The sequence below is a fragment of the Anomaloglossus baeobatrachus genome, chromosome 8 (assembly GCF_048569485.1).
Source record: "Anomaloglossus baeobatrachus isolate aAnoBae1 chromosome 8, aAnoBae1.hap1, whole genome shotgun sequence".
Taxonomy (NCBI): domain Eukaryota; kingdom Metazoa; phylum Chordata; class Amphibia; order Anura; family Aromobatidae; genus Anomaloglossus; species Anomaloglossus baeobatrachus.
This window is the reverse complement of record NC_134360.1, coordinates 224,483,628-224,543,787: the sequence shown is the minus strand read 5'-3', so window position 1 is coordinate 224,543,787 and position 60,160 is coordinate 224,483,628. Positions and strand designations below refer to the sequence as shown.

At 47.1% G+C, this 60,160-nt stretch overlaps 1 protein-coding gene across 3 annotated transcripts; it reads left to right on the top strand.

The window, feature by feature from the left end:
* The first annotated feature begins 861 nt into the window (after nucleotides 1-861).
* MIGA1 (mitoguardin 1) lies at nucleotides 862-57,687 on the top strand. Of its 3 annotated transcripts, XM_075320275.1 has the most exons (17): nucleotides 862-920; nucleotides 8,969-9,080; nucleotides 9,717-9,894; nucleotides 12,087-12,217; nucleotides 14,734-14,845; nucleotides 15,959-16,095; nucleotides 16,817-16,940; nucleotides 28,856-28,956; nucleotides 41,455-41,573; nucleotides 41,676-41,748; nucleotides 43,416-43,502; nucleotides 44,196-44,294; nucleotides 45,211-45,345; nucleotides 51,970-52,023; nucleotides 53,426-53,542; nucleotides 53,642-53,877; nucleotides 57,536-57,687. In XM_075320275.1, the coding sequence occupies exons 2-16, from the start codon at nucleotides 8,976-8,978 to the stop codon at nucleotides 53,840-53,842; spliced, it is 1,773 nt and encodes a 590-aa protein (XP_075176390.1). In that variant the 5' UTR covers nucleotides 862-920; nucleotides 8,969-8,975; the 3' UTR covers nucleotides 53,843-53,877; nucleotides 57,536-57,687. The 3 variants fall into 3 exon arrangements, with proteins under 3 accessions (XP_075176390.1, XP_075176388.1, XP_075176389.1); XM_075320273.1 differs by lacking the exon at nucleotides 57,536-57,687 and having other exon boundaries at nucleotides 53,642-56,460; XM_075320274.1 differs by lacking the exons at nucleotides 862-920; nucleotides 57,536-57,687 and adding an exon at nucleotides 3,937-4,000 and having other exon boundaries at nucleotides 53,642-56,460.
* The last annotated feature ends 2,473 nt before the right edge of the window (nucleotides 57,688-60,160 follow it).

Here is a 60,160-nt window from a genome sequence, read left to right as displayed (position 1 = left end):
CCAAAGCCCCTTATCACTGCGCCCACAATAGAGGGTTCCTGCTCCGGGAGAAATTCAGGACAGTGGCCAGCGGTGAGGAGACAGGTTGTATGAAGCCTCGCGAGTGCAGGGGCAGCGGAACAGTCACTGGGGGCTTTACTGTAGAGATGGCTCTGCCCTGCGCGGAGGTGCTTGATGAAAAGGTGACGTTCCTAATTACTGCCCCGAAGATGAGGCCACAGATCCCTCGCTGCCCCCTCTCCCGGGCACCCTGCCCCTCTTTGACCCCTCTCCCGGGCACCCTGCCCCTCTTTGACCCCTCTCCCGGGCACCCTGCCCCTCTTTGACCCCTCTCCCGGGCACTCTGCCCCTCTTTGACCCCTCTCCCGGGCACCCTGCCCCTCTTTGACCCCTCTCCCGGGCACCCTGCCCCTCTTTGACCCCTCTCCCGGGCACCCTGCCCCTCTTTGACCCCTCTCCCGGGCACTCTGCCCCTCTTTGACCCCTCTCCCGGGCACCCTGCCCCTCTTTGACCCCTCTCCCGGGCACCCTGCCCCTCTTTGACCCCTCTCCCGGGCACTCTGCCCCTCTTTGACCCCTCTCCCGGGCACCCTGCCCCTCTTTGACCCCTCTCCCGGGCACTCTGCCCCTCTTTGACCCCTCTCCCGGGCACCCTGCCCCTCTTTGACCCCTCTCCCGGGCACCCTGCCCCTCTTTGACCCCTCTCCCGGGCACTCTGCCTCTCTTTGACCCCTCTCCCGGGCACCCTGCCCCTCTTTGACCCCTCTCCCGGGCACTCTGCCTCTCTTTGCCCCCCGTTGCTTGGAATCTCTGTATCCTCTGATATATTGTATTACGCTCCGCTCTGGCTCCGCCCCCGGAAGCGGCCCCTCCCCCTCCCACTGAGGATCCATCAGTGCTGGGAGCAGCCTCTGTGACAGGTAGGTGAGGAGTATACAGCGGTGTATACAGTGCAGGGGGACTATACAGCTATATATACAGTGCAGGGGGACTATACAGCTATATATACAGTGCAGGGGGAGTATACAGCTGTATTTACGTGCAGGGAGGGGTATACAGCTTTATAGACAGTGCAGGGGGAGTATACAGCTGTATATATGGTGCAGGGAGGTGAGGAATATACGGCTGTATATACAATGCAGGGCTGTGACGAAGTATACGGTTGTGTATAGGGTGTGGGGAGGTGATGATATGCATGGCTGTGAGGAGTATATGGTTGTGTGTAGGTTGCGGGGAGGTGAGGAGTATACAGCTCGCTGTATATACAGTGCAGGGAGGAATATACAGCTGTATATACGGTGCAGGGCTGTGAGGAGTATATGGTTGTTTGTAGGTTGCGGGGAGGTGAGGAGTATACAGCTCGCTGTATATACAGTGCAGGGAGGAATATACAGCTGTATATACGGTGCAGGGCTGTGAGGAGTATACGGTTGTTTGTAGGTTGCGGGGAGATGAGGAGTATACAGCTCGCTGTATATACAGTGCAGGGAGGAATATACAGCTGTATATACGGTGCAGGGCTGTGAGGAGTATACGGTTGTTTGTAGGTTGCGGGGAGATGAGGAGTATACAGCTCGCTGTATATACGGTGCAGGGAGGAATATACAGCTGTATATACGGTGCAGGGCTGTGAGGAGTATATGGTTGTGTGTAGGTTGCGGGGAGATGAGGAGTATACAGCTCGCTGTATATACGGTGCAGGGAGAAATAAACAGCTGTATATACGGTGCAGGGCTGTGAGGAGTATATGGTTGTTTGTAGGTTGCGGGGAGATGAGGAGTATACAGCTCGCTGTATATACGGTGCAGGGAGGAATATACAGCTGTATATACGGTGCAGGGCTGTGAGGAGTATATGGTTGTGTGTAGGTTGCGGGGAGATGAGGAGTATACAGCTCGCTGTATATACGGTGCAGGGAGAAATAAACAGCTGTATATACGGTGCAGGGCTGTGAGGAGTATATGGTTGTTTGTAGGTTGCGGGCAGGTGAGGAGTATACAGCTCGCTGTATATACGGTGCAGGGAGAAATAAACAGCTGTATATACGGTGCAGGGCTGTGAGGAGTATATGGTTGTTTGTAGGTTGTGGGGAGGTGAGGAGTATACAGCTCGCTGTATATACGGTGCAGGGAGAAATAAACAGCTGTATATACGGTGCAGGGCTGTGAGGAGTATATGGTTGTTTGTAGGTTGTGGGGAGGTGAGGAGTATACAGCTCGCTGTATATACGGTGCAGGGAGAAATAAACAGCTGTATATACGGTGCAGGGCTGTGCGGAGTATATGGTTGCGAGGAGGTGAGGAATATACAGCTTGCTGTATATACGGTGCAGGGAGGAATATACAGCTGTATATACGGTGCAGGGCTGTGAGGAGTATATGGTTGTTTGTAGGTTGCGGGCAGGTGAGGAGTATACAGCTCGCTGTATATACGGTGCAGGGAGAAATAAACAGCTGTATATACGGTGCAGGGCTTTAGCTCCCCACACCGGTGCTGCGCTGTCAGCTCTGCAGTGCTGGCTGTTATATACACACAGGGAAGCGTCAGCCGTATACATTGGGCGCTGCAGTCTATTACATTAGTAACATGTAGAGAAGGCATAAAAACTGCCAAACCCTCCAGGAAAAAGCCCCCGAGTGCGGCGCACGGAGACCCCCACATGTAGCGCATCTTATCTTACATATGGGCTTTATTGTAGCATCTGGACTCAAAAACTGCCACAAAAACGCCCATGAAGCTGCCCACAGTCTGTGATCCACGGAATGTTACGATGTGGACAAGCGCACGGAGCTGCACGCGGACCAGTCACAATCTCCACCCACGATTTGTCTAAAAATGCAAAAGTTTAGGCTGACCACAGATGAGTGTATGAAAAATCATCCCTATGGTGCTGCACAGATCTGTGTTATCTTCAGTGCACCGTCCGTCTTCTCGTCAGTGCGCCCGTCCGTCTTCTCGTCAATGCGCCTCGTCCGTGTGTGTATCTTCTCGTCAGTGCGCCCGTCCGTCTTCTCGTCAGTGCACCCGTCCGTCTTCTTGTCAGTGCACCGGTCCGTCTTCTTGTCAGTGCAGCTGTCCGTCTTCTCGCCAGTGCGCCCGTCCATCTTCTCGGCAGTGTGCCCGTCCGTCTTCTCGTCAGTGAGCCCGTTCGTCTTCTCGTCAGTGCGCCCGTCCGTCTTCTCGTCAGTGCGCCCGTCCGTCTTCTCGTCGGTGCGCCCGTCCGTCTTCTCGTCGGTTCGCCTGTCCGTCTTCTCGTCAGTGCGCCGTCCGTCTTCTCGTCAGTGCTCCCGTCCGTCTTCTCGTCGGTGCTCCCGTCCGTCTTCTTGCCAGTGCGCCCCGTTCGTCTTCTCGTTGTTGCACCCGTCCATCTTCTCGTCAGTGTGTCCGTCTTTTCGTCAGTATGTCCTTTTTATACTATACATGGACAATAAAAAAAATTAAAAGGCCAAATATCGCTTTCTATGTAATCTCAGCAATGGATCCGCTAATCCTGATGCTGTCCATGGCGTCCATAACACTTCCAGACTTTATAACTCACTCATTGAGTTTGATGAACAGCTGTCATCCCAAAACACCGTATCTGAATGGTGCTTGTTGCGGTTTTTGTTCTCATGTTTGCGGTTTTTATGTTGCTGCCCTTTTTGGCCTCCGCGGCCTCCCCGTCCGGCCTCACTATGAATATTGTGATTGCAGCCGTCACCCAATAATGCTGAATAATTGCAGAAAACAGTATTTTGTTTAGTAGGGAATTTCAATACATTTTCTTTTGATCCCGTTTTTGGGGGGAGATTTTGGGGTGTATTCTGGCAGAAGGGCTGCTGATCATATTTGTATTTTACAGACATGAGTCCCTTATCTCTAGGATCCATTGGGAAATGTTCACAGATTGGAGTGATTTCTGCGATTATGGGACAAGTTCACATCTACGGTCCATTTTCACATCGTGCACTAATAGGATCCGTTTTCCGGACACGAGTCGTGTGACATCCGTCTGTAGCAGGTCTATTGCAGTGACTACACATCGGAAACTGGATCAGGCCTTCTATTAAATAGATTGTGACTGTATAAAAGTGACGCTCCATATAGATGAGCAATCAATTCTTCATGCTCCTGTTTGAACCCAGTATAACCTATAGGGAACTCACTTACAGGCTTTTGCTGCTGAAATCAGTTGCCTGGTTGTATAGGTCGTAGTGTAGGAAGAAATGTGATCCTATTAATCTGCAGAGAAATCGAGCTTTGCAGCCGTATGCAAATTAGCCTGGAAGCGCATTTGGGGCGTGTCCTGTGTATGCAGTGAATGGACACGCCCACAATGTACTCTCATGCTAATTTGCAAGTGCCTTCAATGCTTGATTTCTCAGCGCTGGCTTATCGGGTCCCTACAAACCTGACACCTTTTAGTTTCCTGCACTATGGCCGATTTAGTCCTACCTCTGGGCTTACAAGTACAGTCGTCCTGGGTGGTTTCTTTACTTCTGTGCTCCAGAGATCACACCCCATGCATCCATGTCAGCACTGTAACCGATCACTGGCCTCAACAGAATCAGGCTGTACATGGCAGCACCACCTCTGAGACCAGTGATTGGCTGCAGTGGTCACAACCTTAATGTGACTTTTTTTTTTTTATGTCTTAAATGGAATCTGTCACCAGTTTATTACTATGCAATCTGAAGACAGCATGTTGTAGGGATTAAACCACAGATTTCAGTGATGCCTTTTTTATCAAGCTCTGTTCTGTAGTTTATTTGCAATGATTGTTTTAGCACCAGCAGATTATCATTGCTCGGACTACTGTGCCTCATGCCTGGTAGTCCAGCACTCCCCTTCCTGTGTTAAGCAGCTCACTGTCTACAGACATTGTACACAGCCTGGTGTGGCCAGGGGCAGCTCTCAGCTCTGCTGAATTGCTAAATCTAAAACTCTTGATTGTGTCAGAACGGCTGCTATCGCTGGATTCAGGGTCTCTGCCTACATCATGCTGCTCTCAGCAAAAACCTGCTGACAGATTCCCTTTAATAACTATGTGAAGTAGAGCTTCTCCCATGCATTGCTATGATAATATACAGTGTCTCAGTAGCGGAGCACACAGTGCTAAATACCGCCATATGGTGCACAGCTCTCACATATGGCTGGAGGGCTCCTTTTTCTTTTTGGGTGTTGCTGTATTGATCCATCTGCCTTACTCGTCTCGTGCGTATGGCCGGTACATGATTGTGCTCTTTTTTTTACCAGCAGGGGGCGCTGTTTTTACAATTTTTGGACTTTCCTATGGAAAAACATGAAGAAACATATTTCCTATGTAAAAACTAGACCGCCATAGTTCACACGAGATGCCATCACCAGCGCTGCGCCACCTCCATCCGTTACTTTTCAGATCTGAACTAAATCAGATTGGGACGTTTACCCATGGTCTACAACGCCTGCTGGGAGTTGTAGTTCCACAGCACATGTTGCAGGGGAGTGCCATATACTGTGGCAGTGATATGCAGGAAGATTTCTGTGCACAGCGCCTCTATTTCTTCTAGAAATGTAACTTATCTTTCGGGAATAACGCTATATCTTCTATCTGTAGGATAGGGGTATTTTAGTGTAAGGAAGTAGATTGTTGATGCCTATGAGATCTCTTAGACCCCCACTATTCTCAGAACAGGGGACCAGGACTCCTGGTTCTTCCCTGAATGTGAGACTTCTGCAATGAGGGGATGAATGGAGCGGGTGATTGTGCATCCATAGGTTGTGGTGAAGAAAAGCAGCTCTATTCAGTAGTAAAATGGAGCTGAATGGAGCGTCGTTGCGCATGTGCGCCCACCCACTGCGTTCATATCCTCACGTCTGCTGAGGTGTGACTGCCTTCCCCGCTCCCCCTACAGCTGTGACCGCCTTCCCCGCTCCCCCTACAGCTGTAACCGCCTTCCCCGCTCCCCCTACAGCTGTAACCGCCTCCCCGCGACCCCTACAGCTGTGGCCGCCTCTCCCGCACCCTCTACATCTGTGACAGCCTCTCGAGCGCCCCCTACAGCTGTGACCGCCTCCCCCGCGCCCCATACAGCTGTGACCGCCTCCCCCCGTTCCCCTACAGCTGTGACCGCTTCCCTCGTGCCTCCTACAGCTGTGACTGCCTCCCCCGCGCCCCCTACATCTGTGACTGCGTCCCCCGCGCCCCCTACAGCTGTGACCGCTTCCCCCGCGCCCCTTACAGCTGTGACCACCTCCCCCACGCCCCTTACAGCTGTGACCGCCTCCCCCACGCCCCTTACAGCTGTGACCGCCTCCCCCGCTCCCCTTACAGCTGTGACCGCCTCCCCCACGCCCCTTACAGCTGTGACCGCCTCCCCCGCACTGCTTACAGCTGTGACCGCCTCCCCCGCGCCCTTTACAGCTGTGACCGCCTCCCCCCGCTCCCCCTTCAGCTGTGACCGCCTCCCCCCGCTCCCCCTTCAGCTGTGACCACCTTCCCCCACTCCCCTTCAGCTGTGACCGCCTCCCCCCGCTCGCCCTTCAGCTGTGACCACCTCCCTCACTGCCCTTACAGCTGTGACTGCCTCCCCCTACAGCTGTGACAGCCTCCGCCGCGCCCCCTACAGTTGCGACCGCTTCCCTTTCGCTCCCTTTACAGCTGTAACAGCCTCCCCCGCTCCCCCTACAGCTGTGACCCGCCTTCCCCGCTCCCCCTACAGCTGTAACCGCCTTCCCCGCTCCCCCTACAGCTGTAACCGCCTCCCCGCGACCCCTACAGCTGTGACCGCCTCTCCCGCACCCCCTACATCTGTGACCGCCTCCCTCGTGCCTCCTACAGCTGTGACTGCCTCCCCCGCGCCCCCTACATCTGTGACTGCGTCCCCCGCGCCCCCTACAGCTGTGACCGCTTCCCCCGTGCCCCTTACAGCTGTGACCACCTCCCCCGCGCACCTTACAGCTGTGACCGCCTCCCCCGCTCCCCTTACAGCTGTGACCGCCTCCCCCGCTCCCCTTACAGCTGTGATCGCCTCCCCCACGCTGCTTACAGCTGTGACCGGCTCCCCCGCGCCCCTTACAGCTGTGACCGCCTCCCCCCGCTCCCCCTTCAGCTGTGACCACCTTCCCCCACTCCCCCTTCAGCTGTGACCGCCTCCCCCCGCTCGCCCTTCAGCTGTGACCGCCTTCCTCGCTGCCCTTACAGCTGTGACTGCCTCCCCCTACAGCTGTGACAGCCTCCGCCGCGCCCCCTACAGTTGCGACCGCTTCCCTTTCGCTCCCTTTACAGCTGTAACAGCCTCCCCCGCTCCCCCTACAGCTGTGACCACCTCCCTCACTCACCTTACAGCTGTGACAGCCTCCCCCGCGCCCCCTACAGCTGTGACCACCTCCCTCACTCCCCTTACAGCTGTGACCACCTCCCCCGGGCCCCCTACAGCTGTGATCACCTCCCCCGGGCCCCCTACAGCTGTGATCACCTCCCCCGGGCCCCCTACAGCTGTGATCACCTCCCCCGCGCCCCCTACAGCTGTGACCACCTCCCTCAATCCCGTTACAGCTGTGACAGCCTCCCCCGAGCCTCCTACAGCTGTGAGACCACCTCCCCCGGACCCCCTACAGCTGTGACCACCTCCCCCGGGCCCCCTACAGCTGTGATCACCTCCCCCGGGCCCCCTACAGCTGTGATCACCTCCCCCGCGCCCCCTACAGCTGTGACCACCTCCCTCACTCCCCTTACAGCTGTGACAGCCTCCCCCGCTACCCCTACAGCTGTGACCACGTCCCTCACTCCCCTTACAGCTGTGACAGCCTCCCCTGCGCCCCCTACAGCTGTGACCACCTCCCTCACTCCCCTTACAGCTGTGATCACCTCCCCCGGGCCCCCTACAGCTGTGATCACCTCCCCCGCGCCCCCTACAGCTGTGACCACCTCCCTCACTCCCCTTACAGCTGTGACAGCCTCCCCCGCTACCCCTACAGCTGTGACCACGTCCCTCACTCCCCTTACAGCTGTGACAGCCTCCCCTGCGCCCCCTACAGCTGTGACCACCTCCCTCACTCCCCTTACAGCTGTGACCACCTCCCCCGGGCCCCCTACAGCTGTGATCACCTCCCCCGGGCCCCCTACAGCTGTGATCACCTCCCCCGCGCCCCTTACAGCTGTGACCACCTCCCTCAATCCCCTTACAGCTGTGACAGCCTCCCCCGGGCCCCCTACAGCTGTGATCACCTCCCCCGCGCCCCCTACAGCTGTGATCACCTCCCCCGCGCCCCCTACAGCTGTGATCACCTCCCCCGGGCCCCCTACAGCTGTGATCACCTCCCCCGGGCCCCCTACAGCTGTGATCACCTCCCCCGGGCGCCCTACAGCTGTGATCACCTCCCCCGGGCCCCCTACAGCTGTGATCACCTCCCCCGCGCCCCCTACAGCTGTGACCACCTCCCCCGGGCCCCCTACAGCTCCTCCCTTCATCTAAGCTCTTCATGTAACCTGCCACTAAGTAAAGACGTGTTTTCTCCTTATATTCTGCAAATGAAATAAATCAGAGGCGCGTCCTACTGGGGTCTGATTTCTGTCCGAAACTCACCGATTCAAGATCAGACGGTGTATATTGCGTTACTGCACTGTGCACACGGATGGTAAAATCAGCCCAAAAATCTGATCCAGCACAAAAGAAATACTGTCTGATGTTTTATTTTTTCCATACGAGAACAATCACTGATGTGTGAATGAGGTCTAAAGGCCCTGTCACACACAGAGATAAATCTGTGGCAGATCTGTGGTTGCAGTGAAATTGTGGACAATCAGTGCCAGGTTTGTGGCTGTGTACAAATGGAACATGATTTCACTGCAACCACAGATCTGCCAAAGATTTATCTCTGTGTGTGACGGGGCCTATAGTCTGCCGCAGCCACCCAGAAAGTGTCTGTGTACTGCGTGGTGAACACCATAGGCCATTGTGGTTACCCTTTGTATATCTACACACTGATGTGATCGTTTTATCCTCAGGACAAGTATGATCCCACCAGAGGACACAATGACGGAGACACAGCAGCCGCTCAGGATGGCCGCCCTGCGCGTCGTGGATTTCCCCTTGTCCCTTTACAACTCGCTCACACAGGTAGGAGGATGAAGGCTTTGGGCTGTAACACTTTTCCCTCCGGGGATCAGGCTCAGGAACTGCGTTACACCGCCATCATCTGCCCATAACAGCAGCAACCAGAGCGAGCGCCAATTGCTGTCGTCAAATCCTTTAATTGCCCCCGTTAACCACTGATGTTGGTGTCTGTGACCTGGGGGGCGTCCATGCTGCCACTTATTACACCCCATTCCATAATGCATTAATGGGGTGCTGATGGGTTACTTGCTGAAGACTCTGATCACCACCATCTTCAATTCCCATGAAGGATACCCGAATTTATGCTTCATTCTTCAGTACATGGGTATTGCAGTATATAGTATGGTTTAAGGCAACATTTTGGGTCTAAAAAGATTAAAAAGGAGAAAAAAAGTCTTAAAAATAGAAAAAAACAATACTTTTAATCCCCCCGCTTTTCCCTTCCAAAATGATACAATAAAAAAAGGTAAAAAATAATCATGTTTGATAAAAATCCGATTTATGAACATATAAAATGACAGTAAATGTAAAAAGAAAAAAAAAAATCAAACCTCCAAAAATGCTGGTTTATAACAAGTGACTTTGTCATTAAGGGGTTAATGTTTCTTGCCTTTTGGTCTTCTTGCACTTACGTTGCAGCTGAAGACGTCTCCTGGGCTGAGGACGATCTTCGCGGTCACCGCCGTCGGCACAGTGTCGATTATTTTTCTGGCTCGTCACTTTAGAAGAAGGAGAGGGAAGATAAAGAGCCCAATTTCTTCCTGGGAGCCCGGCAGCCTCCTGCTGGACAGTACCAAGCATGGCGCCCTCGAGAAAGGTGGGTCCTCGTGAAATCCGCGGGCCGTCGTGTGCAAGGATGACAGCAGCACAGAGGGTTTCAGGAGAAGACTGAAGGAATTATGTGGGGGACCGGGTGATAGTGGGGGTCGTCACAAGGAATAGAGACAGGAGGAGAGCTCACAGTCATAGATGGCAAGGGGGCAGGGTGCACAGCAGCACAGAGGGTTTCGGGAGAGTGGTGATCGCGTTATATGGTGGTGCTGGGTGATAGTGAGGAACATCACAAGGAACAGGAGCAGAGGCCACATTCATGGATAGCAAGAGAAAAGGGCTCACAGCAGCACAGAGGGTTTCAGGAGAGTGGTGATGGGATTATATGGGGGTGCTGGGTGATAGTGGGGGACATCACAAGGAACAGAAGCAGAGGCCACACTCATGGATAGCGAGGGAAGAGGGTCCACAGCAGCACAGAGGGTTTCAGGAGAGTGGTGATGGGATTATATGGGTGGTAGTGGTAGAGGGGGATATCACAAGGAATAGAGACTTGCAGACGTCACAGTCATAGAGCTAGAGAGTGAATGATGCACAGCAGCACAGAGGGTTTCAGGAGAGGACCCGTTGATTAGGGGGCAATCTCTGCACTGCTCCCATTGGAGTTCATGGAATGATCTCCCCCTAGTGGTGACAACTGGCAGGAATACTGAGAGCATTTTCAGCTTTCTTGATATTTGGGATGAGCCGCCATATTTTTGATCTATCATTATTGCTTTATTGAGGGTATGTACTGATCTTTTCCAAGGCAGTTTGACTTGTCCACTTATGTAATTATGTAAGAAATACCAGGACTGCAAGTAATAGGAAAACCTTATTTATAGGTAGCTATGAGCAGCACAGAGTATTTCAGGAGCAGGTGTTGACCGTCTCCATTCATGATTACAATTATGTCTACGTCTTATCTGTGTCTGATAGATGCGGCACTGAACTCTGAGACATGAACCTACGTCTAAAATGGGAATCCTCTATCCTCGTGCCACTCGGCCCATATTAGTCCTCTTTTATTGTAACCTCCCATGTAGTGAATGGAAGAGAAGGGTCGGGGGCTTCTGAGCTGGAGGTAGCTGCTTATCTCATTGATGGGACCCACATATTTTAGGCAACTAAACAATCCCCAGTAGATCCACCTTAGACATTTATAGCGTGAATAACCCATTAAAGGGAATCTGTCACCAGGTTTTTGCTCCCCCATCTGAGAGCGGCGTAATGTAGAGACAGAGACCCTGATTCCAGTGATGTCACTTACTGAGCTGTTTGCTGTCTTTTCTGCTGCAGATCTCACAGTTATACAGAGCTCATGAATATGCTGGGCTACCTGTAGCATGCCAAGTAATCCTGTAATGATAATCTCCTGCTCATTAAACAGGGATTTTATTAAAACTACACTAAGCAGCCCAATAATTGACACATCCCTGGAATAAGGATCTCTGCCCCTACATTATTTTGCTCTCAGATTAGGGGCAAAAACGTGGTGACAGATTCTCTCTAATGGTAGCAGGAAGGTTCCAAGCAGCACAGAGTATTTCAGGAGAGGATTTCCTCACTCGTGATTACGGTGTAGAGTTACTAGAAGGCTTTGCAGTCAGAGTTGGAGAAATAGGAAACAGAGGGATCCTTGTTAGTGCAGAGGGCAAACCACTGCCGTGTCCATCCTCATTCAGGTATAGGCTGTATATAGTGGGCGGCCGGCTTGGAGGTGATGGCCGGCCGGCTTGGTGGTGATGTGCGACCGGCCGGGTGGTGATGTGTGGCTGGCTGGGGGGTGATGTGCCGCCACCTAGGTGATGATGTGCCGCCACCTAGGTGATGATGTGCCGCCACCTAGGTGATGATGTGCCGCCACCAAGGTGATGATGTGCGCCCGGCCGGGTGATGATGTGCCGCCACCTAGGTAATGATGTGCGCCCGGCCGGGTGGTGATGTCTGGATGATGATGTGCCGCCACCTAGGTAATGATGTGCGCCCGGCCGGGTGATGATGTGCGGCTGGCCGGGTGATGATGTGCGGCTGGCCGGGTGATGATGTGCGCCTGACCTGGTGATGATGTGCGGCTGGCCGGGTGATGATGTCTGGATGGCCGGGTGATGATGTCTGGATGGCCGGGTGATGATGTGCGCCCAGCCGGGTGATGATGTGTGTTCGGCCGGGTGGTGATGTCTCTTCCTTGTACCGCAGGGTCCAGCTGTTCCAGCAGTCGGCAGAATCTGACCCTGTCCCTGACGTCAGTGAAGGAGAAGGGATCCCAGCTGCATCTTAACGGAGGGCTGAACAGTAAATATTCGGGGTCCGTGCAGAGTCTGGCGTCTGTAAGTTTAGTATCTCAGCTTATCCCCAATTTGTTGGGATTGTTTTAAGAATAGGACACAATATAAGCGATGTTACCCCTCTCTACATGTACAGTCATATGAAAAAGTTTGGGCACCCCTATTAATGTTAACCTTTTTTCTTTATAACAATTTGGGTTTTTGCAGCAGCTATTTCAGTTTCATATATCTAATAACTGATGGACTGAGTAATATTTCTGGATTGAATTGAGGTTTATTGTACTAACAGAAAATGTGCAATCCGCATTTAAACAAAATTTGACCGGTGCAAAAGTATGGGCACCTCAACATAAAAGTGACATTAATATTTTGTAGATCCTCCTTTTGCAAAAATCACAGCCTCTAGTCGCTTCCTGTAGTTTTAATGAGTTCCTGGATCCTGGATGAAGGTAGATTTGACCATTCCTGTTTACAAAACAATTCCAGTTCAGTTAAGTTTGATGGTCGCTGAGCATGGACAGCCACTTCACATCATCCCACAGATTTTCAATGATATTCAGGTCTGGGGACTGGGATGGCCATTCCAGAACATTGTAATTGTTCCTCTGTATGAATGCATGAGTAGATTTGGAGCAGTGTTTTGGATCATTGTCTTGCTGAAATATCCATCCCCTGCGTAACTTCAACTTCGTCACTGATTCTTGCACATCATTGTTAAGAATCTGCAGATACTGAGTTGAATCCATGCGACCCTCAACTTTAACAAGATTCCCGGTGCCGGCATTGGCCACACAGCCCCAAAGCATGATGGAACCTCCACCAAATTTTACTGTGGGTAGCAAGTGCTTTTCTTGGAATGCCGTGTTTTTTTACCTCCATGCATAACGCCTTTTTGTATGACCAAACAACTCAATCTTTGTTTCATCAGTCCACAGGACCTTCTTCCAAAATGTAACTGGCTTGTCTAAATGTGCTTTTGCATACCTCAGGCGACTCTGTTTGTGGCGTGCTTGCAGAAACGGCTTCTTTCGCATCACTCGCCCATACAGCTTCTCCTTGTGCAACATGCGCTGTATTGTTGACCGATGCACATTGACACCATCTGCAGCAAGATGATGCTGCAGGTCTTTGGAGGTGGTCTGTGGATTGTCCTTGACTGTTCTCACCATTCTTCTTCTCTGCCTTTCTGATATTTTTCTTGGCCTGCCACTTCTGGGCTTAACAAGAACTGTACCTGTGTTCTTCCATTTCCTTACTATGTTCCTCACAGTGGAAACTGACGGTTTAAATCTCTGAGACAACTTTTTGTATCCTTCCCCTGAACAACTATGTTGAATAATTTTTGTTTTCAGATCATTTGAGAGTTGTTTTGAGGAGCCCATGATGCCACTCTTCATAGGAGATTCAAATAGGAGAACAACTTGCAAGTGGCCACCTTAAATACCTTTTCTCATGATTGGATACACCTGCCTATGAAGTTCAAAGCTCAATGAGGTTACAAAACCAATTTAGTGCTTTAGTAAGTCAGTAAAAAGTAGTAAGGAGTGTTCAAATCAAGACATTGATAAGGGTGCCCATACTTTTGCACCGGTCAAATTTTGTTTAAATGCGGATTGCACATTTTCTGTTAGTACAATAAACCTCATTTCAATCCAGAAATATTACTCAGTCCATCAGTTATTAGATATATGAAACTGAAATTGCTGCTGCAAAAACCCAAATTGTTGTAAAGAAAAAAGGTTAACATTAATAGGGGTGCCCAAACTTTTTCATATGACTGTACATGCTGGTGAATACTAGAATTCCCTATTAAATAAATTAAAACCTATTCTGCAGCATCTTTTCTTAGAACTCTGTGCTCCCATAACAATGTGTTGTGTCTTTCCTCTGTTATTCCTCCTGGAAATGTATAACTTAATTAGGAGTTACCGGATGTCAGTCTATTCACTAGGCGAATGCTAACCCCCAGTTATACATTTCCAGGAGGAACCACAGAGGAAAGACACAATGTTATGGGAAAGGATGCTCCAGAATTGTTATTTGATAATATAGAGGGATCCGGAGGGCAGACGGGGCTTAGCCTAATTCATGTCTCCAGCCTTAGTCAAAGGGAGAATTTATTCAGCTAATTTTGCACAAAAAGGGTAACTTTTTGCATTTTTGGACTTCCCCTGACTTTTTTTTAATATTGGGGGGAAACGGGCTTAGCAGTAGGGACTTTGTAAATTATAATATCATCATTATTATATAAATTGTAAATCATAGCACGGGCCTAATTGACATCTACCTTATATATACACCTTCATATATACCTTCTGTGGCTTTAGTGCTTTGTTTTAGGTCCTTTTTTTTCCCCCCATAGAAATCTGAGCTGCCACCACTAGGCGGCAATCTCTGCACTGCTCCCATTGGAGTCAGTGGAAAGATCTCCCCCTAGTGGTGACAACTGGCAGGACTACTGAGAGCATTTTCAGCTTTCTTGATATTTGGGGTGAGCCGCCATATTTTTCTTTTTGCATTTACCTGCTGCTACATAATATCTTTTCTGTATTATTGAGGTTCAAAGTGTCAACTCGTGTCAGAGCTGCAATCCATGGGATAAAGGGGAAGAGGAGGATATTAAGCTGGTAAACATCCCGGTCACCACACCAGAGAACCTATATCTGATGGGTAAGCAAGGACTTGCACAGCAATCTGAGCTGCCTGCTGCCACCACTAGGGGGGCAATCTCTGCACTGTTTCTATTGGAGTCCATGTAAAGATCTCCCCCTAGTGGTGACAACTGGCAGGAATACTGAGAGCATTTTCAACTTTCTTGATATTTGGGATGAGATACCAATATCTGATGGGTAAGCAAGGACTTGCACAGCATCACTGCTCTTACGGTAAAGAATCCCCTTCTTATGATGACACCTGTCGTCCACTTCTGATTCCTCTATGTATCATGTACTGACCCTATCTGTGTATTGTAGTCATTTTACATATTTTGGGATTACGTGATTGTAGTGGCTTTAGCAGCAGCTGCCTGGCATTAATTGCCGAATTTACTACAAATGGATGAAAAGATGTTTTACTAACAGCTCTAGTTTGGGTTTGATGGGATTGCTGTAGTTTATTCATGACACTGAAACTACATATCTCATGATGCTGCAGTTCAGAGCCAGCAAAGCATTGCAGAACGGGAAAAAATAAAAGCTTTATTATCAGTCAATGTCCTATGTAGATAATAGAGGATAGAGGCAAGGAAAATATTAAATCAATTCTGACAGTATGAAGAATCCATTTCCATGTCCTGTTTACTGAGCGTTTTCCTCCTGCTCGGATGGATTAGGCTCGGCATCTGGTTTATCCAACTGGATTTATTGGCATTCCCTCAATGGCACCCAGTCTGCACAATCATTCACATGCACATTTTTCTGCAGGGTGCCAGGGCCCATGAATGGGGTGCTGATGGCATTATGATGGCAGCCGGGGATTTACTGAAGACCTCTGTGTCTGCCATGTTTGTACATCCATGAAGCCCAGCACATGGCAAGATGAGAGCATATTGTACAAGCGGCTGCACTTCATGTCCACTAAAAAGAGCAATAAAGAAAAATTTGAATGTTCCCATCACTGGCCTTTTTTTGCTAAAATGTTAATAAAAAATAAATTAAAAAAATATTTTTTTTTAAATGCAGTACCGCAGAGTTGCCACAAGAGGGCATGGTTCCATTGAAGTGAATGGTAAAGCTGCTGGTTATTGCTGGAAAAACCTAAATATGTCAATCTTTTTTTTGTAAGGAATGGAGCTATTTGAAGAGGCGCTGAGAAGGTGGGAACAAGCCCTCTCTTTCCGAAATAGGCAGGCGGAAGATGAAGCCAACTGCGGGTCCATCAGAATGGGAGCTGGGGACGCCATTGCTGAAGAAAACGTGGAGGTACCACGCGCTTTATAACATCACTGTTTTAGCTAACGGGTACTCCGATCTATGACGTTAAGGGCGTCACCACACAATATCTCCAGAATGGGGCAAATCTGGAATAAATAAATTGCTGCACATCCGCTGCGTTCTCCATTACTTTCTCTGGGCGTTGCTTGGATATTTTCAGGACCGTCTTTAATGGAGAGACCACCTCGCCTCTTCGTTCCTGGTGATCACAGATTGTCCTGCTCCTTTAGTCGCCAATGATCCGTTAGGGTTTGCAGAGATCTTGGCAGTGACCAGCTTTTCTGCAACGCCTCAGCAGGAGTAATTAAGCATTACATGGTGCCCATTGAAGTCAATGGATAATTGTGTGATGCATAGAGAGAGGCGCTCTTTGATGTTGGTCAGGCTTAAAGGGGTACTCCCATATTATAAAGGTACGAGTATGCTGTAACTTTATCCTTGGTAGGGCACAGAGTGGGGGGGGGGCGTTGTGCTTATTTAGCATTGTGTCCCCTTTTCTATTATCCCCAGCTTTGGGGTCCGGGGGATGTTGCTGTTTTCTGCACAGTACAAAGCAGAGGAAGAAAAATGAATGATACTGCTGTTCGTCAATATTGCAGCCCATGTATTCTCCGGCTTGGTGGGCTCCCATAGATTATGAAGTGACGATATTCCGTTACATTATTACATAGGAGTACCCCTGTAATTGATTTTAAATGTCATCTTCTAGGACATCATAAGTGCAGAATTCATCCACAAGCTGGAAGCTCTGCTGCAGCGGGCATACCGGCTCCAGGAGGAATTCGAGGCCTCGCTCGGGGCGTCCGACCCAGCGTCACTGGCCAACGACATAGGTAAGATATGATGGGGGCGCCGCTATCTGCGCAGACACTTTATGTCGTGCCTTCTTCTTTGGGTATATCGTCGATGGACAGACCCATAAATTGTATCTGCTGAGATTTATGTGATGTTCACAGCAGCACAGAGTATTTCAGGAGCTAGATGTTCAGATCTTGGTAAAATCTGCACCATTTCAGCCCTGATTCTTTTTTAAAAGACAAGAATAAAGCCGCTCGCTGTGTGAACCAGTACTAGCAGAGCTAGGTGGGTACAATACTGAATGAGTGCGGCTGCAGCCCCGACCCCAAAAATGGAGGATGAGGAGAGAAAGAAACACAAGATTGTCGGATAGATTGGCACAGCATCGCAGGCGGTTTAGGGACTTTATTGGACAACGCGTTAAAATTTTAAAAATGTTTTTCTTTTCTTCTTTTTCAAAAATAAGTATTCAGTGATAACACATTATTTTAGAGGAATAAATAAAAAGTAAGTATATTTAAAATTATGAATAAAATCCATTTACAGAAGAAAAAAATGTCCAATTACCGAACATTAATGAGATATTGTCCCGTCCATCGATTCTATTGCGGATTGTCTTCACTTTCATTCTTCTGGAACCAGAAGGGATCGTTTAGAAACAACCATTGATGCCCCTCTGGGACCCATCCGGGGGCTTCTCGGGTATTTGTTCTGATATTGTAAGTTGCAGATTTTGGGGTGTGTTTGGATGGGCGATGATTCCTGATATTTTGCTCCGTCGGTTGTGAATTGGTTGGATCGCACGGCCGGCTCATTGGAGGTCACGGCTACATCCTAGAGGCCAGAACACAAAGGATGTGCTAGAACCTGACGAAAAATTATCTCCAGTGCGATTTGATCGGAATTGTTTGCACTTGTTCTTAGACCTTCCATAGATTGGGTGCAGCTTTTCTTCTTTGCCTTCATGGAGCGTTCAAGGTTTAGGGGAGGGGATGGACATGGAGGACTGCAAGATATCTACTAGTGTGACGCCCCTGGACTATCAGGTGGTCACAGGGTATTGCACAATCTGCCCTCCACCTCCTTCTTGGTTTTGGGTCCCCAACCACATGGTGTTGCCTACATCAGCTAATGAAATCCTAGGTACACTCTGCACCACACGCACCAAACACACCAGTGGACGGCCTGAGTGTAATAGGGTCGCCCACTTGGGGGGTTGGAGAGAGGAGGTCAGGAGAAAAAGAGTGGAGTCTGGAAGTGAAGGAGAGAGGAGGTCAGGAGAAAAAGAGTGGAGTCTGGAAGTGAAGGAGAGAGGAGGTCAGGAGAAAAAGAGTGGAGTCTGGAAGTGAAGGAGAGAGGAGGTCAGGAGCAGGGCTCCTAGGAAGCTCTCTAGGTGGCAGATAGTGGTCTGGGCCTAGAGCTGGACCCCCGGTCGCAGAGGATCATGGCAAGGGGCACGGATCTGTCAAGGAGGACAGTTGGCGGTCTTGCACCATCACCGGGCTAGGACCAGGACACGACGGGGTATGTGGACTCTAGGTCAGGGAGTAGCTTCAGGCAACCTAACAATTTACCCGAGGAGAACGGAGTCTTCAAGAGCCGTTCCCACCCGCTCCAAAATCGGGGTACTAGCGCAACGAGGGGGATAGGACTTTCCACTAAAAACGGTCCAGAAAATCCCAAGCGTGAACCCTGAGAGCAAGCTCCCACACTTAGCCATAGTGGGGAGCGGGACCCAGCAAGTTTCACACTACCGGGACCAACAGAGAAGTAAACTTAGTGCCAGGAGGTAGGTCATGGATCACCAGGCAGCACCATTGGGGACGGGACCCGAACTAAGCTCCCCTCAGCGGCAGCGGTGTCCAGAACTTTGGTTTATCCAGTTGTCGGTGTCAGCTTAATGGACTGAGTGACTACGCAAGTGACCCCCTTGCATCCAACGGCACTCCCCCACCATCATCGAGCCCCGGGGTATGCCCTTTACCCGTGGAGGGTCACAACACCTGGCTGCCCCATTCCATCATCTTCGGGTACTCCCAACTGCAGCGGTGGTACTCCTAGTTACCACGTACCACGGGTGGCGTCACAACTCTATAATCTCCCTTGTAAATACCCCCCTTCATTTTGAGTGGCCGCGCGACCACCGGATCCGCAGACCCTCGAGCCACCGAGCACCCGGATCCGAGCAGCTCAGCTGCTGACAGCACACTAACACCAGTGGTGGTCAAGGGCACTGATACCTGTAAAATGTCCATTACTGACCCAGTGCATACAGCTCGTACCCAAATATAGTCTATTGTCTTGGCTTTTGTGTTTGGATTTCGTCTGCCTCCTACTGGCCAGGAGCAGTACTGCACCTTATTACATGAATATCCTCACGACTGCTGTGACCTATCGTACTTTCAGCACCAGTCTGAAATCCGATGGTTTTGGGATGGGGTCAGGGATTTCTTAGTAGTCCTTAGAACAGACCTGGGCAAGGGGCGGCCCGCGGGCCACATCCGGCCCGCCTACTCTCTGTGACCGGCCTGCCTGGTTCAGGGCGTCCTTGCTGGCCGGTCACTGATGAGGGCAATCTGACCTGTTGTCCGGAGCTCCAGGCTCCGGGATGCGCGTGGTCAGATTGCCCTCATCACACGCTGCGTGCCAGGCAGGGAACAGAGGACAGATCCTGCAGCGCCGCACAGTGCAGGCAGCGGAACGCAGGAATCTCTCCTCTGTTCCCTGCGGCAGCTTTCTCTGTGACACACGCGCGCCCTGATATCGTCAGTACGGCGCGCGTGTGTCATTTGAAAAGTTCCCACCCGGCAGGAGAAGCTGCTGCAGCAGCGGAGGCCGTATGGAGAGAAGCAGCGGCTCCTAGGAATACCGCATCGGCGCAGCCTGGGCATGTGAAAGAGAAGCCGCTCAGCAGGGGGCTCGTACGGAGGTGCCTGAGGAGGGGACAATAAGAAGAGAGGTGAGTGGTTACTAGTAACCTCCTGGGGCAATGGGGGGGGGGTTAACTGTTGACAGATATTTGGGGTGTAGTGGTTTAGTATATGGGAATGTAGTTTTACAGGTGTGGTATATGGGGGGGTGTAGTGTTGTGTAGTATATAGTGGTGTAGTATAATACAGGTGTATATAGGGGTGTAGTAGTGTAGTATAATACAGGTGTATATAGGGGTGTAGTGATGTAGTATAATACAGGTGTATATAGGGGTGTAGTGGTGTAGTATAATACAGGTGTATATAGGGGTGTAGTGATGTAGTATAATACAGGTGTATATAGGGGTGTAGTGGTGTAGTATAATATAGGTGTATATAGGGGTGTAGGGGTGTAGTATAATACAGGTGTGTATATAGGGGTGTCGTGATGTAGTATAATATAGGTGTATATAGGGGTGTAGTAATGTAGTATAATACAGGTGTATATGGGGTGTAGGGGTGTAGTATAATACAGGTGTATATAGGGGTGTAGTGGTGTAGTATAATACAGGTGTGTATATAGGGGTGTAGTGGTGTAGTGTAATACAGGTGTATATAGGGGTGTAGTATAATACAGGTGTATATAGGAGTGTAGTGATGTAGTATAATACAGGTGTATAGAGGGGTGTAGTGATGTAGTATAATACAGGTGTATAGAGGGGTGTAGTGATGTAGTATAATACAGGTGTATATAGGGGTGTAGTGATGTAGGTTATCACAGGTGTAGTATATAGTGATGTAGTATATTACAGGTGTATATAGGGGTGTAGTGATGTAGTATTATACAGGTGTATATGGGGTGTAGGGGTGTAGTATAATACAGGTGTATATAGGGGTGTAGTGGTGTAGTATAATACAGGTGTGTATATAGGGGTGTAGTGGTGTAGTGTAATACAGGTGTATATAGGGGTGTAGTATAATACAGGTGTATATAGGAGTGTAGTGATGTAGTATAATACAGGTGTATAGAGGGGTGTAGTGATGTAGTATAATACAGGTGTGTATATAGGGGTGTAGTGGTGTAGTGTAATACAGGTGTATATAGGGGTGTAGTATAATACAGGTGTATATAGGAGTGTAGTGATGTAGTATAATACAGGTGTATAGAGGGGTGTAGTGATGTAGGTTATCACAGGTGTAGTATATAGTGATGTAGTATATTACAGGTGTATATAGGGGTGTAGTGATGTAGTATATAGTGGTATAGTATATAGAGGTGTACCTTATTACAGGTGTAGTGTATAGGGATGTATATTACAGGTGTAGGATGTGGCAGGTGTAGTGATGTAGTATATGGGGATTGTGTGTGTATGTATACGGTATATACATTGTGTGTATGTGTATATATATTATATACACACACAGTATATATGCGTGTGTGTGCATATATATATATATATATATATATATATATATATATATATATATATATATATATATATATATATATATATATATATATATATATATATATATATATATATATATATAGGTTGTTGAACCGAGTTAATTATATTAGTCCTGGCCCTCTAAAACCATCCCAACTTCTCATGCAGCCCCATGGGAAAATTAATTGCCTGTTGCAGTTATCGTCTTCATTTGCTTTTCTATGAATTCCTTTTATGCTGCATTTTATTATCTTTAAGAGGATCTGTGATAAGTGGACACATTTTGCTCTGATTTAGTTCATGCTTCGCCCCTGATTATTACATAGTATGCTTCTATAGATAGGGGCCTTTTTATTAAGTGCTACTTTTTCTCATCTTTACAAACAGGGCGTGGCTCTCGGGTTAATTATGCAGATCAGCCTATAGACACGCCCCCCAGAGAATCCTGCTAGCCACGCCCTCTTGGTAGAGACCATAAAAGTAGCGCTAAAGAAAAAGGGTCAGATCTCTGTAACCATAAAACAGATGTAATAAAGGAATATTCAGGGGAGCAATGGGAATAAAATAAGAGCAAAAACTGGTCACTTGTGATGTGGTGTCAGGTTCCCTTTAATATACAGGAGAAACCACTTGGAGTCTGGGAAATGTGACCATTCACACGTTTCATCTGATGTGAATTGGTGGATGAGCCGCCATTCACTCATTCATTTGTGCCGCACTTGTAAATATGATAGAAGCCGCGAAGGTGTAACTATACGTCGGATCCAGCACGAGAATGATCCATAATTGTGCAGAAAGGATCAAATGAAAAGTTTTCTCACGTGCTGCATTGAAGGGTGGGGGGAGGTTACGCTCGGCGGGTCCTGTTAAAATCCTGACAGCTGACAGCGTGCCCTATTTTTAGTCCCAGAAAATAAATAAGGTCTGAACTAATAAACGATCACGTTCTTTATTATCCGCAGTTAACTCACTGCTTTTTGATTGGCTGTTAAATCATTTAAAACTCAACGTATGCCAAAATGGCAAAAACAAAAACTACCGCTCGTCCCGCAAAGAATAATCTCCCACTATTGAAAAGTAAAAAAAGGTTATAGATCCCGGATTATGGTGACATAAAGCAACGTTTCAGCCTGGAAAAGGGATGTTTCATGAAGGTAGTGCTGTTACTACCCCCTGCGTATGCTGAGGGTTGTAGCATAACCCCACCGTGCACTCTGTATAATCATACGGGTGCAGTATCTGTGTACTGAGCACGTGCCACGAGCCGCAGCACAGAATATGACATGACGCCTCGCAGCAGACTTTTCTCACCAGCCGCCCTGAGAATAAATTTAGTCTTCTGATGCTGCTGCCGCCTCTGTCCTCCACCTGCCGCCATTACTCAGACACTTGTGAGAGGGATGCGTCCTCCACTGGAATCTACAGTCGTCGTGATCAGGCGGATCATTACTCATGCAAATTGTGTCATCGTAGGGACTGCACATCATCATCCTCATTAACCCATTATGGTCATGTGATTGTGTAGGTATCCATCCATACTGACAACCATCATGGCACCGTTATAGCTCCCAGAGGGGTTGTCAGTGCCTTTTCCAGGCGCCTTGTAAATCTGCTCCGCTATGTGATGATAGATCTGCAGATCGACCTCAGTTCTACTCGTGTCTCCGCCGGTCAGGAAAAGCTGCCTGACAACCCTCATAATGGCAGCCACTGGATGTCACTCCACTTTCTATATTGAAATTCTCCGATTTGTTCTCATTTTCTGGGGACGATTATTGCAGCTTTAATAGGCGGTGACATTATAAGGAGGAGTCAGAGGTTTGCAGTATTAATGACGCATGGAGGATCCCGTGTGGGGCATGAATCACTGAATACCAAGAAGATGAAACCTGCGACTATATCAGATGTGGTGAGGGAGAAATCTGTCAATCACCCGGTGAGGGGTGGGGAGAAGCTGGCGGGGGATGAAGCTGGCGGGGGATGAAGCTGGCGGGGGCCGCACCACACTAGGTGCATCTCTCCTTATGGTCCCCAGACGATTTTTCAAACTGAAATAACACAGCCAGCGTCTTCGCTGAGCTACAGGGGGTCCTGACCACATGAATCAGATGACAGGTTCCCTTTCAATGTTTAGAATCCTCCTTCATGGCCAAAAATTCATCCACAGTAAATAGAAGAGGAAAGTGGGTGATGCAGCTAAAGTTTGATGTAAATTGCATGAGGGGGTAGAGATGGAAAGTAACAGGGGAAGCGGATAGGCTGTACATGCAAGAAGTTATTTAGTATCACACAATAAATATACACTCTGACTGCACCAGCAGAATAGTGAGTGCAGCTCTGGAGTATAATACAGGGTCCGTAATGTAATCTATGTACACAGTGACACCACCAGCAGAATAGTGAGTGCAGCTCTGGAGTATAATACAGGATGCAACTCAGGATCAGTACAGGATCAGTAATGTAATGTATGTACACAGTGACACCACCAGCAGAATAGTGAGTGCAGCTCTGGAGTATAATACAGGATGCAACTCAGGATCAGTACAGGATCAGTAATGTAATGTATGTATACAGTGACTGCACCAGCAGAATAGTGAGTGCAGCTCTGGAGTATAATACAGGATCAGTAATGTAATCTATGTACACAGTGACACCACCAGCAGAATAGTGAGTGCAGCTCTGGAGTATAATACAGGATGCAACTCAGGATCAGTACAGGATCAGTAATGTAATGTATGTATACAGTGACTGCACCAGCAGAATAGTGAGTTCAGCTCTGGAGTATAATACAGGGGGTAACTCAGGATCAGTAATGTATGTACACAGTGACTGCACCAGCAGAATAGTGAGTTCAGCTCTGGAGTATAATACAGGGGGTAACTCAGGATCAGTAATGTATGTACACAGTGACTGCACCAGCAGAATAGTGAGTGCAGCTCTGGAGTATAATACAGGATAAGTAATGTAATGTGTGAGCTTTTTCATCCCTCGAGTGTAACTTTATCGTTGGTCATCTTCTCAGTAAACAGCACCTGGTTTCGGGGCAGCTGCATAGCCAGATTGTGTTGGACATTCTCACCAGGCTGAGTATATGGAAGCTGATACACTTCTTTTTTTGCACCGCTCTTCTCACAGCCAAAACTCAGCCTCGCTTGGTAAATGTTATAATTTTGTCTGCAGGCAGCTGCCACTAGGGGGTGCTAACTGCAAATAGATATATACAATTACTATGCTGGGGCTGAATTCATGTGTATGCAGTGAGCTCCCACTAGTGGCAGCTGCAGATACAAAAAACATTTGGGGATGCCAGGACCAGTTAGTTTGGGCTTTCTTCCACCTCAGGCCTCATAACACTCTCAGCATTTGATAACCAAAGATTATTTAGGATTTTCTTTGGAGCTGCACATCCTGCCTAACTTGGCAGAGAGGTAATGGGGGAGGGGCAGTGTATAATGCTGCACAGTAATACATAGAAGGTCAGGTATTATCTGCATGTTTAGGTCAATGTCATTCCGGTAAATAGTCAGATCCTGAGTCCGGCGGAGGTAAAGCAGACTCCCGCGTGTAACGTTTGAGGTTTAGACATCATGATCTATAAATCTGTTCTCCCCAGAACCGGTCTCGAGGCTCAGAATAATGGAAGCGATCCAAAGGGTGAAACGTCTCCTTCTCCATACAAGTCCATGAAATCCCCCGTCCTCACAGGAGACAATATTCTGATTTATGCAATGGGTTTATATTACTTAAAATATTCATCAAACTGAAATGTCGGATTTCCTGAGTCTGCTGCCGCAGTGTACGATTTCTGGATGACCCGGGGCAGTGGTGCAGCGTGGGCTGGAAAGTACTCATGTAATTATACTATACGCACTGACCTACTGGGAGGGTTTTTCTTTTGCTAAAATCAGACATATAATTTCAACAACAAAAAGTTTATATATTGTTCCATTTTTTTTTTTTTGCTTTTTTATTAGATTTTTAATGTAACAAATGTATTTTTCTAGCCCATATCCTATCCCTAACCCTGATTGTATCACTGTCCCTTGCCCTGATCCTATCCTTAACCCTAACCCTTGTTCTGTCCTACCCCCCATCCCTTGATCATATCTCTTATCCTATCCCTAACCTTAGTTCTGATCCTATCCCTAGCCCTTACCCTGATCATATATTTGATCCTATCCCTAAACATGGCACTGATCCTACCCCCTACCAGCCTTGATCGTGTCTCTCATCCTATTCTTAACCCTAGTCCTGATCCTATCCCTAATCTTAGGTCTGATCCTGTTCTAGGCCTGATCCTTTCCCTAACCTTAGCTCTGATGCTAGCCCTTGCCCTGATCCTATCCCCTAGCCATGATCATATCTCTATCCTAGTCTTAACCCTAGTCCTGATCCAACCATAATCCTAGTTCTGATCCTAGCCCTTGCCCTAATCCTGCCCCTAGACCTGATCCTATCCCTAGCTCTAATACTAGCCCTGGCCCTGATCCTATCCCTAACCCTGATCATATCTTTCATCCTAACCCTAACCGTAGTCCTGAGCCTATCCCCAACCTTAGTTCTGATACTATTCCTAACCCTTTCACTGCCCCTAGACCTGATCCTATCCCTAATCTTAGCTCTGATCCTGCTCCTAGGCCTGATCCTATCCCTAGCTCTGATACTAGCCCTTGCCCTGATCCTATCACCTAGCAGTGACCATATCTCTATCCTATCCTTAACCCTAGTCCTGATCCTATCCCTAAACTTAGTTCTGATCATATCCCTAGCCCTTACCATGATCCTGCCCCGAGGCCTGATCCTATCCCTAGCCCTGATCATATCTCTCATCTTATCCCTAACCTTAGTCCTGAGCCTATCCCCAACCTTAGTTCTGATCCTATTCTTAACTCTTGCTCTGCCCTTAGGCTTGATCCTATCCCTCATCGTAGCTCTGATCCCGCCCCTAGGCTTGATCCTAACCCTAGTTCTGATACTAGCCCTTGCCCTGATCATATCTCTCATCTTATCCCTAACCTTAGTCCTGATGCTATCCCTAACCTTAGTCCTGCTCCTATCCCTAGCCCTTACCCTGATCATAAATCTGATCCTATCCCTAACCTTAGTCCTGAGCCTATACCCAACCTTAGTTCTTATCCTATTCTTAACCCTTCCGCTGCTCCTAGGCCTGATCCTATCCCTAATCTTAACTCTGATCCTGCCCCTAGGCCTGATCCTATCCCTAACCACAGCTCTGATACTAGCCATTGCCATGATCATATCTCTCATCCTATCCTTAACCTTAGTCCTGATCCTATCCCTAGCCCTTACCCTGATCATAAATCTGATCCTATCCCTAAACCATGGCCCTGATCCTATCCCTAGCATTGATCCTAAACTTTTAGCCTGAACTCTAAACCAATCCCTATCCCTAACCCAAGTGAAATTTTACACCCCCTTAAAACGTTGACACCAAGGGCTACCACCCCTGTGCTTTTTTCCCCACACCTGAAACCACTGCCTGTGGAAGATGCAGATTAAGGATTGCAGTGATGAAGATTCTGTAGTCGGGCTCTGTCTGTGGGGGTCAGGTAGTATATTATAACCCAGTGCTATAGGGTGTTCTATTGTAGCCCCCAAATATTCTCGTGCATGTGACGGGCCCCTTTAGTTAGACAATAATACTGCAGATCTCGGATGTCATGCCAGCCGTACATGTGAGATAACTGTCGCCAGATCGCTCCAATCCACCATAGTTTATGATGTGTCGGGGCAGCTGATGATCCTGTTTCCTGTTAGATAAGCAGCACCAGAATGATCAAGCAGCTGCTTATCACCATTGCTCCATATGCAAGCTTAGGATATGAAGCCGTAAATGTTCATTGTACATTAATTAATGGTTATTATAGTTGTTGGTTTAGTGAGCATTTGGCTAACAAAAAAATCTGATTAATAGTGCCAGCTGAGATAAGTACCGGCTTTACTTGATTGCTGCCATCTGGAGTCACTGGGCAGATCCTAGATTACTGAGATCAAAGCTCAATTGGCAATAAGAAGGGACTCCTGACCTTTACTGTTTCTGTTACTGCCTTATTAATCAGATTTTTACAGCTTACAAAATAACATATATAACCTATCCACAGAACAGGTGACATTGGTATGATCCCAGGGGAAATCTGACGCCTGTCCCAAAATCCCCTGTCTGAACGCAGCAGCAGTGCACATGTGTGACCACCATCTAATTAGATGAGAAGCGAAGCCCCCGATGTCCGTAAATCGCTGCTGGAAGTGGCAGAGGGGAAAGTACGTTACCCCCTTACCTATGTATAAGGGATAACGTGTTATTTTGGGAATAATCTTTAAACTATTTAAAAATCTATTACAGTCCACTCATAGAAGTTGAAGTCAGTTCTACCTGTGCCTATGATAACACTTCCTGGACTTTCTATTCAAGCTGTTGTGTTATCATAGGGACCCTGGTCCTCATATCACCTCCTTATAATTCAGTTTTAATTTTTTTATTAGCTGTAGTACCCGGCATTGCCCGGGATAGTAACTGTCTCTTTGTCTCTCTCCCAGTCTGTCTGTCTGTGTCTGTCTCTGTTTGTCTATGTCTCTTTCTGTCTGTCTGTCTCTTTCCTTGTCTCTTTCTGTCTGTCTCTTATTGTCTGTCTGTCTCTTTCTGTCTGTCTTTCTTTTTCTGTCTTTCTTTCTTTTTCTGTCTTTCTCTGTGTGTCTTGTCTCTTTTCCCTGTCTGTCTCTATAATGTGTGTCTGTTTCTATCCATGTCTGTAAGGCTGTCTGTGTCTATCTCTCTGTCTGTCTCTGTATCAGTTTCTCTGTCTCTCTCTATCTTTCTCTGTCTGTCTCGCTCTCTATCTTTGTGTCTGTCAGTCTCTTTCCCTGTCTGTCTCTTTCCCTGTCTGTCTCTTTCCCTGTCTGCCTCTTTCCCTGTCTGCCTCTTTCCCAGTCTGTCTCTTTCCCTGTCTGTCTCTTTCCCTGTCTGTCTCTTTCCCTGTCTGTCTCTTTCCCTGTCTGTCTCTTTCCCTGTCTGTCTCTTTCCAGGTCTGTTTCTTTCCAGGTCTGTGTCTGTCTCTTTCTGCCTCTCTCTATCAGTCTCCCCACCAACATCATATTACCTCACACATAAGCTTCTTATACTACGAATGTCCTTTGTTCCTATAGCCACCAATCACAGCTCCTATTAATAACCTTTAGCTCACAGCTCCATTGACTTTAATGGAGACAGGTTTTTTGGAGAGTAACTGTAAAGTGCGGGGTTAAATTTTCCCGTCAAAACATAGTCTATGACGTTCCCTGAGTCACAAGAGGCGTCGGTGCAAAATTCCGTGATTGTAAATGCGACGGTACGAATTCCTTTAGCGGACACACACACACACACACATACAGCTTTATATATTAGATTAGTGAACCTTTGATAAAACTTAGCTGCCAGAGCATGGTGTTGCCGGAAGTGTTGTCATAGGGACACAGGCAGAGGAGCTTGTGCAGGAATTCAGCCATGTCTCATTGCAGAGAAATCATTTCAGTGTGAGCATGAATTAACCATAGCCTGCTATTATAATAATTATTCTCCCTTTATTCTCTTTGAAGATAAGGACACGGATGTGACTGTGACGGATAACGGAGGAGATTTTGGGATGAGAGACACATTAAGCGTTGCTTCAAACGACTCTTTCATGTCAGCTTCAGAGGTACGAAGGTCGGGAAGGGGGGATACTACACGTCCTCCTTATTGCATTGCACCTGTGCTAAGTGCATGGGGTCTGCAGCAGGTGATGCACTCACGAAAAAAACCTCTAAACTTTTCCAAGACAAAACATGGATGGCGTCCATGTCTTGTCCTTCTGTTTTGCTGAGCCATTCACCAGAGTAGGTCGTAGCTCTACTGTTTTATGCAGACCAGTCATCTAAGAGTGGGGGTCCAAAAATTCCCTCTGTGAATGAAGCAGTAGTGAGCATGTGCAACCACTCCGCCATTCACTGTCTATGGTAGTGGTGGTCGCACATGCTCACTGCAGCTGCTCTCTTATACGTGACATTGGACCTATTGTTCTTGTGATTACGGGGGTCTCGGCAGCTGGACCCCCCGGGATTATTAATCTAATAAGGCGATGGATGTAACTTACTAATGTTGCAGTGTTTGGAAAATTAACATTATATTCTGCTGTGTTACATATGATAATCAGGCAAGACATCTCTTCGCCTGGACTAGTCCTGTGTCCCTGGGCATGATTGACAGCCTGCATGAGAAGTTAAAACAATGGGTATGGTATACAGCCTGTCAATCATGCCAGGGAGGCAGGACTAGTCCAGTGGAAGAGACCCCCACCAGACTGTCCCTGGATGTGATTGACAGACTGCATGAGAGGGCTACAACAATGAGTATGGTATACAGCCTGTCAATCATGCCCAGGGAGACAGGACTAGTCCAGAGAAAGTGATCCCCATCGGACTAGTCCTGTGTCCCTGGGTATGATTGACAGCCTACATGAGAAGTTAAAACAATGAGTATGGTATACAGCCTGTCAATCATGCCCAGGGAGGCAGGACTAGTCCAGGGATAGGGACTCCCACTGGAATAGTCCTGTGTCCCTGGGTGTGATTGACAGCCTGCATGGGAGGGCTACAACAATGAATATGGTATACAGCCTGTCAATCATGCCCAGGGAGGCAGGACTAGTCCAGTAGAAGAGATCCCCACCAGACTAGTCCTGTGTCCCTGGGTGTGATTGACAGCCTACATGAGAAGTTAAAACAATGAGTATGGTATACAGCCTGTCAAACATGTCTGGGAGGCAGGACTAGTCCAGGGATAGGGACCCCCACTGGACTAGTCCTGCATCCCTGGGCGTGATTGACAGCCTGCATGGGAGGGCTACAACAATGAATATGGTATACAGCCTGTCAATCATGGCCAGGGAGGCAGGACTAGTCCAGGGATAGTAACCCCCCCCCACCGGACTAGTCCTGTGTCCCTGGGCGTGATTGACAGCCTACATGAGAAGTTAAAACAATGAGTATGGTGTACAGCCTGTCAATCATGTCTGGGAGGCAGGACTAGTCCAGGGACAGGGACCCCCACTGGACTAGTCCTGCGTCCCTGGGAGTGATTGACAGCCTGCATGGGAGGGCTACAACAATGAATATGGCATTCAACCTGTCAATCATGCCCAGGGAGGCAGGACTAGTCCAGGGAAAGTGACCCCCACCGAACTAGTCCTGCCTCATTAACCCATGCAACGCTGCACAATAAAGTATTCTTCAAACATTGCAGAAATCTGCGCCCAAACCGCTATAGTAAAGATGGGGACAGCCAGGGGACCTGCCCCATTCCCGTAATGGCTACATTCACAATGTAAAAACTATTGCAAATCTTATACCTACATGCAATGAATTTTCTGCTTCCCGATATAATGTATAGCTTCTGGCCCTGCCCCGAGCGGGAATGATTGCAATGTGCGTGTGACAATAATAATAGACCGTCTCCTATGGACAGTGCAATAAAATAGATATTGGCTGAACGTGAAATCAGACCCCCGCTCTTTCATCCTCTGCTTTCCTTCCACTCTCCTGGATTTCTAGGAATTTTTTTTAGGGAAAACATTTGCTGAAGAATTCAGCTGTTCCTAAATGTTTCAGGATCTCAAAATATCTCTGTGCATAAGACAATGGCGGAGCATGCTTCAGCCCCGAGAGGAATTCATGTGACACGGTCCGCTGGGATTTTCTGCAGACTCTCTCTATATGAAGGTCATTTACAAAAATCTCATTAATGAGGCAAAAAGAGAGAGCGGCTTGGATTCTGAATGACCGACACACTTCCAGAGTTATAAATCAGATTTATCTTTATATACAATTCACCTAAGAAAACCCTGTGCTCCTTATGACCCGTGACCGTCCAGGTGACTGAGGAGCCCCTGACCCCTGCTTTCGGGGGGATGGGGGGATCTGTTGCACCTTCCACATCCTCAATGTAGAGATATTAGAGTTCTGCCATTGCTGACTATATCATAGGTCAATAAGGAGGCATCTGAACAGTCTCCACATATGCTGATTCGGGAGGAGAGTCTGCTAAAATCTCACTCCCCCAAATTAAATAAATTAGTAGGTATCACTGGTGAATGCACCAGGTTTGTATCAGGAGAAATAATCCAAATTGATGAGACCCTTTCCGGCCATAATAGTCATGCGAGTCAGTTGTTTGCAGCCCCTGTACAGTTGCGGGGTCTTCCAGTAATAAAACATTTGAGCCTGTGCATGCCACTGTCCGGCTTCAGTTGCAATTGACAGTTGGAGAATAGACATGGAGAGAAGGGGGCCGACAGCCCGGGTGGGTGTAAGTACGGCTTGGTTGACTTGGGTGCCAACCATTTAGATATAAGGGACAATTCCCGATACACATCCAAAAGAGTTAACCCTCTGCCCATCGGTTCAGGGTGTCCTTTATTTAAAGGAATATTCCCACCTTAGACATTTATGACATATTCACATAAATATCTGATTGATGCCGGGGTTCACTTCTGGGAGAAGGACACAAAATCCCAGCAGAGAATGGAGAATTGGCTGAGATGAAGAGGACCCTCAGTTTAGTCTCGGGAATCGGCAATTAACCAATCTGATATTGAAAAAAGTTCATAAATGCAAGTTATGAACTTCCCATATGATATATAAGAAGACTGAGGGGGCGGTCCATCCACTGTAAGCCCCACTGATCCGTCCACTGTAAGCCCCACTGATCTGTCCACTGGAAGCCCCACTGATTCGTCTACTGGAAGCCCCACTGATGTGTCTACTGGAAGCCCCACTGATGTGTCCACTGGTAGTCCCACTGATGTGTCCACTGGTAGTCCCACTGAGCTGTCCACTGGTAGTCCCACTGAGGTGTCCACTGGTAGTCCCACTGAGGTGTCCACTGGTAGTCCCACTGAGGTGTCCACTGGTAGTCCCACTGAGGTGTCCACTGGTAGTCCCACTGAGGTGTCCACTGGTAGTCCCACTGAGGTGTCCACTGGTAGTCCCACTGAGGTGTCCACTGGTAGTCCCACTGAGGTGTCCACTGGTAGTCCCACTGAGGTGTCCACTGGTAGTCCCACTGAGGTGTCCACTGTTAGTCCCACTGAGGTGTCCACTGTTAGTCCTACTGAGGTGTCCACTGGTAGTCCCACTGAGGTGTCCACTGGTAGTCCCACTGAGGTGTCCACTGGTAGTCCCACTGATTTGTCCACTGGTAGTCCCACTGAGTTGTCCACTGGTAGTCCCACTGAGTTGTCCACTGGTAGTCCCACTGAGGTGTCCACTGGTAGTCCCACTGATTTGTCGACTGGTAGTCCCACTGATTTGTCCACTGATAGTCCCACTGATTTGTCCACTGGTAGTCCCACTGATCTGTCCTCTGGAAGCCCCACTGATCTGTTCACTGGAAGCCCCACTGATCTGTTCACTGGAATCCCCACTGATCTTAAGTACAGAGCTCTTTAGTTCACCGTGTGAAAAGCACTTTGGTCCCGCATGCGCACCACCCTCTATTCATTGTGTATGGGACTGCTAAAGACAATGAAATATGGTAATGCTATGTAACTTCTGGCAGTCCCATAGACCATGAACAGAGCCACCATCATTTTCAGATTGGTTAGAGGCTAATTTCTTTGTCGCTCCATTGGGAGACCCAGACAATTGGGTGTATAGCTTCTGCCTCCGGAGGCCACACAAAGTATTACACTTTAAAAAGTGTAACCCCTCCCCTCTGCCTATACACCCTCCCGTGCCTCACGGGCTCCCCAGTTTTGTGCTTTGTGTTGAAGGAGGCACACATTCACTCAAGCTCCCATTTTAGTCAGCAGATGATGTATCGGATGGAAGAAAAGAGGGCCCCCACAGGGCCCCCGGCATGCTCCCTTCTCACCCCACTAAGTCGGCGGTGCTGCTAAGGTTGAGGTACCCATTGCGGGTACAAAGGCTGGAGCCACATGCCGTTTTCCTTCCCCATCCCTTAGAGGCTCTGGGAGAAGTGGGATCCTAGCCGGTCATCCATTCACTGGGACCGGGCTCCCTCCGCAGCCCCTGTGGGAATCTGACGGACAGGAGACTTGGTATCATCAGGGACAGGGCCCTGCATCTAAAGGTACTCTGTGTCCCCTTGGGGACGGTGCATGGAGCGATTTTGTCACAGACGCTGCAGCGGCTGCTGTATTTTTATGACGACCGGGACTACCGCGCCGACCGCACCTGTTTGCCGGCCGCGGTATTAAATTTAGTCCCCGGCTTCATGCGGCCTAGTACCATAACTCCCGCCCCCGGGCCTGCCAGTCAGGGGTAAGGGCGGGACGGTCGACCTGACGTCGACAGTGAGGGCTGGAGCATACTTTAGGTGTCCTCCTCCCCCCTCACTGATCACTGTGGGGCACCAGATTCCCGCACTTTATTAGCGCCGCCCACGGCTCCCTCCTCCCCTGAGAGCTCCGGCAGCCATTTTTTAAACACATTCTGCCGGTGGAGGACTTCTGGAACGAGCTCTGCAGCTCTGGGAGACCCAAGGCAGGGAATCTCGTGGACACACACCGCTTTGGGCGGTCACCCGGTGCTGGTCCCCCTAGGGTGCCAAAGTGTATATATATATATATATATATATATATTTGTATACATTTTCTCTGTTCGGCCGCATTGTTTTGCTTTGGCTATATACCCTCAGTGATCACTCTCCTAGGAGACAACAGCATGTCGTTCACAAGGAGCAAGGGTGCCAAGACACAGGGTTATTTTGCAACCTGTACATCTTGTGCGGCTATGCTACCTGCAGGTTCCACCTACCCTCACTGTGAGCAATGCTTGGGCCCTGTTGCACTCGCTCAGCCGGAGCCTCGGGCACTGGTGGGACCCTCGGTTCAGGTAGAACCGCCGGCTTCCCCTGTCCAGGTGGCAGGGACAGAGTTTGCAGTTTTAGCTGAGAAACTCTCTGAGTCGCTTTCACAATCCATGGCTCAGTCTATGGATAGATGGTCTGCTAAGATACTAGAAGCCTTGCAATCCAGATCGGCCCTTACACAGGCCCCGGGCACTGCGGGTTCATCGCCCCCAGGCCCCTCTCGGTCTGCGCCGCAGCGTGCTCCTGGGGTGGCACCTAGGTCTCACGGGGAGGACTCCGGCACGGACCGCAGTCCCAGACCGGCTAAGCGGGCTCGCTGGGAATCTTCCCCGACTTCATCACGCTGTTCGGGGTCTCAGCTTGAGGACTCTCTGGAGGATGAAGCGGAGGTCGCAGCTCAGGGCTCTGACCCTGACGTTGCTCTCAATCTTGATACACCTGAAGGGGACGCCATAGTAAATGACCTTATAGCGTCCATCAACCAGATGCTAGATCTTTCTCCCCCAACTCCACCTATAGAGGAGTCGGCTTCGCAGCAGGAGAAACACCAGTTTAGGTTTACCAAGCGTACACGGAGTGCTTTTTTCGATCACTCTAACTTCAGAGATGCTGTCCAGAAACACAGAGCATTTCCGGACAAGCGCTTTACTAAGCGCCTTAATGACACACGTTACCCCTTCCCCTCTGACGTAGTTAAGGGTTGGGCTCAATGTCCCAAGGTGGATCCTCCAGTCTCTAGACTGGCGGCTAGATCCGTAGTATCAGTGGCAGACGGTTCATCGCTCAAGGATGCCACTGACAGGCAGATAGAGCTCCTAATGAAATCCATCTATGAAGCCACAGGCGCGTCTTTTGCCCCGGCCTTTGCAGCCGTGTGGGCACTCCAAGCTATCTCAGCTTGTCTGTCTGAGATTAATGCGGTCACACGTACCTCTGCTCCGCAAGTTGCGTCTTTGACTTCTCAGGCGTCGGTATTTTCATCCTACGCCATGAATGCCGTCCTGGACTCTGCTAGCCGTACAGCGGTAGCATCCGCCAATTCGGTGGCAGTCCGCAGGGCCATGTGGCTACGCGAATGGAAGGCAGACTCTGCTTCCAAGAAGTTCTTAACCGGTTTGCCTTTTTCTGGAGACCGATTGTTTGGCGAGCGATTGGATGAAATTATTAAGCAATCCAAGGGAAAGGACTCGTCCTTACCCCAGTCCAAACCAAACAAACCTCAGCAACGGAAAATTCAAGCGAGGTTTCGGTCCTTTCGGCCCTCAGCCAGGTCCCAATCCTCCTCGTCCAACAGGCCACAGAAGGACCAGAGGAACTCTTATGCATGGCGGTCTAAGTCACGTCCTCCAAAGACCGCCGGAGGCACCGTCTCCAAGGTGGCCTCCTCATGACTTTTGGCCTCCCCAAACCGTATCCTCGGTCGGTGGCAGGCTCTCCCGCTTTTGCGATGCCTGGTGGCCACATGTCCAAGACCGATGGGTGAGAGACATTCTGTCTCACGGTTACAGGATCGAGTTCAGCTCTCGTCCTCCGACTCGTTTCTTCAGAACATCTCCGCCCCCCGAGCGAGCCGATGCACTTTTTCAGGCGGTGAACACTCTGAAGACAGAAGGAGTTGTGATCCCCGTTCCCCTTCAGGAACGTGGTCGCGGTTTTTACTCCAACTTGTTCGTGGTGCCAAAAAAGGACGGATCATTCCGTCCCGTTTTGGACCTCAAACTGCTCAACAGACACGTGAGAACCAGACGGTTTCGCATGGAATCTCTCCGCTCTGTCATCGCTTCGATGTCCCAAGGAGACTTCCTAGCATCAATCGACATCAGGGATGCTTATCTCCATGTGCCGATCGCACCAGAGCATCAACGCTTCCTGCGTTTCGCCATCGGGGACGAACACCTTCAGTTTGTGGCACTGCCTTTCGGCCTGGCGACTGCCAAACGGGTCTTCACCAAGGTCATGGCATCCGTTGTGGCGGTCCTACACTCTCAGGGCCACTCGGTGAGCCCTTACTTAGACGATCTCCTAGTCAAGGCACCCTCCCGGGTGGCATGTCAACACAGCCTGACCGTTGCTCTGGAGACTCTCCAGAGGTTCGGGTGGATCATCAATTTCCCAAAGTCAAAATTGACTCCGACCCAATCACTGACTTACCTCGGGATGGAGTTTCATACTCTCTCAGCGATAGTCAAGCTACCGCTGGACAAACAGCGTTCGCTGCAGACAGGGGTGCACTCTCTTCTGCGGGCCCAGTCACACCCCTTGAGGCGCCTCATGCACTTCCTGGGGAAGATGGTGGCAGCAATGGAGGCAGTCCCCTTTGCGCAGTTTCATCTGCGTCCACTGCAATGGGACATTCTCTGGCAGCCAAAACCTCTCTTCAGTGGTGGCTTCTTTCCACTTCTCTGTCGAAGGGAAAATCCTTCCTGCCTCCATCCTGGGCTGTGGTCACGACGGACGCGAGTCTGTCAGGGTGGGGAGCGGTTTTTCTCCACCACAAGGCTCAGGGAACCTGGACTCTGACAGAGTCCTCCCTTCAGATCAATGTTCTGGAGATAAGGGCAGTGTATCTAGCCCTAAAGGCGTTCCATCGGTGGCTGGAGGGCAGGCAGATCCGCATACAGTCGGACAACGCCACGGCGGTCGCGTACATCAACCACCAGGGCGGCACGCGCAGCCGTCAAGCCTTCCAAGAAGTCCGGCGGATTCTGCTGTGGGCGGAGGCCACAGCCTCCACCATCTCCGCAGTTCACATCCCGGGCGTAGAAAACTGGGAAGCAGACTTTCTCAGTCGCCAGGGCATGGACGCAGGGGAATGGTCTCTTCACCCAGACGTGTTTCAAGAGATCTGTTGCCGCTGGGGAACGCCGGACGTCGATCTCATGGCGTCTCGGCACAACAACAAAGTCCCGGCATTCATGGCACGGTCTCAGGATCACAGAGCGCTGGCGGCGGACGCTTTAGTTCAGGATTGGTCGCAGTTTCGACTGCCTTATGTATTTCCTCCTCTGGCAATGCTGCCCAGAGTGTTACGCAAGATCAGGTCCGACTGCCGCCGCGCCATCCTCGTCGCTCCAGACTGGCCGAGGAGGTCGTTGTACCCGGATCTGTGGCACCTCACGGTGGGTCAACCGTGGGCACTCCCAGACCGACCAGACTTGCTGTCTCAAGGGCCATTTTTCCATCTGAATTCTGCGGCCCTCAACCTGACTGTGTGGCCATTGAGTCCTGGCTCCTAGCGTCCTCAGGGTTATCTCAAGATGTCATTGCCACTATGAGACAGGCCAGGAAACCAACGTCCGCCAAGATCTATCACAGGGCTTGGAGGAAGTTCTTATCCTGGTGCTCTGATAAGGGTTTTACCCCCTGGCCGTTTGCATTACCCACTTTTCTTTCCTTCCTTCAATCCGGAATGGACAAGGGTTTGTCTCTCGGCTCTCTCAAGGGACAAGTATCGGCGCGTTCCGTGTTTTTTCAAAAGCGTCTAGCCAGGCTTCCGCAGGTCCGCACGTTCCTGCAGGGAGTTTGCCACATAGTCCCACCTTACAAGCGGCCGCTGGAACCCTGGGATCTTAACAGGGTTCTAAGGGCTCTTCAGAAACCACCTTTCGAGCCGCTGCGGGATGTCTCTCTATCACGTCTTTCGCAGAAGGTGGCTTTTCTAGTGGCAGTTACATCGCTCCGTAGAGTGTCGGAGCTTGCAGCGCTGTCATGCAAAGCCTCCTTCCTGGTTTTTCACCAGGATAAGGTGGTTCTGCGTCCGGTCCCGGTATTCCTCCCTAAGGTGGTATCCCCTTTTCATCTCAATCAGGATATCTCCTTACCTTCATTTTGCCCTCATCCAGTTCACCAATGTGAAAAGGATTTGCACTTGCTAGATCTAGTGAGAGCACTCCGGATCTACGTGTCTCGCACGGCGCCACTGCGCCGTTCTGATGCGCTGTTTGTCCTTGTCGCTGGCCAGCGTAAGGGGTCGCAGGCTTCCAAGTCAACCTTGGCTCGGTGGATCAAGGAACCGATTTTTGAAGCCTACCGTTCTTCTGGGCTTCCGATTCCTTCAGGGCTGAAAGCCCATTCTACCAGAGCCGTGGGTGCGTCCTGGGCATTGCGGCATCGGGCTACGGCTCAGCAGGTGTGTCAGGCGGCTACCTGGTCTAGTCTGCACACTTTCACGAAACACTATCAGGTGCATACCTATGCTTCGGCAGATGCCAGTCTAGGTAGGCGAGTCCTTCAGGCGGCGGTTGCCCACCTGTAAGAGGGGGCCGTTTTCGGCTCCTTTTATCGGGGTATTCTTTTACCCACCCAGGGACTGCTTTTGGACGTCCCAATTGTCTGGGTCTCCCAATGGAGCGACAAAGAAGAAGGGAATTTTGTTTACTTACCGTAAATTCCTTTTCTTCTAGCTCCTATTGGGAGATCCAGCACCCGCCCCTGTTCCCTTCGGGCTGTTTGTTCTTTTGTGTACACATGTTGTTCATGTTGAATTGTTCCTTTGGTTCATGGTTTTAGTTCTCCGAACATCCTTCGGATTGAATTTACCTTAGACCATTTATAAGTTTCCTCCTTCCTGCTTTTGCACCAAAACTGAGGAGCCCGTGAGACACGGGAGGGTGTATAGGCAGAGGGGAGGGGTTACACTTTTTAAAGTGTAATACTTTGTGTGGCCTCCGGAGGCAGAAGCTATACACCCAATTGTCTGGGTCTCCCAATAGGAGCTAGAAGAAAAGGAATTTACGGTAAGTAAACAAAATTCCCTTCTTCCGGCAATTCACGTCAGAATGGCCATAAAATCCTGATACCAAAACTAACACAGATACGGATAGAGAATGACTGAGCTGAGGAGTCCAATATATTCATTCTCCGCCCACCCAGCATGACTGTCAGCATTGTGAACGGCAAGGAGGAGGGACTCTGAGGAGCTGTCAATCATGCTAAGTTGGAGATTCAGCAGCGAGGGAGGGACACTGCGGAACTGTCAGTCATGCTAGTTGGGTAGGGGGATTGACAGCTTCCCTGTATCCACCTCCCTGAAACTGAATCAGGCTAGAAGGACAGAGAGTCAGCATTAGGGGAAGGCAAGCTGTCAATCATGCAAGGGGGGCAGAGACTGAGTTTAAACTAGCAAAACGGATTACACATAAAGGACTTTCAAAGTAAGTACATTTGCTTCATCAGGTATAAGAGATTTGTTTAGAGATGTATGCAGTTTGTGGTGTGAGATCTAGTGACTGATCCAGTTTAAGGGTTTGTCCTTGTGACCGGTACCTTTAAGAACATCCTGATGATCACGGTGCAGTGTGCAGATTCTGCAGCGTTAGAACGCACATGTTTAATGTGACGGATTAGTATGAGATTTGTACTCTAAACATCAGAAGTTTGTATGTTTCTCATTTCTGGAAAATCACCAGCAGGACTGGAATTGTAGCCTCGAGACATAAATATTGGGAGGAAATGTCTGTATTTCTGGATGACATAAATCATGAGCGCATGAGAATATGGTGAGGATATACATTATTGCTGCAGGATAAACGGCTGGCAGTTTTTAGGGTCGTGATATTTCTTGTTTTATATCCTGAGATCATAAGAATCACATTATATCAGCCGGTGACCGGGATCCAACCTCCTATAGCAGAATCTACTGGGGATCTACTCCTATTACAAGTAGGTCACGTTCAGGCACCGCAGATTAACAATGCTGATTCTAAACCGCAAAACAATTGATGTCTACAAAACAGATGTAAAGAGAATAAGTCTGCACAGATATGTGATCATGGAACTGACCTACAAATCCACAACGTGCACATTCTCGTCACAATTGTCCATAATGTCTTGTGTCGAAGACTACAATTTTCCTTCAATAGAGCTAAGACGCCACGGCCACCACCCGATAACAGCACGGAGCATCGTCCTCCTCCACCATCTGTACAGGGGCACAATGCAGCCAGGAGGTAAAGTCCTCCATTCACCAAACCCAGACTCCTCCATCAGACGCAGATAGAAAAGTGCAATTTGTCACCGCACAGACCATGTCTCCTCCAGAGTCCAGTAGTGGCGGCTTTACACAACTCCATCCAACACTCAGCATTGTGCTTGGTGATGTACGGCTGCTGCATACAGGACGCCTTTCCTCCAAAGTCTGGAGCTGGAGGCTTTACACCTCTTTATCCGATGCTTGACATTGTGCTTAGTGATGTACGGCTGCTGCATACAGCACACATCTCCCACAGAGTCCCTTAGTGGTAGCTTTACATACCTCCATCTGAAGCTCAGGATTGTGCTTGGTAATATACGGCTGCTGCATACAGGACACCTTTCCTCCAGAGTCTGGAGGTGGTGGCTTTACACCTCTTTATCCGATCCTTGACATTGTGCTTGGTGATGTACGGCTGCTGCATTCAGAACACGTCTCCCACAGAGTCCCTTGGTGGTGGCTTTACATACCTCCATCCAACACTCGACATTGTGCTTGGTGATGTACAGCTCAGATTTGTGCTTGGTAATATTATGGTTGCTGCATACAGAACACGTCTCCTCCAGAGTCCAGTAGTGGCAGCTTTACACCTCTCCATCCAACACTCTGCATTGTACTTGGTGATGTATAGCTCAGAATTGTGCTCGGTGATATTATGGTTGCTGCATACAGAACATGTCTCCTCCAGAGTCCAGTGGTGGCAGCTTTACACCTCTCCATCCAACGCTCTGCATTGTACTTGGTGATGTATAGCTCAGAATTGTGCTCGGTGATATTATGGTTGCTGCATACAGAACACGTCTCCTCCAGAGTCCAGTGGTGGCAGCTTTACACCTCTCCATCCAACGCTCTGCATTGTGCTTGGTGATGTACGGCTGCTGCATACAGGGCACTTCTCCTGCAGAGTCCGGTGGTGGCAGCTTTAAATCGCTCCATCCGACACTCAACGTGCTTGGTGATTTACGGCTTCTGCATAGAAAACACTTCTCCTCCAGAGTCCTGATGCTAGTGGCTTTACACCGCTTCATCCAATGCTCGGCATTGTGCATTTTTTTTCCTATTGAGAACTGGAGTTTTTTTGTTGCAGAGCCTTTTCACAGCTGTGTAGTCAAGTGATAATATTCTATATCCCAGCAGCCGCCACCAGGGGGAGCTCCCTGTATACAGTGGGAGGAAAGACTTAGGAAAGTAAGTCAGGTAATAAAATGGACCAGCGCTATAATGCAGGTTATTAGGAAAGCGCCAGTAATCTATCACATGCTGAATTAGGTTTTCTGGATTATTGGAATTATTTATATCTGCAGTGTGTGTATTCAGCTTTCCTGTAAGATAATGTGTATGTTCTGCTCCTCACAGCTCACTGACCACCGGGAGATGATGGAGACCGCCGACTTGCCGTCCCTCTACCACTGCCCTCTGTATGAGGACGCCATGCTGCTAGTAGAGGAGGGGAGGATATACTGCAGAGCGCTCCGGTGAGCAGCGGTGCAGACCTTCTGCCGTTCTGTGCAGGTAGCATGTCGCGCTCCTCACACATTGATCGGTTGTGTTTAATCCCATTGATGTTGATTCTTTAGGACCGACTTGCTGGAGTGCGGAGGCGACAGCGATTTTCTCGCAAAGCTTCACTGCATTCGCCAGGCTTTTCAGGTAAACTTGTATTCAGGTGATGTAGACTTCATGCACGTCTGATGATCCTTCTATTGTTTCTTCATATTCACCTACAGCTTGAAGATTTACAGCAACGGAGGAGTAAACTGACCTTGTAGGAAACAGTGACCTGCCTATATATTTACAGTACAGACCAAAAGTTTGGACACACCTTGTTATCTTTAGAACAACTGTTAAGAGGAGACTTTGTGCAGCAGCCTTCATAGTAAAATAGCTGCTAGGAAACCACTGCTAAGGACAGGCAACAAGCAGAAGAGACTTGTTTGGGCTAAAGAACACAAGGAATGGACATTAGACCAGTGGAAATCCGTGCTTTGGTCTTATGAGTCCAAATTTGGGATCTTTGGATCCAACCACCGTGTCTTTGTAGAAAAGGTGAATGGATGGACTCTACATGGCTGGTTCCCACCGTGAAGCATGGAGGAGGAGGTGTGATGGTGTGGGGGGGCTTTGCTGGTGACACTGTTGGGGATTTATTCAAAATTGAAGGCATACAGAACCAGCATGGCTACCACAGCATCTTGCAGCGGCATGCTATTCCATCCGCTTTGCGTTTAGTTGGACCATCATTTATTTTTCAACAGGACAATGACCCCAAACACACCTCCAGGCTGTGTAAGGTCTATTTGACCAAGAAGGAGAGTGATGGGGTGCTACACCAGATGACCTGGCCTCCACAGTCACCAGACCTGAACCCAATCCAGATGGTTTGGGGTGAGCTGGACCGCAGAGTGAAGGCAAAAGGGCCAACAAGTGCTAAGCATCTCTGGGAACTCCTTCAAGACTGTTGGAAAACCATTTCCGGTGACTACCTCTTGAAGCTCATCAAGAGAACGCCTAGAGTGTGCAAAGCAGTAATCAAAGCAAAAGGTGGCTACTCTGAAGAACCTAGAATATAAGACATATTATCAGTTGTTTCACACTTTATTAAGTATTTCATTCCACATGTGTTAATTCATAGTTTTGATGCCTTCAATGTGAATCTACAATTTTCAGAGTCCTGATAATAAAGAAAACTCTTTGAATGAGAAGGTGTGTCCAAACTTTGGATCTGTACTGTATTTCAGCACAGAGTATTTCAGGAGAGGAGTGCTTTCATTCTGTAGGAACCCAGATGTGTATTTGCAGGAGTGCGATGTATTTAAATAGAGAAAAGGGCTGGTCCTATAGGAATCAGTTCTGTGTCTTTGGATTTGAAGCAGCACAGAGTATTTCAGGAGGACAGTGATGGCTTTTCCATAGAGGAGTCTGCTGATTTTGTTTGAAACAATGTTTAGTCCTTTGATTCATAGCAGCACAGAGTATTTCAGGAGGAGTGTGCCAGACCCCTTATGTCCTCCAGTATGCTGCAGCCAAAGTCCTTTCTGGCCCTGACGACTGGGCAGATGGCATAGCCTGTGAAAGATAGTAGTGTGCGGCTTATGCCAGTGTGCGGCTAGTACAGCCCCTATGGCCATCACTGCCAGGCAGAGGTTCATGTGAGTACAGGACGCATTGATTTATCGCACACTTCCCTGTTTGCTATTTTGATTAGTGATGATATTAGGACAGGCGCCCCGGACACGTCTGATTTATGGCAACGGTTCCCGAGGTCACTATGGATCTCTGCCAGTCTGATTCTCACACTCTCAAATTCCATTTTGCAGATGATACTTTCGAAAGTCGAAAACAGAGAATTTCTAATGAACGTCGGAAGAAAAATCTTATCATCTTTGATCGTCAAGGCCAAAAAGGTATTTCATTATGCAAAAAAATGGAAGGGCGAGCTCGGTGCGTTCACTGTATGTTACTGAGTGTGAGGCGAGGGCAGACAACACTAGCTGAATATAAATGTAGAAACTATAAAAACTATATAAAGAAGGCCACGCTATGTTTTGTTAGGAGTTTTTTTTTTTAATTTATTTAAAAAGGTCTGAAAACTTCTGTTCATTGTTTTTTAATGTATTCTTTGGCATTCAGAGTGGAAAATTCCTAATAATGGCGTGGTGTAAAGTAATAAATTCATACCACCTGCAGCCACCACTAGAAGGAGCTCAGGCGTTTTGCTAATGACATCACTGTGATTTGAGGATGACATCACTGCGGTTTGCGGGTGACATCACTGCGGTTTGCGGGTGACATCACTGCGGTTTGCGGGTGACATCGCTGCGGTCTGCGGGTGACATTGCTGCGGTTTGCGGGTCACATTGCTGCGGTTGTGGGTGACATTGCTGCGGTTTGCGGGTGACATCACTGCAGTTTGCGGGTGACATCGCTGTGCTTTGCAGGTGACATCGCTGTGGTTTGCGGGTGACTTCCCTCTGATATGCGGGTGACATCACTGTGGTTTGTGGGAGACATCACTGCGATTTATGCATTATCTCACTGTATTTCACAACAAATTAACTGATGCAGTTTTCATTAACCTGCGTTTTGCGGATCTGTAGAATCCGAGGAAATTTGAAGCTGCTTATGACGAGATGATGGGCTTTCTGAGCAACCCAGACTCCTCGACCACCATGGAAAACGAGCTGTTTGGACGAGGGGTGAGTCCTGGGGGCATAAATAAAAAATCATATTACTCAGTGATAGGAGTCGTATGGGCCGAAATATGACAATAATCGTGGCCTTAGATGTAAAGGATAGGTTATAACAGCCCTAATCCTAGCCATATGAGCCCAGGTCACGACATCCTGATGTATCTGGGTTTGTGCTTTTTTTTGGAGAACAAACTTGGTACCATTTTGGGATTTTCAATCTATTTATTCCTTATTTTGTGGGGAGGTGACGTGCTCAATTTTGCCATTTTTTTTTTTTAAAAATTGGCATTAAATGTAAGGGATGAATAATTGTATATTTTTTGTTAGTAACGCTGCAATACCAGATAGTGTAATTTTTATAGTTTACAATTTCTTTATTTTTTAATGTTATTTCTATTTTTTTTATTACACCCTTCTTGATCACCTATATAATACGGCATTGTTGCCGTGTATTGTATAAATATTGGTCTGGGCTTTATAAGAGTGGTAACATGGCATACAGACCCTAACTTGCACAATCTAAGCCACCTCAAATCAAAATATTTTAACCTCTTAGATACCACTGTTAATTGTGATAGAAGCATTTAGAAGATTAAGAACAGGGATGGTCACTTTAGACACCCATCAGCCTCCCCCATGATGCGATCGAAGGGCACCGATGGGTTGTCATGACTCTCAGGTGTCGGCGGTGTGAATGCAACTTCTGAATCTGCTTTATTGTATACACCGCTAAGGGGGTAAGGAACATCTGATAATAAGGACTGCAGCAAGTGCTGGACTATCAGATATGCCAGATTATCAGACGTCTGTATAATTGGATTTCTAGATTATCAGGCTGGAAACGCAGGAGCAGGATGGGGGGGATTGTCCTGTACGTTCACCAGGTTCACATTATTTCCTACGTCCATTTCTCTTCCTCCAGGTGAAGAACATTAATTTTTATGACATTTTTTTGGATTTCATTGTGATGGACTCTTTAGAAGATATGGAGAATCCGCCATTGTCGATTCAGAACGTTGTGAAGAATCGCTGGCTGAACTCCTCCTTTAGAGAAACGGTGAGTGTCTATATATAGGACGCCATTAACGGTATCCGCAGATAATGACTGATAGGAAACTTGTCAGCCCAAGTGGCGGTAGATGGAGAGTGGACATGTCTGGGCTATGGTTCTGTCAGTCTTGGCGGGCAGCTGTCAGCACAAAGTGTGATCCAGTGCAGAGCGGACCGTATACACTGGCTGATGGCTGCCCAAGCCTCTCAGGACAGATTTATGTGAGTGAGGCCCAGTGATCAAGGAGATTTTCCACAGCTATTTCCTTGTGGCCCATAGCAACCAATCACAGCTCAGCTTACATTTCCTAGGACCAGTTAATGAAATCAAAGCTGATCTCTGATTGGTTGCTATGGGTGATGAGGCCTAGTTCACTCTTGTGATAAATGGAGCCTGTTAATCTAGTAATGTCCAGAATGCTTCATTATAAGTGGAAACGCTTTATTTATCTCAAACCAGAAAAACCTTTACTTTTTTTTAAGATCTGGGACAGTTTTTTCCTCCTCTTCTTCCAAGAGCCATAACTTTTTATTTTTCCATTCACATAGGCCTTTCTTTTTTTTAACTGGATCAGTTGTAATTTGGGATTTTCCCATTCATTTTCCATATAGTGTACTAAAAACATTGGAATGGTGTGAAAGTGACAATTCCGCCATTGATTTTTGGGTTTTGTTTGTACAGCTGACTAATCAAGACTTACATAAAAGACGGCATGCGGCTCTTAAGGCCACGTCTCACTAAGCAACATTGCTAGCGACATCGCTGCTGAGTCACGTTTTTTGTGACGCAACAGCGATCTTGCTAGCGATGTTGCTGTGTGTGACATCCAGCAACGACCTGGCCCCTGCTGTGAGGTCGCCGGTTGTTGCTGAATGTCCTGGACCATTTTTTGGTTATTGCTCTCCCGCTGTGAAGCACACATCGCTGTGTGTGACAGCGAGAGAGCAACGACCTCAATGTGCAGGGAGCAGGGAGCCGGCTTCTGCGGACACTGGTAACCAAGGTACACATCGGGTAACCAAGCAAAGGCTTTGCTTGGTTACCCGATATTTATCTTGGTTACCAGCGTCCGCAGCGTCTAGAAGCCGGCTCCCTGCTCCCTGCACACGTAGCCAAGGTACACATCGGGTAACTAAGCAAAGGCTTTGCTTTGTTACCCGATATTTACCTTGGTTACCAGCATCCGCAGCTTCTAGAAGCCGGCTCCCTACTCCCTGCACATGTAGCCAAGGTACACATCGGGTAACTATAAGCAAAGCGCTTTGCTTAGTAACCCGATGTGTACCATGGTTACGAAGCTCAGCGTCGTTACACGGGTCGTTGGTGGCTGATCTCTGATCGCTGTGGAGATCTGCCTGTTTGACAGCTCACCAGCGACCATGTAGAGACGCTCCAGCGATCCATGCCAGGTCAGATCGCTGGTCGGATCGCTGGAGCGTCGCTAAGTGTGATGGTACCTATAATGAATTTGGTGCATTTTTCACATTCCATGTGCCAGTGAAAGAAATTAACTTTGGATGTGCACTGTAGGTCATTTCTGCAATAATTGATGGCATTTGTGGAATAAATGCTGAATTTGTCAGGTCGGACTGGGCCTCGCTCTCCCTTTAGGCTCCACTCACGTTTTAAAAAGATGTCCGAGATGTAGTAAGAAAAGCAAAAAGTCGCAAAAGGTTTGCCTTAGTACAAATTGCATAAAAAGTTTGCAATAATTTATGTCAACGTCACCGATAGGTTGATGTTTTGCTTTGTTTTTTTCAATTAAATTCCTTCATCATTTGCATAGGGGTTTTTTTCACATTTTTTAAACCTCCTTTTTGTCTATTTTTCATGGGAGGATATTGTACCAAAATCATCAAAATGGGCGCACAATGTTTGATGAATTGGTGCAAATACAAGAAGATTATTTTTTTTTGCCTTATTTGATTTTTTCACATTTTTAGGGTAACGTAACCTTCTCCTTTCAGTAAGGTTTGTAAAGCTACACGCTAATCTTCAAGAGCGCAAAAAATAAATAAAATTAACCAACATTTTTGCTTCACTGGGACACTGGAGTGTGATTGCTCCAAAACTTTTTACAACGAAAAATCGCAAATTATGAAACCAAAGTAGAATTAATTTAAACAAAAAAACACTCTAAATGTGATGGCTGTATTCCGCCTTGGAATTTTCTTGCACCTTAAATGGTTTTAATAGTGATATATATTTGCGCCTTATAATTAAATATTATAAGGCGCATATATATATCACTATTAAAACCATTTAAGGCGTAAGAAAATTCCAAGGCGGAATACAGCCATCATCAGAGTAAAAGGAGGGACGCTAACATGTCAGACATATTGTGATTTGTGTCAAATCTGTTTCTCTACTCGTTTCCATGTGTTCCACCTTGATTTTGCCACCTTCAGTCTGAATTTACAATGTGCACATTACAGTAAGAACAAGGAAAACCACTACAGGAATAAGAGTGTCCAGACTTTTGATGGCTACAGCACTGGCGGACACAGACAGTGCTGTAGCCATCAAAAGTTTGGACACCCTGTGCAGGAACATTATTTGTGCTCTTTTCAGTCTAATAACCCATCGAAATTCACAATTCCAGCTATTTTGGAAGTAGAAATGGCCCCCCCAACCTCTTGGGCCCCTGTGCAGCTGCACAGGTTACACCAATGTTATGTTCGTCCCTGCGCTACAACCCAAAGGATGATTCTGTTTTAGCATCTGTGAGTAGGAATGAGTGGACCCGTGGAAATTTGGGTTCGCCGGGTTCGGCCTGACTTTCGTTAAAGTTCAGTTCAGGACCCAAACTTTATCCCGGACCCCAAACATTATTTAAGTCAACGGGGACCCAAACTTTGGTGCTGTAAAATGGACGAAGTAAGATCTAGGGTGCTGCAAAAGGAAGGAAAATGCGGGTAAGAGCTGGACAATTGCCCTACAAATGTGGATAGGAAATAAATAAAAAAAAAAAAAAATTACACGGGGTTCTGAAACTTATTTTTGATAAGCAGCCAAGGTAAAGCAGACAATTACTCGCTGCAACTCTCAGCTATCAGGTTTACCTTGGCTGATTATCAAAAATAGAGGAGATCCCACTCCATTTTTTTACATTATTTATTTAAATAATTTGAAAAAAACAATGTAGGGTCCCCCTGTTTTTGATAACCAGTCAAGGTAATGCAGACAGCTTGGGACTGGTATTGTCAGGCTGCTGGGAAGGTACATTTTTATTGGCCCTTCCAAACCTAAAAATAGCAGCCTGCAGCTGTCCCAGATGTGGCGCATCCATTAGATGCGCCAATTCTGGCACTTTGCTTAGCTCTTCCGGATTGCCCTTGTGCGGAGGCAATCGAGGTAATACTTTTGGGGTTGATGTTAGCTGTGAATTGATAGCTGGCATCAAGCCCAGATGTTACTAAAGGAGAGGCGTCTATCATACACCCCCATTACTAACTAATAAATAATTTAAAAAAAATGGTGTGGGGTCCCCTTTATTTTTGATAACCAGCTAAGGTAAAGCAGATAGCTCTGCTTTACCTGCACTGACTGTCTGAATTGTGAACAGCGTCAATAATGTTGACAGGCCGATGTCCATTTCCTTACACTATATGGTCTGACTGCAGTGCATTCAGGGAGCACAAAATGCAGAACACATGTGCTCCCTCTCCTGAACTATGCAATGTAATCCGCAGTGGTCCCTGCGGTCTGATCTGTGTACAGCACAAGGAAGGAATTACGAGTTCCCCATGTTGTATGGTAATCAGGGAATCATTACTATTGTAGTCTCTGGTCCTACAGGACGAGGAAAGAAACCAGCCTAGTGCTGAACGGTACCGTATCTGCCGTATCGTTACGTTAGTGCTCGAGTCCATATTTGGGCAAATTACTGACTAAACTATTTAATATTTGGCATCAGAAACTTTTAAGAAAAAATAAAGTATCGTATGGCTTCTCTGCATTCCTCTATTTTTTGTTGGAATGATCCTCTCGGTTTTAATGCTCTCAGTTTGGCAGAGGACGCAGTATAACTGCAGCAGAATGCAAAACATACGAGCAGAGAGAGAAAAGCGCCATAGACACATCTGCCCGAGAGCCAGGCTGGTGTCTTCAACTATCAGGAGCCGCTGCTCCCATCCCTTCCAAGGCTGCGTCTGACTCCACAGGACTGTAAAGCTCAAGCAAAACTTCTATTAAGAAATTGCATTCTGTGCAATTGCTTATTATGTTATTATTGGCGTTTCTCGCAGTCATGAGGAACATTGTTTTCAGCAGCCTATTTTTTTATACAGTGTGTATATATATATATATATATATATATATATATATATATATATATACAGTACAGACCAAACGTTTGGACACACTTTCTCATTCAAAGAGTTTTCTTTATTTTCATGACTATGAAAATTGTAGATTCCCATTGAAGGCATCAAAACTATGAATTAACACATGTGGAATGAAATACTTAAAAAAGTGTGGAACAACTGAAAATATGTCTTATATTCTAGGTTCTTCAAAGTAGCCACCTTTTGCTTTGATTACTACTTTGCACACTCTTGGCATTCTCTTGATGAGCTTCAAGAAGTAGTCACCGGAAATGGTTTTCCAACAGTCTTGAAGGAGTTCCCAGAGATGCTTAGCACTTGTTGGCCCTTTTGCCTTCACTCTGCGGTCCAGCTCACCCCAAACCATCTCGATTGGGTTCAGGTCTGGTGACTGTGGAGGCCAGGTCATCTGGCGTAGCACCCCATCACTCTCCTTCTTAGTCAAATAGCCCTTACACAGCCTGGAGGTGTGTTTGGGGTCAATGTCCTGTTGAAAAATAAATAAAATAAATGATAGTCCAACTAAACGCAAACTGGATGGAATAGCACGCCGCTGCAAGAAGCTGTGGTAGCCATGCTGGATCAGAATGCCTTCAATTTTGAATAAATCCCCAATAGTGTCACCAGCAAAGCCCCCCCACAACATCACATCTCCTCCACCATGCTTCACGGTGGGAACCAGCCATGTAGAGTCCATCCGTTCACCTTTTCTACAAAGACACGGTGGTTGGATCCAAAGAGCTCAAATTTGGACTCATCAGACCAAAGCACAGATTTCCACTGGTCTAATGTCCATTCCTTGTGTTCTTTAGCCCAAACAAGTCTCTTCTGCTTGTTGCCTGTCCTTAGCAGCGGTTTCCTAGCAGCTATTTTACCATGAAGGCCTGCTGCACAAAATCTCCTCTTAACAGTTGTTCTAGAAATGAGAAGGTGTGTCCAAACTTTTGGTCTGTACTGTATATACTATATATATATTGGGACAGTCATATGAGCTGCTCTGCATTGTAACAAGTCTTGTGAAATAGGAAAGAATCTGAATCCTTATCATGGGAATTGTCTCTTGCGCCAATCACCAGCGAGTAAGCATATTGATGACATACCTGCCAGGATGTGTGAACATTACCGGCGGATCACACACACGTGTTTGGCGGTTTTATACAGACACGTAATTTGATGCGGCAGTCAGCGGACAACTTCCTTTTAATGCTCGAAATACAAATGTACATTTTAAGCTATAATCAGAATTGGATTAGAAAAGACTATATAGGGGAAGGAGGTTTGCTTTTGCTTCCTACTGGATCCACATAAGAACTTTGGAATATAATCTACTTATCCATCGAAATAAAGAAGTTTTGTTCATTTAAGGAATTTTCTAACTTTGTGTAAAAATGACTGCCAATATTCTAAAAAATGAAAAAAAAACAATTAAATTATCACTACTCTCCCAGATTCAGCGCTGACCCTTCTGCAGCGCTTGTGGTCCTTTTTTTTTTATTTTGTATGTGGGCTGCAGAGGACCGCTGCAGTCAATCAGTGGCTTCTAGTGTTGGTTCTCATTGCTTTGTAAGACACAGTTCCTCTTCCATGTCAGTAATGTCTAGCTGCTGGATGGAGCCCTGACATCTGCTTGCTACATGGTGGTCCTTCTGATCAGCCAGACGGGCGCGACTTCACATGTGCCACACAGCTACAATGATGTTGTGCCAGGATGACTAATGAAAAATAAGACCCACAGATGCTGTCAGGTAAGAGGCTGTTATCAGGGCTCCCATCAAGCTACCACAGATGAGACCACTGGACTGGGTGCTGTGAATCAATTTGTGCCAACTTTAGAGGCCAGAGCACTACTGGTATCATGGCTGAGCGGTGATGTAGGATGGCAGGTGGCCGCTGTCTGGTTGCACTGGTCAAGTGCTGAGTCTAATCTGTGAGCGTTGCCGGAAGGTCCGGGCTGGACCGCTGGCGGAGAAACTAAGTGAGGAGTGATGGTTTTTATTATTTCACAAAATTAACAACCATTTGTACAAAATTCTCACAAGTGGGATAACCTCGAATGATATCAGTGCATTGAACGTCTGTATATCTAAGGTAGATCTGAGAAGACTGGCAGCGCCGTACCCCAGCGGTACATGACAGACCCGATTCACCAGTATAGGATCCATAATGGAGCCCCCAGAAGGTGTTGACCTAGAACAAGTTGCTTCTTGGGTGTTTTCTGCTATTCTCTGTAATTTGTATTGATTAACCCTTCTGTATATTTAGGTTTCTTGTTTTTTCAGTTGTTTTTGTCTTTTGTTGCCCCCAGGCGGTCGCCTCCAGCTGCTGGTCCGTGCTCAAGGAAAAGAGGCAACAGATGAAGGTTTGCAGCCGCTGCCTGTGGGACAGAAGCTCCTCTTCTAGCTGTGGTTATTGGATGAATCATTTGGGGGGGGGGTCCCAAACACTCAATTTTTTATGATCATCACATCTGCAGGGGGTCTTTTGTTGTAGACGGACACCCCCTCTAGCAGTGAATGACATCTTGTTAGTGCTTTACTAGTAAAGCTGCCTATATTAATGAGGGCAGGGGAGCACTTGTGATGTGAGCGCCCATCATTGCTCCGTATACAGTGGCCGCCGTCCTCACCCCCGGGTGTCAGCTGTCACCTGTCATCCATCTGTTGTGTCTCCATCAGCCACAGACTGTTATTTAAAGGGACAGTAAACCTAACGTTTGTCCTCTTCCCATTTGCTGTGGAGTCAGAAGTGTTTTCCGGTATCGTACAGATAAGTCTTCATTGTTGTAGGACTTTCTAATAAGTTCTGTGTTTGGAAACATCACTACTTTAAACATTTCTGCTTGCTGTCAGTGAATGAGTGTTATTTTGTTCTTATCCAGAGGATAAACCCGTCTTTGGCAATATTCACACACTGCATTTTATTTATTGGTTTTATGCAAATCCATATTAATAAAAACTGCTTTTTACAGTACTAGAAAACCCTAGGAGATTCCAGAAATCTCATGCACACACTTGCTTTTTTAATTCTGACTGAAATGGCAAAATACAGCATTTTTGCAAGAAGCATCAGGTCAATTCTTTAAGCGTTTTTGATGCTTTTTTCACAATTGAAAGCAATGAGTGTGAAAAAAAAATGCAGCTGTGTTTTTGCTGTTTTTTTTTGGGGGGGGTGAATGAAATTAACTTTACTTGAACGTGCACTGTAGACAAATGACTCGAAAATGCAGCAAAGAACTCAGCAAAAATGCAACAAAATCATCACTCTGTAAAGGGGTTTTCTGCTGAACGCCGTTCCCATTGCTTACATCCATGGCGGACCCCGTGATAAGTCAGGAATGTCCGTAGATTGGGGTCTGACCGCTCCAGCTCTATGTATTTTTGTTGTACATTATGTGTCTATCCCCGTCTCTGTCCCTGTCTCTTTCTATCTGTCTCCCCACTGACATCTTATTACCTCACACATTAGCTTCTTATACTATGAATGTCCTTTGTCCTATAGCAACCAATCACAGCTGCTATTAATAACCTTTAGCTCCACTGACTTTAATGGAGGCAGGTTTTTTGGGGAGTAACTTTAAAGAGCAGGGTTAAATTTTCCCATTAAAACATAGTCTATAACGTTCCCTGAGTCACATGGGGTGTCTGTGAAAAATGTTGTGATTGTAAAAGCGACGTTGTGGATTCCTTTAGCGGACACACACACACACACACACACACACACACACACACAGCTTTATATAATAGATTATTGCTTTTTTTCAGGTACCAGATGGCTTTTTTGCACATTTCTACGCCGTTTGTGAGCAGATAAGTCCAGTTTTGGCCTGGGGGTTCCTGGCCCCCAAAAACGCCCTACACGAGCTGTGCTGCAGTTATAAGGTCGGTGTGCAGGCTTCCTTTAGTGCCGCGATTCTTCTCTTTATGATTAATCATGTTATCCCTCAGAACAAGATGTGACCAATTTCTTCTTATTTGTAGGATCAGGTCCTTTACTTCCTTAAGGACATCTTTGACTTGGAGAAGGTCCGCTATTCCAGCGTGGAGAGTCTGTCGGACGACATTTTGCAGAGCATCCGCCAGCGCACAGAGTCTCTCGGGGTGTACGTGGGGGCAGACTCTGCGAGGGGCCTGTCCTGTAGATATAAGCCTGTTAAGACTGATCGCCTACATCTCATCTAATGCGACTGTGATCTGCACACCCGCCGGCGGCCATTGTGAGAACTGGACTAAGAACAGAGACTTTAATATCCATGAAAAATATTAAATCTGCGTTAATTAAAGGGGTTTTCTAGTGAAAACAAAGCACTTTAGGAAATATTTGTTAAACTGTAAAATGGAGCCGCAGGTCGAGAAAAGCCAAGCGCAGCCCCATGAAGAATAAATGGAGCATTAGCTACTGTAATGGGGATAAAAGTCCGTGTTTTGCCGATCGGACCCCTCTGACCAACAAGTTATCTATTTTGTGGTTAAGTGATATGTTGATCTCACCAGTCAACCCCTTTAATAAATTCTCAGAATTGTTGCCATCTGCCCGGATGAGTGGTGCCCATTACCGAGGCCCCTTTTCCTGTTGGCGTCACGGACGTTGTCAGAGATATAGAACTGGCTCCATTACCGACACTTATACAATGACTACAAATATGGGGTACAGGACACTCATTTTAAGGGACCAATCCCTGCCAGAAATGGTGGGACACCCCGATAATGCCACTCTACCTAAGAGGCCATTTCCTTTGCTCACTGCCAGAATAATTCTGAAATTGTGTGCCTGCCTATTGCACAATTTTCTTCTATTTTGTTCCTATAGTTGAAGACTGTTTGGACGGTTTATCCTATGGGGCTTAGTTTTCACCCTCGGTCTCCCTGGGGAGCAGCTCCATTACCATTTAGGCTACTTTCATACATCAGTTTTTTGCCATCAGGCACAATCCGGCGAAAAAACTGATGCGACGGATCCGGCGAAAAAACTGATCCGTCGCATCTGTTTTTTCCATGCGTTCCTTACATTTTTTGACGGATCCGTTGTGATACTGAGCATGGTCAGTTCAAAAACCGGATCCTTTGGTGGATTCTGTCATATGCTGGATGACGACTGATCCAGTGCCCATAGGCTTCCATTATACAACATGTTGGATGGCGCCGGATCCGGCGTGGTCCGTTTTTTTGCCGGAGACAAAAAACGTTCCTTGCTGCGTCCTTTCCCGGAGCCGAATTAAGAAATTTTACCGGATCCGGCGGACGCCGCATGCAACGCAAGGCCATCCGGCACAATCCGGCGCTAATTCAAGCCTATGGGGAATAAAACGGATCCGACGCCGGATCCGTTTTATCATCAATTCGCCGGATTGTGCCTGACGGCGAAAAACTGATGTGTGAAAGCAGCCTTACCTTCAGCCGCCTCTTACGCATTGTTTTTGCACAATTACCAGATTGGTCTCTTTGATCACAATCTTGATGCCTCGTAGAGGACCAGCATAATTTTGGCCACTTTTTTGGAAACATACAACCTCTTTTACTACACCAGGGCATCTTCTAGATGTCTGGGATTTCCATGATCTGGGAATTTCGAGGCCTCTTTTGATTTTTTTTCTATTTAAGTTTAAAGGAAATTTTCGAATTCTCCATGTTTTTTACCTCTTCCTTCTGCTTCACCTCGCACAGAACCGGCCGCCCGTCTGTGGGATTCATATTCTGGGAGTTTTCCAAAATTCTACCTATAAATCCTGCTTTCTTATAAAACTCAGCCCATTGCCCCCCAAAAATGCCGCCTCCTCTGCGTGAGAGGAACAGATGTGTTTTAGGCTTCGTTCTCACTTCTCCCGGGATACATAGTGGCCTTGAATGAGGGGGGATGATAATGCACCGCGTGACTCCGGTGGAGCTCAGGGAGGCGTCGCTGACAATAAGGACAAGAGTTGCTGTTTACCTCAAAGTTGAGCTGTCTACAGACTCCGGCCGTGCCCGAACTAGAAGTCCCAGCATGCTTTGTGCTTCCAGGGCATGGTGGGAGTTGACGTTCAGTAAGGCCGGTGAACTGCGGGTTGGCTTGTCCTGGTTTACATGTTGTATATATACGGTGTAAATATGTGTGTATGTGGTTGATGCAGTGTCACAGATTATCGCACTTTATGGCACACGACGCTCTGGTTATTTTCGGGGGGAGGCGTTTATTATTGCATTTCTGTTCCTTTTTCCGTCTGGTTAGATGTTGCTGCACGATGTTGGCGATCTCCATCCACCACTCGGGAGGTCTCGTGTAACCGTCTATAGATTGTTCTGTGCATAATAATAACACTAATACCCCTCTGCACCGATTATATCCTCTCTGACACAACTTTCTGTAAGTGTGGGACCCCTGATCAGTTCACTGTTAATAAGGCTGATGTCAAGCGTCAGTCTCATTATGTAAATAAGAAAACCCCTATGTCCGAAAACGCTGACATCATGGCTGATCGTAGATATCAGTGATCGCAATAACCACTCATAGGATATAGTGGGGAATATGGTCAGGGGTTGTAATTATGCTGTATGGCTGGAGCAGCCAAATGTGAAAATTTAATTTAATTAGAACCTGTCAATTGCCACAAATGTGTAATTATTTGCCTGGATTGAATGCCACCATTCTCCTGAATCCGGCAATGTTTTTCTTTTCTTTCTGCTCCTCTCCATTCTTGAGATAGAGCCTCCTCTTCCTTGTATAGAAACCTGCTTTCTTTAGCCAACTGGGCGTGATCTGTGAGCTGAGAACCACGCCCACTTGATAACAAGACTAGATTTATATACAGAGAAGAGGAGGCCATATCCCAGGAACAGAAAGGAGCAGGAACAAAAGAAAAACATCGCCGGATTCAGAAGAACAGAGGCATTTACACCGGATGCAAATATTCCATGTTTATGGCAAGTGACAAGTTTCCTTTAAGGAGACTGTTATCTGTGTCTTTTTATATTATACATGGAGGACTGTTATTTTTGCATGTGGATTATTACATGTGCACTGGATTTCCACAGCCAGGTAGATACATCCATGTCCATGCAGAACTATCAGCTGATGGACTCTATACGCATGGTACAGGATGGTGCCATATATCTGCGCACACTCCCTGTAACATTTTGATTGGTTGTTGTGGCAGATTCCTGCTGTTTTTCTTTTCTTGGCTGGATTGTATGCACGAGTCCTGGCGTCTCTGAATGACATCACATATCACATCATAGATCACATTTATCTCTATAAAGACGGTTCATTAAAGTGAAGCTCCATCTTCAATGAATATTGGCCCTGCAGTCACTAAATCTAAATATATATATATATATAGATACATAGGTATATATATATATATATATATATATATATATATATTTACATATATACCGTATATATATATATATGTATATATATACACACACACATAAATAAATATATATATATATATAGATATATTATATAAATAAAAAGCGTTTTACCTGGAAACCATCAGCAGACTACTTTAGATAGAAGTTTTGTTTTCTTTTTTCAAAAATTCTTGATTTTTTTTTTCATAACGTTTTCAATCAATATTGTGTTTATGTAAGTTGTTTGATTGCAAAATGATACGCTGATATGAATAAGACACCATATCATACCATGAGGACATCCTGGCCTCGTGTATATAATCAGGGCTTTCATTAATATTGAGTATTTAAGTGTTAAAAGTTGGCATTAATTAGAATGCACCTGTCAGTAAATAACCTGCATTCTGATGGTTTCCATTTAGCAGCAGAATTTTGCAAAGATAAAACGTTTAATAAAAACCGGACTACAGACCCCATGTTAATTGGAGCAGGAGCGTCACTGTATCGATGTCTCATTTTGATATTTTTACTCTTTTTACCCAGATTCACCGTTTTTCCGCTGAATGTTTATATGAAATAATACTCCCATCTATTTTCACGTGCGTCTTGCAGAAGGTTTGTACCGATGTAAAGCTCGGATGAAGAGAAACGCTGTTCAGATCTATATTCGTATGTTTTGGTAATTGAATAAAATCGCGTTGTAGAAAGACGCCTCTGAGTGATTATGTGCTGGTGGAGAGCAGCTGTCACACACACACACAAATATATATATATATATATGGTATATATCACATTATTAGCATTCACATAATACATCTCAAACCTTGGTGCAGGGAAAAGCCAAGGAAAATCCTGCAGTAAGGAGCGATTCTGTGTGTTTTCTTCTGGAATTCACAGTCCCCTGATCTGAACATCATTGAAAATCTGTGGCTAGACCTCTGAAGAGCAGTAAATGCAAGCCAGGAATCTCACAGAACTGAAAAATGTCTCCAATGAAGAGCAGAGCATGCAAGACGAACCAGGAATCTCACAGAACTGGAAGACGTCTCCAAGGAAGAGTAGAGCATGCAAGACGAGCCAGGAATCTCACAGAACTGGAAGACGTCTCTAAGAAAGAGCAGTGATGTCAGACGTACCGGGGAATCTTACAAAACTAGAAGACGTCTCCAAGGAAGAGCAGTGCATGCAAGATGAGCCAGGAACCTCACAGAACTGGAAGACATCTCCAAGGAAGAATGGAGGAAAATCCCACAAACAAGAACTGAAAGACTTTTTCCTGCTACAAAAAGCATTTACAAGCTGTGATACTTGCCAAAGGGGAACTACTAGGTACTAACCATGCAGGGTGCCCAAACTTGAGCATGCCACTATATAGGGGCTCTATATGGTGGCATACAGAATGTGTAGGGTTCCGCATGCTGCCATACAATCTCCATGCCTGCAGTCTTATCATCTAGGTGACTCCTTATGTGCATGACAAATTCAGAACAACCGCGTTTTTTGCAGGAGGCTGGATTTGTTTACAGATTTTCTAGCGGTGTAATAAAGTAACAGCAAGTAATAAATGCATCAGGTGAAATTGCATCAAAATCCGCAGCATAAAATGCACACGATACATGCAGAATTTGCCACCAATGCAGCAGATTCACTGAAAAAATTGCGCTATGTAGATTTATTGTTTGTGCACACTTGCAGAGTAAGGACTGCAGACATAATCTGCCAGCGCTGCGGATGTGAGTTTTCCTGCATGACAATTGAAAGGGTAAAACGTGTGACTCGAATGCATCAATATACAGTGTGTATGTATGTATATATATATATATATATATATATATATAAATAAATAAAATCAGTGCCTTGCGAAAGTATTCGGCCCCTTTGAATTTTTCAACCTTTTCAACAAAGATAAAAATGTTAATTTTATGGTGAAGAATCAACAACAAGTGGACACAATTGTGAAGTTGAACGAAATTTATTGCTTATTTTAAACTTTTATAAAAAATATAATCTGAAAATTGGGGCATGTAATATTATTCGTCCCCTTTCAGTTAATACTTTGTAGTGCCACCTTTTGCTGCGATTACAGCTGCAGTCGCTTGGGGAATGTCTCTATCAGTTTTGCACATCAAGAGGCTGAAATTCTTGCCCATTCTTCCTTTGTAAACAGCTGGAGCTGAGAGGTTGGATGGAGAGCGTTTGTGAACAGCAGTTTTCAGCTCTTTCCACAGATTCTCGATTGGATTCAGGTCTGGACTGTGACTTGGCCATTCTAACACCTGGATACGTTTATTTGTGAACCATTCCATTGTAGATTTTGCTTTATGTTTGGGATCATTGTCTTGCTGGAAGACAAATCTCCATCCCAGTCTCAGGTCTTTTACCTCCAACAGGTTTTCTCCAAGAATGGTCCTGTATTTGGCTCCATCCATCTTCCCATCAATTTTAACCATCTTCACTGTCCCTGCTGAAAAAAGCAAGCCCAAACCATGATGCTCCACCACCATGTTTGACAGTGGGGATGGTGTGTTCAGGGTGATGAGCTGTGTTGCTTTTACGCCAAACATATCGTAATGGCATTGTGCCCACAAAGTTCGATTTTGGTTTCATCTGACCAGAGCACCTTCTTCCACATGTTTGATGTCTCCCAGGTGACTTGTGGCAAACTTTAAACAACACTTTTCTTTGTCGCTCCATTGGGAGACCCAGACAATTGGGTGTATAGCTTCTGCCTCCGGAGGCCACACAAAGTATTACACTTTTAAAAAAGTGTAACCCCTCCCCTCTGCCTATACACCCTCCCGTGGACCACAGGCTCCTCAGTTTTATGCTTTGTGTGGAAGGAGGCACACATCCACTCATGCATTCTCATACATAGTTATGTCGGATGGAAGAAAAGAGGTCCCCGATGGGGTCCCCGGCATGTTCCCTTCTCACCCCACTAAGTCATAAGCAAGAAACCTGTGGGCAAAAAGCGCATAGGGTCTTACCCTGATAAACAGGGGGTGTAATAAGAGTAATCCTACTCACCTATTAGAGTTGTGAAAGGCACAACTCCTGTAACCGCATTATAAGAGTAATCCTACTCACTTATTCACCTCAATGAAATCACGGACATCTTTCATGAGTGATTTAGATATTTATATTACTGTAATTTTTTAATAATTTATT

Coding starts and splice junctions, on each gene's coding strand:
- MIGA1 (XM_075320275.1), top strand. CDS start 8,976: ATGATCCCACCAGAGGACACAATGACGGAGACACAGCAGCCGCTCAGG. Junction 9,895..12,086: donor GCATGGCGCCCTCGAGAAAG/GTGGGTCCTCGT, acceptor CTTGTACCGCAG/GGTCCAGCTGTTCCAGCAGT. Junction 28,957..41,454: donor CTTTCATGTCAGCTTCAGAG/GTACGAAGGTCG, acceptor TGCTCCTCACAG/CTCACTGACCACCGGGAGAT.